This window comes from Dermacentor albipictus, chromosome 2 (genome assembly GCF_038994185.2).
Source record: "Dermacentor albipictus isolate Rhodes 1998 colony chromosome 2, USDA_Dalb.pri_finalv2, whole genome shotgun sequence".
Classification (NCBI taxonomy): domain Eukaryota; kingdom Metazoa; phylum Arthropoda; class Arachnida; order Ixodida; family Ixodidae; genus Dermacentor; species Dermacentor albipictus.
In genome coordinates, this window is record NC_091822.1 from 49,062,778 (window position 1) to 49,134,866 (window position 72,089).

General features: G+C 46.7%; 1 long non-coding RNA gene and 1 pseudogene across 1 annotated transcript; one reads left to right on the forward strand and one right to left on the reverse strand.

Moving 5' to 3' along the window:
• Positions 1–24,948: 24,948 nt before the first annotated feature.
• Positions 24,949–31,000, reverse strand: LOC135904307 (uncharacterized). Its single transcript, XR_010565084.2, has 4 exons — positions 30,625–31,000; positions 30,464–30,520; positions 26,617–26,710; positions 24,949–26,519 (listed from the first exon to the last, which is right to left on the reverse strand). It is a non-coding gene; the product is annotated as an uncharacterized lncRNA (long non-coding RNA).
• A 261-nt stretch (positions 31,001–31,261) lies between these two features.
• LOC139055700 (uncharacterized) lies at positions 31,262–57,378 on the forward strand (annotated as a pseudogene).
• Positions 57,379–72,089: the final 14,711 nt, after the last annotated feature.

Genomic DNA, 72,089 nt, shown 5'->3' on the forward strand with positions numbered 1-72,089 from the left:
CTCGATCCCTTACAGTGCAGTTATAGAGAGGGTAGATCCACAACAGATCACCTGGTCCGCATCGAGACAAATATCCGTGATGCCTTTGTCCACAAACAGTTTTTCATGTCCGTATTTTTAGATATGAAGAAGGCATACGACACAACCTGGCGCTTTGGAATCCTCCGTGATCTGTCTGAAATGGGAGTTCGAGGCAACTTGCTATACATCATTCAGAGTTACCTCTGCAATCGCACGTTCCGTGTTAGAGTTGGTAACGTCCTGTCTGGTCCATTTACGCAAGAGGCTGGTGTTCCACAAGGAGGTGTGCTCAGCTGCACTATTTTTATTGTCAAATTGAACTCGATCCAGTCTGCCATACCACGTAGTATGTTTTATTCTGTATATGTAGATGACATCCAGATAGGTTTTAAATCATGTAATCTAAATATCTGTGAGCTGTGAAGACAAATTCTTAGGGATCCTTCTAGACAGTAAGCTAACTTTTGTGCCACACCTGAAGTATCTTAAGGCAAAGTGCTTCAAGACTATGAATCTGCTGAAGCTGTTGTCGCGCACAGCTTGGGGAAGTGACAGGAGATGCCTAATAAAGTTGTACAAAAGCCTATTATTAACACGCCTTGACTATGGGGCAATAGTCTATAATTCTTCTGGACCTAGTACTCTAAAAATGCTAGATCCTGTCCACCACATAGGCATCCGCCTTGCAACAGGCGCCTTTAGAACTAGTCCTGTGCAAAGCCTTTACGTCGAATCTAATGAATGGTCCCTATACTACCAAAGGACATATTTGTGTCTTTCGTATGCCTTGAAGGTAAAATCAGCTGTGGATCATCCATGTCATTCAATTATTCACGTCTCCTCCAAGGCCAGGCTATTCCGTAACCTCCCAGGTGTCCGGCCTCCTCTGTCCCTCCGGTTGGAAGCACTCTCAGAAAAAACAGGGGCCTCTCTTTTAGAGAATGTCTTAATGGCCCCCTCTCGGCTTCCACCGACTTGGGAGTGGCAAACTATCTAATGTGACATCTCTTTCTTAGGATTATCGAAACAAGCACCTGAGGCTCACATACAGTCACATTTTATTGAACTTAAAGAGAAGTATTCCTCTGACGAATAGTACACAGATGCTTCGAAGTCTCCGGCTGGTGTTGCTTACGCAGCTCTCGGACCCTCATTTTCAACATCAGGGCCACTAAACCCACGCACCAGTATCTTTACGGCAGAAGCACACCGTGTACTTTCGGCTATTAAGCACATAAGGCACCCCCGCAGGGGCGTCTGCGCAAGCAGGCGTTTGGTGTGTTGCGACACCACGGACCCGAGCACACGAGGGTCGGACCCTCCCGCGTGTAGCCGTGCGCGGCTTAGCCGTGTCCGGGGAAAGGGGGATCCTGGGGGTTGAGCCGATGCCGGGTGTTTGGACCTTTAAGGCCCCCCGGCGGAGGCAACACACCTCTTTGGCCTCTGCTTCACGTAGACGGCACCCCTGGACTGACCCACCCGGGGGAAATCGGCAGTCGCCTTTTCCTGTCTCTCCCTCCTTCAATCTTCGTCTTTATCTCTCACTTTTTGACCTTTCCTGTCTCCTTTTCTCTTCTGTTTACTTCCTTTCTCCTGGCGGCGAGGGTTAACCCTGTGTGGCTATCCAACCTTGGGTACACCATATTCGGTTATAGTGACGGCGTACGACTGGCGTCGTGCAGTCTTGTATGCAAGCTCTGCCGCGTCCCCTCGTTGGGCTCCGTGGTGGGTGGTCGGCGCTGTTGCCGAATGTATATATTTCTTCATGGAAACTTCTTTCCCTTCCCTTGTTGATCGCCCTCAGAAACGAGGGTGCACCGAAGATGTCTTCAAGTTTTTTGGACGCCAAACCCAGAATTTTCCCCGCTTCCACGTTGTTCATTCTGAACAGCCAAACAAAGCCGTGCGAAACATTTCACCATTCCTTGTTTCAAAGTCCCTGACTGATGTTTTTGGTCCAGGTTATAAGGTATCGAGGATGACAAGCGGCGATCTTCTCTTGGAGTTCCGCGATTTAAAACAATATGAGAAACTACCGCAACTAGTCTCATTTGGGGAGACTCCCATAACAGTAACCCCGCACCGTACCATGAACACCACCCGTGGTGTTGTGTCAGATGATGATTTGATTGACCTGACTGAGGCGGAGCTCCTGGAGGGCTTCAGCGAACAAAATGTGATCAACGTCAGAAGAATTAAGATGAGGCGGGACGGTAAAGAGATTCAGACGAAGCACCTTATAATTACTTTTGGATCAAGTATCTTGCCCGAGTCAATCGAGGCCGGGTACATCAAGCTCCCTGTTAGGCCATACGTGCCAAACCCACTCCGTTGTTTCAAATGCCAGCGCTTCGGCCACAGCTCGCAGAGCTGCCGAGGCCGCCAAACATGTGCGAAATGTAGTGCCCTTGAACACGCCACTGAAGCATGTAATAACTCTCTCCACTGCGTAAACTGTGACGGGGATCACGCCGCGTACTCGCGGTCGTGCCCCTCCTGGAAGAAGGAAAAAGAAATAGTAACTATAAAAGTAAAAGAGAATATATCATTCAAGGAGGCACGCAGGCGGGTTGCATACCTGCCAAAGAAAAGCTTTGCCGAAGTGGCGCGTCAGGGGGCAGCGTCACAACGGCCTCCGGCGACTGTCCGACCCACACGCAGTGAGTCGGCAGTTACGCCATCTGCCCCCGCGGCGGTTGCAGCTAGCGCTGCTCCGTCAACTGAGGAGAAGGGACCGTCGACCCCGAAGGTGGGCGCAGCCGAGGCTGCCTCAACCTCCCAGGTCCCTTCCAGCGCTGGCAACGGCCGGCGCAGCCAAATCTCCCAGGGAGCCCCATCGACCTCCGGGCTGGTGGGCGCAGGGGTCTTGCCCTCCAAGGCGGGACCCTCTCGGGAAACTTCTCGCTCGCAAGAGCAGGTGTCCGGCGCCTCACAAGAGGCAATGGACATTACACCTATCCTCAAGGCGCATCCGGCGCCTAAGGAGCGGCGAGGTTCCCTCGAACGCTTCAAAAAGAGCAAAACCCCGGTTACAGGGCCTCGAAAGGGCTCTGTAATCTAAGACATCCCTTCCGTTTTCGTAAACACAGCACCAATTTAATATAAAATATGGATACACAAATCATTCAATGGAACGTCAGAGGTCTACTTAGGAATCTTGATGATGTTCAAGAACTCATCCATAAACACAATCCAAAAGTGCTGTGTTTACAGGAGACACACTTAAAATCTACACACACAAACTTTCTCCGAAAGCACGTTACGTTTCGCAAAGACCGCGAGGATGCTGTCGCAGCATCTGGCGGTGTAGCTATTGTTGCTGACAAAAGTGTAGCGTGTCAGCATCTAAAGCTCCAAACGTCCCTTGAGGCCGTGGCCGTTCGAGCCGTACTTTTAAATAAACTCATTACAATCTGTTCTCTGTATATACCACCACATCATCACCTTCACAGACGCGACTTAGAATCATTAATAGATGAGCTCCCGGACCCCTATTTTATTCTTGGTGATTTTAATGCACACAGTACTTTGTGGGGCGATTCACGCTGTGATGCGCGAGGTCGCGTCGATGAACAGGTGCTTTTTACCTCTGGAACATGTCTCTTGAACACGAAGGAGCCCACATATTTTAACCTGTCCAACAAGTCATACTCTGCCATAGATCTTAGCATTTTATCGCCGACGCTTTTACCCTATTTTAAATGGAATGTGCTTAACAACCCGTATGGGAGTGACCACTTCCCAATAATCCTAACTACGCCGAAACAAGATCAACTTCCCCCGCTGGTCCCTCGGTGGAAGATTGACTCAGCCGATTGGGAACGGTACCGAACTCTTACTTACATGACGTGGACTGAGTTGTCTGGTATAACCATAGATGATGCTGTTGCATATTTTACAGCTTTTATACTGGATGCCGCCTGTAAATGTATTCCACAAACGAGCGGCATGGGTTCCAAGCGGCGTGTTCCCTGGTGGAACGATGCATGCAGGCAAGCACGGAGGAACCAGAACAAAGCGTGGGCGATATTTCGCGATTCTCCTACAGCTGAAAACCTGGAAAACTTTAAACATGTCAAATCCCAGGCAAGGAGAACGCGCCGGCAAGCAAGACGAGAGAGTTGGGCGAAGTTTATATCAAGCATCAACTCGTACACAGATGAGACAAAAGTATGGAATAGAGTGAAAAAGGTTAATGGACAACAAACGTATTCCCTGCCTTTAGTAAATAGTCACGGAGAAAGCCTGGAAGATCAAGCCAACTTTCTTGGCACACACTTTGAACACATATCCAGCTCGTCACACTACACCGAAACATTCCTAAAGTACAGAACACGAATAGAGAACCAAAAGCTAGAAAGGAAATGTGCAAAAAGTGCGCCGTACAATGAACCATTCTGCATAGCAGAACTGCAGGCAGCACTGAACTGCTGTAATACATCCGCCCCAGGTTCAGACCGCATAATGTATGAGATGTTAAAACAACTACTATCCGAAACACAGAAAACCCTCCTTTCCCTTTACAACGTTATATGGTCTTCCGGCGAGATCCCCTCTGCTTGGAAGGAGGCTATTATAATTCCAATACTGAAGCACGGAAAGGATCCTTCCTCTGTATCAAGTTATAGACCTATAGCATTAACAAGTTGCCTCTGCAAAGTATTCGAAAAAATAATTAACTGTCGCCTACTACACTTCCTAGAATCAAACAAATTGCTAGACCCATTCCAGTGCGGGTTTCGGGAGGGTCGATCCACCACTGACCATCTCATACGTATCGAGGCACGTATCCGTGAAGCTTTTGTCCATAAGCAGTTTTTCTTATCAGTATTCTTAGATATGGAGAAAGCCTATGATACAACGTGGCGGTTCGGGATATTGAAAGACCTCTCACAGTTAGGTATACACGGAAATATGTTCAATGTTATAGAAAGTTATCTGTCCAATCGGACATTCCGTGTTCGAGTGGGCAGTGTTCTGTCACAGAAGTTTGTACAGGAAACTGGAGTGCCGCAGGGCGGGGTGCTCAGCTGCACACTCTTTATAGTAAAAATGAATTCTCTTCGTCTACACATACCACATAACATCTTCTATTCAACGTATGTTGACGACGTGCAGATAGGATTTCAGTCAAGTTCTCTTGCAATCTGTGAGCGACAGGTCCAGCTTGGACTTAAGAGGGTGTCCAAATGGGCTGATGAGAACGGGTTCAGATTGAACCCACAAAAAAGTACCTGTGTCATTTTCTCCAGAAAAAGAGGCCTGCACCTTGATCCTGAAATTGTGTTGCATGGTGAGCGTCTGCCCGTAAACAGGGAACATAAATTCTTAGGCATAATTTTAGACGCGAAGCTAACCTTTGTGCAGCACATAAAATATCTTAAAGACAAGTGCATGAAAACAATGAATATCTTAAAGGTGCTCTCACGCACAACCTGGGGCAGTGATAGAAAATGTCTCATGAACTTGTATAAAAGCCTCATACGCACACGACTAGACTATGGAGCCATAGTTTACCAGTCGGCTACTCCAACTGCTCTGAAGATGCTAGACCCTGTCCACCACTTAGGCATTCGCTTGTCCACAGGCGCCTTTAGAACAAGCCCAGTGGAAAGCCTTTACGTTGAATCGGATGAGTGGTCACTTAATCTGCAGAGAACATACTCCTCTTTCATGTATTTTCTGAGAGTGAACGCAAACAGTGAGCAGCCCGCGTTCTCCACCATAAACGATTTGTCCAGTTGTCAACTTTTTCGCAACCGGCCCACAGTGGCAAAGCCTTTCTCACTGCGTGTCAGAGACATGGCTGAAGAAACAAGGGTTCCACTGCTTGAATACCACCCTATGTCCCCTGCTATACGGCCCCCGCCGTGGCAGTGGCAACCAATAGACTGTGATATATCTTTCGTAACTGTTACAAAGCACGCGCCTGTCGCGCATATACGAACGTATTTCCTCGAATTACAGCACAAATACTCCTCTCCAGAATTCTATACAGACGCATCGAAGTGTAATTCTGGCGTATCTTACGCAGCGGTCGGTCCATCCTTTTCGGATGCTGGTGTTCTGCACCCTAACACAAGTATTTTCACAGCAGAGGCCTACGCGATATTGGCCGCTGTTAAACACATTAAAGAATTTAATATCCCAAAGGCTGTTATATACACAGACTCCTTGAGCGTCGTAAATGCTTTGAAAACTGTCAAGAAATATAAAAACCCTGTAATTATTTCTATCTACTCAGCATTGCTAAAAATTTATGCGTCTAAGCAGCATATCGTCCTATGCTGGGTGCCGGGGCACCGAGAGATAGAGGGAAACGTGTTAGCGGACCAGCTAGCCACATCCGTGAACGCGAACGCTGCAGACACTTCCACGACTATCCCTGTAATGGACCTCAAGCCCTCAATAAGAAAAAAACTAAGAGATTTCTGGTAGCGCTTGTGGGATAAAGAAACAGCAAATAAATTACATGTTATCAAGCCTTATCTTGGCAACTGGCCGCCGGTATCAAAGAACCGTCACACAGAAGTAACACTTTGCAGACTCAGGATAGGACACACATACAGCACACACGCATACCTTTTGTCCAGTGGCGATCCACCCACGTGTGATAAATGTGGTGAGCCACTTACCGTGCTTCACATCCTGATACAATGCAGGGAATTAGACACAAATAGGAAAAAGCATTTTCCATTCCCACATCGGCAGCGAATTCCGCTTCATCCTCAAATGTTCATAGGTATAGAACCTCTTTTTAAATATCAGTCGTTGTTCGAATTTTTAAAAGATGTACGTAGTTTTCATGTTATATCACCAGGAAATCCATAGCACAGCCTCTTAACTGAGGTTTCTGCTGCGGTAACTGCATTAATAGAAAGCGCCTGCCTCCCAGCCTTTGGGCTCAAAGGCCTTCCGGAGGCATAGGAGCTATTTCCATGTACTTGCATTTTAGCGTCATGATCACTTATCAAGCGTACCATACCCATAGACAACTACATTGCTCACTATCATAATTTTATACTATATATCATTTTACGCTTCTATGATACGCATTGATTTTAGGCCACTTTACAGCCATGTTACATCCCACCATCGAAACTCACAAAGCAGCGCTTAACAACACATAATTAGTCATGGCGCTCTTTGGCCATCCCTGGCCCTTGCGCCACTAAACAATACACATTCATTCATTCATTCACATAAGGCACAGAAATGTCGCTAAGGCTGTTGTCTTTACAGACTCATTAAGTGTCGTGAGAGCCATGATTAGATTACGAAAGTATAAGAATTCCGTTTTGAATGAGCGGTATAGTTTGTGGTGCTCTGCATATATCTGCAACCAAGCGATTATCCTATGCTGGGTATCTGGCCATATCTGGTATAAAAGGCAACGTAGCTGCTGGCGAAAACGCTACGTCAGTGAGTTTTAGCGACACAGATGGAAATATCCCCCTTCCTGCCACAGACCTAAAGCCCTTTCTGCGCCGTAAATTGAGGAAACATTGGCAAGCAGAGTGGGATACACAAACATTGAATAAGTTACATATTATAAAACCAAGATTGCGGAATTCGATGAGTGACAAAGCAGCACGGTACAAGGAAGTACTTCTTTGCCGATTAAGAATAGGACACACTTACAGTACTCACTCCTACCTCTGGACTGGCGGGGATCCTCCTACTTGTAGTAGGTGCGGCGATAGCCTGACAGTCCTCCATGTTCTTATCCAGTGCGCTGCAATAGAAACTGAGAGGAAAGAGTATTTCCCTTCTGCATATCGGGAAAATATACCTCTCCATCCTGCATTTTTTCTTAGTGATGAACCGCTTTTTAAACTGCAAATAGTCTTAGATTTTTTAGCCGAAACCGACATTCTGAAAATTATTTGGCCAGGCAATTTTTAGCACGTGGCTAACAGCCCTGCATTCAAGGGCTCTCTTGAAACTGGTGTCAGTGTTGTTTTATTGCATAATGTTTTAACGACAGCCTATTGCCATAGCCCACATCACTGCCTAGTCACCGTCATTATTTTAGCAACTATATATTCTACGCCACTTACAGCTACAGATTTTAGGCCCTTTTGCAGCCATTTCACATCTACCATGATGAGTTCATTGTGCATGTCATCCACAATACATCGCCAACATTACCACCTGTCATGGCGCTCTTTGGCCAAACCTGGCCCTTGCGCCATAAAACACCACACATCATCATCATCATAACTTTAAGAAAGTAAAGTCCCAAGGCATGAGGACCCGCCGACAGGCCAGGAGAGAAAGTTGGCAGAAGTTTTTATGGAGTATAAACTTGTTTACAGATGAGGCCAAAGTCTGGAACAAGGATAATAGGGTTAGAGGACGACAAACATATTCCCTTCCTTTGGTAAACCCACAAGGCGATACTCTGCAAGACCAGGCAGATTCACTTGGGGAGCATATTGAGAGCGTGTCAAATTCAACGAATTCACAATCTTTTCTCAAATATAAACAAAGAGAAGAATGTAAGCCAATAATAAGAAAATCGAGATGGAATGAACCTTATAACCGGCGTTTCAGTATTGCCGAGTTGAGAGCTGCATTGAACACATGCAAAAGCACTACAGCGGGACCTGACCGAGTCATGTATGACATGATCAGAAACCTACATACTGACACACAAGTTACACTACTCACACTTTTCAACACTATTTGAGCTGCGGGATACCTTCCATCCACATGGAAAGAAGCTATTGTGGTTCCTGTTCTTCAGCATGGTAAAGACCCTTCCTTGGCGCCCAGTTACCGTCCGATAGCTCTTACAAATTGTCTCTGTAAGCTTTTCGAAAAAAAGGTTACCATCGCAGACTCATACATTTCCTTGAACTCACCAATATGCTCGATCCCAATCAGTGTGGCTTCAGAGAAGGACGATCGACAACCGACTGTCTTGTGCGCATTGAAGGAAATATCCGTGATGCATTTGTTCACAAACAGTTCTTCCTATCAATATTCCTCGACATGGAGAAAGCGTATGACACAGCATGGCGTTACGGGATCTTGCGAGACTTGTCGGGAATGGGCATCCGTGGAAATATGCTGAACACAAGTGAAAGCTATTTGTCAAATCGTACCTTCCGTGTAAAAGTCGGTAATGCACTGTCACGTCCTTTTACGCAGGAAACTGGTGTACCCCAGGGAGGCGTGCTTAGCTGCACTCTCTTTATCGTTAAGATGAATACACTTCGTTCTTCACAGCCCCCAGCCATTTCTTATTCCGTCTACGTGGACGATATACAGATAGGTTTGAAATCCTGCAACCCTACAATGTGTGAAAGGCAGGTACAGCCGGGCTTAAACAAGGTGTCTAAGTGGGCAGACCAAAATGGATTTAAAATCAGGCCGGAGAAAAGTTCTTGTGATCTTTACCACAAGAAAGAGAGGCCTGGTGCCTGATCCCTGTATAGAACTGGGTGGACAACAAATTCCCTTCAACAAAGAGCACAAATTTCTAGGTGTTACTCTTGACTCCAGGCTCACGTTCATTTCGCATATAACATGTCTTAAAGAGAAATGTCTAAAAACCATGAACTTGCTCAAAGTTATATCCCACACTACATGGGGTAGCGACAGGAGGTGCCTGTTGAATCTTCACAGGAGCCTAGTTCGATCACGACTTGACTATGGGGCCGTGGTTTATCACTGTGCCGCTCCGAGCGCGCTAAAAATGTTAGATCCCGTTCATCATCTGGGTATCCGCCTGGCCACTGGCGCATTTAGAACAAGCCCGATGGAAAGTCTATATGCAGAGTCAGACGAGTGGTCACTACATTTTCAGATAACGTACATCAGCTTTACCTATTTTCTCAATGTGCGCTCCATACGTGCTTCAACACTGTTAACGACTTCACGTGTGAAACACTTTTTCATAATAAACCCTCTATGATACTTTCTCACTGCGTGCAAGAGAACTCAGCACGGAAATGGATGTCCCTGTTCTCGAACATCGCCTGATGCCTCCAGCTAAGCTATCACCGTCCTGAGAGTGGCAGGGACTAGACTGCGACGTATCCTTTGTAGAGGTTACAAAGCACGCACCTGACCTCGAAATCGCTATGCATTTCCGTGAACTTCAGTCGAAGTACAGCTGCTCCGAATTCTACACAGACGCGTCAAAATCACATGCTGGTGTATGTTATGCTGCTGCTGGTCCCTCTCTTTCTAAATCTGACTTTTTGAACCCGCAAACAAGCATCTTCAGTACAGAAGCCAATGGAGTACTGTCTGCAGTAAGGCGTATACAGAAATTAAAACTCGACAGAGCAATTGTATACACAGACTCGCTAAGTCGCGTAAAAGCGTTAATTTCATTACATAAGCTCAAAAATCCTGTTTTCATTCAACTTTGCTTCCTCTTATGCAGTATTTATATATCGCATATACATGTAGTAATATGCTGAGTATCTGGCCATAGAGGTATCGAGGGTAATGTACTGGCTGATAAAATGGCCACATAACTCACATCACTATACACTTTTCCTACAGCTGCTGTTCCTGTCACAGATCTGAAGCCTTTCTTGCGTAAGAAACTGCTACAACACTGGCAACGCATGTGGAACGCAGGTATAAACAATAAACTGCACGTTATAAAGCCACAGTTAGGTTTTTGGCCCTCCCCAACAAAATCACGGCGAACAGATGTCCTATTCTGCCGCCTCAGATTAAGGCACACATTTGGTACACACAATTTTCTGCTTACTGGAAATGAACCGCCAACCTGTGGTCGATGTAGTGAGAGGCTGACCGTCCTCCACGTCCTCTTGGAGTGTCGCAAAGCCGAATCTGAAAGAAAAACATTTTCCTCTTGCATATCGTTATTGCATACCTCTTCACCCAGGTATGTTTCTTGCTAAGGAACCATTTTTCAACACCAAAGTAGTCCTCAATTTTTTAAATGAGGTTGTCCTACATGTTATGAGCCCAATAAATTCGTAGCGCATCATCTTTCCAGAGGATGCCGCTGTGATAGTTGTTTCATATAGCACATGCCTCGAGGCCCTTGTGTCTGAAGGGCTCTAACGAGGCCGTGGTGCTCTATTGAATTTTAGAAACTTATGCATTTTTTGTCTATATCGTATCATTATCTTGTAATGCACCTTAATGCTCATAGTACACGTCATTTGTCATGGCCCTAATTTAATTACACGTATATTTTACGTACATTACAGTGACTATATTTTAGGCTCCTTTACAGCCACGTCACATCAACTTCATAGAACCCATCACGCCACTGCGAAATCACTAACACTTGCATGGCGCTCTTTGGCCATACTTGGCCCTTGCGCCAATAAAAACCACACATTCATTCATTATAATGCAAAATGAAATTAACTATATCATGCAGAGGGTCAGAAAATGCATGCATGTATAATACACTATACGGTTGCATGCCCACAGGCAAGTAATAAACAACCTCAATGCGTAGACGCTCAAATGTTTAATATATGGATAGATAGCTTCGTGTCATATTCAGTCTGTACGTGTTTAAATTCTTTTATCGCCATACGTTGACCGCCGCAGAAGGCTATCTCCTGGGGGACGCTGCGTATCCCCTGATGACGTGGTTGCTGCCACCCTACTGCCAGACTACGGCAAACTGGCAGCCATGGAAGCGTGGATTCAACTACCCGCACAGTAAGCAACAAGTGGTCATTGAGGGGGCCTTCGAAATACTCAAAGCTCGTTTCCAGTGGCTGCTTTATATCGATGTTGGCAGCATCAAGCAGGCAGTGCAGATTGTACTTGCAGCCAGTGTGCTGCCCAACAAGGCTCGGCGATGCGGCGCTGTCGTGGAAGACCTCGAAGCGAGTAACAGCTGTACTGATGTCTCATATGCTGAACCTGCAGAAGGCACCAGCTCTCTTGGCAGCAGCCTTCCGTGATAGCATTGCCCAGAGCCTCTAAATTCAAGGGTTATTAACATTTGTGGCTTGCCTGTGATATCTTCTTACTGTACGCATGAAACACGCACATATACATTTTGTTTTTCAGTATCCGTCCAGTTGCGTCTACTTTCTTTTTTTTTACTTTGCTTTTAATCTTACGTAACGATCAGTCAAAGCCAATATAATTTGAATATATGCCCCTGTTTCATATACCTACGCTAGTTGTTTAATACTGACGTGTCTTGTAATTGTGCTGAAATTTATTTACACATACTTCCAGCTTCGTTTCTTCATTGCATGCTTATTTTTTTAATGCTGAATGAGCATGTCCATGTGAACATATTTTTTGTTGCTTTAATTGTTCACTTCATTCTCAAAATAGATTACTGTGTTGATGTATGCAACTTCAGATCCCCTAATTGTTTGTATTCATTGTGGTATTTTCACGTGATTACTCTGCGATTGCGTTACACAATTTATGCACCCTTTTGGCAACTCATTTGCAATGTGATTAATTATTAATCTGAACCCACACTGCCTGCAACCTGGTGTTGCTTACTATGCATGCTACATCTCGGAGTACATGAATGTGATGTTCCCTTTTTGAAATGCAGTAGTAGAAAAATGAAAGGCAGTTAGCTTTTATTCTCTCAATGATAACAATAACCTTGATGGCTCTTATGAACCAGGCCTGCATTGATGCTCAGTAACTACAATAAATATACTTTTGCACTTCTTACTCATGTATTCTTTGTGATGCATACACACAAACATACAGCACGTTTCCCTCTACTACATTGACTGGTTGTGCATTTCCACTACAAGTTTCTGAACATGCCTGACTGCATATGGTTTCTTTGTTCATTCGTACCAGACTAGATAAATATTGCCAAAATTTCGATATAAAATAGGGGCTATAAGTTTATTTAGCCCACACTATCAACAGCTAGGCCACACTGAAACATGTACACTTGTTGCATAATGGCGAGCATTTGAATAATCAAGGACACAAGATTTTTTAAAGAAATGTTTATTCCTTGGATAAGTTTAGCACGTAGAAATAGAATAATTCACAGATAACAAAAGTACCACACTATAGTGAAATGGCCAAAAGGATATATCCCGCAGGGGCGTCTGCGTCAGCAGGCGTTTGGTGCGTTGCGACACCACGGACCCGAGCACACGAGGGTTGGACCCTCCCGCGTGTAGCCGTGCGCGGCTTAGCCGTGTCCGGGGAAAGGGGGATCCTGGAGGTTGAGCCGATGCCGGGTGCTCGGACCTTTAAGGCCCCCCGGCGGAGGCAACACACCTCTTTGGCCTCTGCTTCACGTAGACGGCACCCCCGGACTGACCCACCCGGGGGAAATCGGTAGTTGCCTTTTCCTGTCTCTCTCTTCCTCTAGTCTTCGTCTTTCCCTCACTTTTCATCTTTCCTGTCTTCTCCTAGCTTCCGCTTACTTCCGATTTTTCCAGGCAGCAAGGGTTAACCTTGTGTGAATAGCCAGCCTAGGTTATATCATATTTGGTTATAGTGGTAATGTACAGCTGGCGTTTGCAGGCCGTGTTTCACAGGTCCTGCAACGTCCCCTTGTAGGACTCCATGGTGGGTGGCTGGCGTTACTGCCGAAATTACAATCTCTTATGGCTTCTTTTCCCCCCTTACCTGATCGCTCCCTCAAGAGGGGGCGCACCGATGATGTCTTCGAATTTTTCGCCCGTCAAAAAGAAACTTTTCCTCGTTTCCATGTAGTGCACTCCGAAACACCAGACAAACCCGTGCGAGCAATGTCACCATTCCTAGTGTCCAAGTCTCTTACCCAAGTTTTTGGTACAGGTTATAAAGCATCCAGGATGGCAAGCGGTGATCTCCTCTTGGAACTCCGCAACCAGAAACAATATGAAAAGCTACCGAATCTAGTTTCATTTGGTGACGCCAAAGTAACCGTAACTCCTCATCGTACCATGAATACCACCTGTGGCGTAGTCTCTGATGATGATCTCTTGGAGCTGACTGAGGCTGAGCTCTTGGAGGGCTTCAGTGAGCAGAATGTCATAAATGTTAAGCGAATTAAGATGAGGCGTGATAATAAGGAAATACAGACCAAACATCTGATACTTACTTTTGGCACAAGTGTTCTGCCCGAGTCCATCGAGGCCGGGTATATCAAGCTCCGAGTTCGCCCGTATGTTCCCAATCCCCTGCGTTGTTTTAAATGCCAGCGTTTTGGTCACAGCTCACAGAGATGCCGAGGCCGCCAAACCTGCGCGAAATGCAGTGCTCATGAGCACACCTCTGAATCTTGTGAAAACTCTCCCCATTGTGTAAACTGTGAAGGCGAGCACGCCGCGTACTCGCGGTCGTGCCCGTCTTGGAAGAAAGAAAAGGAAATAGTTACGATTAAAGTAAAAGAAAACATAAGTTTCAAAGAAGCACGCAGGCGGGTATCTTTCCTGCCGAAGCACACCTTTGCCGAAGTGGCGCGTCAGGGGGCAGCGCCACAACGGCCTCCGGCGGCTGTCCGTCCCACAACCAGTGAGGCGGCAGTGACGCCATCCGCCCCCTCGGCGACTGCAGCTAACGCTGCTACGCCACCACAGCAGGCGGGGCCAACGACCACGAAGGTGGGCGCAGCCGAGGCTACCCCAACCTCCCCGGCCCCGTCCAGCGCTGGCAACAACCGGCGCAGCCAGATCCCTCAGGGAGCCCCACCGACCTCCGGGCTGGTGGGTGCAGGGGTCTTGCCTTCCGAGGCAGGACCCTCACAGAAAACTTCTCGCTCGCAAGAGCATGTGTCCGGCGCCTCGCAAGAGGCAATGGACACTTCACATGTCCTCACGGCGCGCCACGCGCCTAAGGAGCGGCGAGGCTCCCTCGAACGCTCCAGAAAGGGCAAAACCCCGATTACAGGGCCTCGAAAGAGCTCTGTAATCTAAGGCATAACATCTGTTTCCTTACACACAGCACCTATTCACTTCCAATATGGATACACAAATAATTCAATGGAACATCAGAGGTCTTCTTAGAAACCTAGATGACATGCAGGAACTCATCCAAAAACACAATCCAAAAGTGCTGTGTTTACAGGAAACACACCTAAAATCCAAACATACAAACTTTCTCCGACAGTACATAGCTTATCGCAAAGATCGCGATGATGCTGTCGCATCATCGGGCGGTGTCGCCATTGTTATCCATAAGAGCATTGCGTGTCAACGTTTACAGCTACAAACGCCTCTCGAAGCAGTGGCGGTTCGAGCTGTTCTCCTAAACAAACTCATCACCATTAGCTCTCTTTACATACCCCCACATTACAAATTAACGAAACATGAATTTCAATCCTATGTAGATCAATCGCCAGAACCTTATGTTGTTCTTGGCGATTTCAATGCGCATAGCACCTTGTGGGGAGATTATCGCATCGATGCGCGAGGTCGTCTCGTTGAAGAGTTCCTTTTTTCTTCTGGAGCGTGCCTTCTAAATAAGAAAGAACCGACATATTACTCTCTTGCGAACAGATCCTTTTCGTCAATAGATCTTAGTATTGTTTCCGCATCTATACTGCCTGAACTCAGATGGGAAGTTACGAGCAATCCTTACGGGAGCGATCACTTCCCCGTACTGCTAAGAACATCTAAAGAAAATGAATTTCCCCCACAAGTTCCTAGGTGGAAGATAGATACAGCCGACTGGGAGAAATTTCGAAATCTATCTAGAATCTCAAGGACTGATATGCCTTCTCTAGAAATCGATGCCGCTGTGGTGTATCTCACAGCGTTCATAATAGATGCCGCATCTGAATGCATATCTGAAGGAAGTGGTTTGGCATGCAGACGGCGCGTCCCGTGGTGGAACGACGAATGTAGGATTGCTCGTAAGAAACAGAACAAAGCGTGGGGGTTGCTACGCACTTCCCCCACTGCAGAGAATCTTATCAACTTTAAGAAAGTAAAATCTCAAGGCAGGAGAACCCGCAGGCAGGCCAGAAGAGAAAGTTGGCAGAACTTTTTATCAAGTATTAACTCGTTTACAGATGAGGCGAAAGTCTGGAACCGCGTAAATAGAATTAGAGGGCGGCAAACATATTCACTCCCTCTAGTAAATACACAGGGCGATACACTGAAAGATCAGGCCGACTCACTGGGGGAACACTTTCAGAGTGTATCAAGCTCAAATCATTATTCACAATCCTTCCTAAAATATAAACAAATAGAAGAATGCAAGCCACTCATCAATAAATGCCGACAGAATGAACCGTACAATTGCCCTTTTAGTGCTGCCGAGTTGAAAGCTGCCTTGAGCGCATGCAAGACCTCTGCACCGGGATCCGATAGAATCATGTATGAAATGCTCAAAAACTTACACAATGACACGCAAGTAACACTACTTACACTGTTCAACACAATCTGGGACGCAGGGTACCTTCCAACGGCATGGAAAGAAGCCATTGTGATCCCTGTTTTGAAACAAGGGAAAGACCCTTCTTCAGTGGCAAGTTACCGCCCGATAGCCCTCACAAGCTGCATGTATAAGGTATTTGAAAAAATGATAAATCGGCGACTCATCCATTTCCTTGAACAAAACGAAAAGCTTGATCCCTTTCAGTGTGGCTTCCGAGAAGGGCGCTGCACAACCGACCATCTTGTACGTATTGAAGGACACATTCGTGACGCGTTTGTACACAAACAGTTCTTCTTATCCATATTCCTCGATATGGAGAAGGCGTACGATACGACCTGGCGCTACGGCATCTTGCGAGACTTATCTGAATTGGGCATTCATGGTAATATCTTCAATGTAATAAAAAGCTACTTGTCCGATCGTACCTTCCGGGTGAAAGTCGGCAATGTGCTGTCACGTCCTTTTACACAAGAAACTGGTGTACCCCAGGGAGGCGTGCTCAGCTGCACACTTTTTATTGTTAAGATGACAACGCTTCGTGATTCCTTACCACCGGCCATTTTGTATTCCGTCTATGTGGACGACATTCAAATAGGCTTCAAATCCTGTAACCTCGCAGTATGCGAGAGACAGGTACAGCATGGATTGAACAAGGTGTCACGGTGGGCAGAGAAAAATGGTTTTAAAATCAATCCTCAAAAGAGTTCTTGCGTGCTGTTTACAAGGAAGAGAGGCCTGGTTCCGGATCCTTGCTTGGAAATGTGTGGACATCAGATACCTGTAAACAAAGAGCACAAATTTCTAGGTGTTATAATCGACAATAAACTTACTTTCGTCCCACACATTAAACATCTTAAAGAAAAGTGTCTGAAAACAATGAACCTAATGAAACTTCTGTCGCAGACTACGTGGGGTAGTGACAGGAAGTGCCTAATGAATCTCTATAAGAGCCTCATCCGGTCACGATTAGATTATGGTGCCGTGGTATATAACTCTGCCGCCCGGAGCGCACTAAAGATGCTTGACCCTGTTCACCATCTAGGTATCCGCTTAGCCACGGGCGCTTTCAGAACAAGCCCGATTGAAAGTTTATATGCCGAATCGAATGAATGGTCTCTCCACCTACAGAGATCATATGTTAGCTTTACATATTTCCTTAAAGTACGCTCCAATCCTGAACATCCATGCTTTCATAACGTTACCGATATGACGTGCGCTACACTTTTCAGCAATCGTCCCTCCTTAAGACAGCCTTTCTCGCTGCGTGTGAAGCAGCTTAGCGATGAAATGCATGTCCCGCTCCTCGAGCATCGCTTAATGCACCTAACCAAGCTCTTACCTCCTTGGGAGTGGCAGATGATACAATGTGACATATCCTCTATAAAAGTTACAAAGCACGCTCCTGAGGCCGAAATCCGAATGCACTTCCTAGAACTCCAGCACAAGCACTCCTGCGCAGAGTTCTACACAGACGCCTCGAAGTCAAATGCCGGGGTATCCTATGCAGCCGTCGGCCCATCGTTTTCGGAATCCGATGTACTGCACCCGGAAACAAGTATCTTTACGGCCGAGGCCTACGCACTACTCTCTGCTGTAAAGCACATAAGAAAATCGAAATTTGCGAAAGCAGCGATCTATACAGACTCTCTCAGCGTCGTGAAGGCCTTAATGTCACTCAGCAAACATAAAAATCCCGTATTTAATGAACTCTACACCGTCTTGTGTAAAGCGTACGTATCTAACCAGCATATCATTATATGCTGGGTGCCTGGCCATAGGAGCATCGAGGGCAACGTTCTGGCGGACGAGATGGCCACGTCTATCGCATCGCAAGCCGTTAACCCTACCGCTGAGGTGCCTGTGACAGATCTCAGGCCTTTCTTGCGAAGGAGGATGCGCGGCCACTGGCAACGTATGTGGGACGCGGAAACAGATAATAAGCTCCACCTAATTAAGCCACAGTTAGGACTCTGGCCCTCTGCTATAAAATCACGCTGAACAGATGTCCTATTCTGTCGTCTAAAAATAGGACACACATTTGGCACCCACAATTTTTTACTCACTGGAAATGAGCCCCCAACCTGTGGGAGATGCGGAGAGAGGCTGACCGTCCTCCATGTCCTCCTGGAGTGTCGGAAAGCCGAATCTGACAGAAAAAAACATTTTCCGTTAGTATACCGGCAGCATATTCCCCTTCATCCTGTAATGTTACTCGGCCCAGAACCCCTCTTCGACACTAATGCAGTCCTAAGTTGATGTTGATGTTGTTGATGTTGAGTTTAATGGCGCATAAGCAACTAAGGCCATCATGCGCCAACAGCAAGGTATAATGTAGGGAAAAGCTGGGTAGCCTCAAAAGGTCCTTTTCTGATAGAGGACCCCGAGGATTCCAACAAATTAAATAAACACCTCAGCGTTCTTCTCAGACATGAGAAGGTGGACGAGGTGTGTCACTGGATGTGAAAGAGAACAAGGTCAGGCTTTACAATTTTTCAAGAAAACCGGTTTCTTTTAAAAAGCTAAATACATGAATTGTGTCAACCAGTGCATCTTCGCTTAAAATCAATGAAGAATGAAAAGGAATGCGTTCGCTGTAAAATGGCGTAAAATATTTTTTTCTCAATGCCTCAAGTTGCCTGCAGGAGAGTAAAATGTGGGTTACTGTGAGTTCGCCTCCGCATTTGTCACAAACAGGCTTGTCTTTTTTTGTCAGCAAGTAATTATGGGTGAGGTGCGTGTGTCCAATGCGGAGTCGACATAAGACAACTTCAATAAAACGTTCTTGGTGTGAACATGACTTCCAATCTTCGATGATGGGTTTTACAAGGCGTAGCTTATTGTTCATTTGATTGTTCCATGCGGACTGCCATTTTTCTTTCAGTTTATGGCACACTAATTTCATGCAATCTCTGTAAGGAATTCTTATGTTTTTGATTTGCTTATTTCGAGCTTTCGCTGCACTCTCGTCTGCTTTCTCATTTCCATAGATTCCTACGTGGCTCGGCACCCAACAAAACTTGATGTTTTGTCCCCGCCTCGCGGCTTCCGTTATGTTGTGTAGGATGTCACCGATTATTGGCAGAACTGCATTCCTAGGCTGAAGTGCTGTAAGTATGCTTAGTGAGTCTATAAATGATGCTGTTTTCAATGTTTTCATGTAATATTCTTTCCACAGCCATGGAAATTGCATGACTCTCTGCAGTGAGAATTGATGCACATTGCGGCAGCCGTACTATTTCTTCCCAGCTATTCTGTATCACAGCACATCCCACGTAGTGTGCAGCTTTGGAACCATCGGTGTAAAATGCTGTATATTCCACATATTTTTCTTTTAGTGCTGAATATTCTTGTAATATATGTTCCTGCGGCGTTAGTTTTTTCTGAAAACGTGTTAACGAGAAGTCACAAACAGAAGGCAAGCAATACCATGGTGGCAGTGGATCGGGTTTCTGGGCAATACCAGGCAGTGTGTCCGTTACATGCAACTCTTGTAATTTCTCTTCAAAACGGAGAAGGAGTGGTCTGATAGCCTGGGGTTTGTTTGTGAATAATATTCTAGATGGGCATTTCTTAACTATTGGGTAACATATATGTTTGGGCAGGGAACGGATTTTTAGAATATACGAGCATGTCAGCATGCTTCTTCTGTCGGCAAGTGGGGGTTCGTTAGTTTCTACATACAAACTGGTTATGGGCGACGTCCTGTAGGCACCAGTTGACAAGCGTAAACCTAAATTGTGTACTGGGTCCAATCGTTTCAAATATGATGATCTGGCGGAGCCATACACTATGCACCCATAGTCTAAGGAGGAGCGTATGACGGAACGGTATATTTGTAGAAGGCATGCCCTATCAGAGCCCCAGCGTTTCCGTGAAAGGACTTTAAGTATGTTGAGTGCTCTAGAAGCCTTGTTTTTCACCGTGTTTATGTGAGGTAGGAATGTTAGCTTTTTGTCAAATGTAATGCCAAGAAATTTGTGCTCGTTTTTTACGGGGAGTTCGGTTTCATTAAGGTGTAGGGTGGGATCAGCCTGTAAACCTCGTGTCAGCGAGAACATAACGGCCACTGTTTTCTGTGGAGAAAACTGGAACCCATTTTTATCTGCCCATGTTGCTAGTTTGTTTATTGTTAACTGTACTTGCCTCTCGCATGTTGATATGCTTGCTGATGTGCAAGCTATCTGGAGATCATCAACGTAAACTGAATACATAATGGATTTCGGAATTATTTGTGCTAGGGAATTCATTTTTACAATAAAGAGTGTAGTGCTTAAGATACACCCCTGTGGTACCCCATTTTCCTGACTGAACTTCCTTGAGAGAGTTGAACCGAGGCGCACATGGAAGGAACGGTTGGACAAAAAGTCACGCAGGCAGTTTAACATCCTGCCACGAATGCCCAGATCCACTAGGTCGCGGAGAATGCCATACCTCCAGGTAGTATCATAAGCCTTGTCTAGATCAAAAAAGACGGCAAGGCAGTGTTGTCTATGGATGAATGCCTCTCGAATTGTGTTTTCAAGTCGAATGAGGTGATCAGTTGTGGAGCACGTTTTTTTAAAACCACACTGATGGATGTCGAGTAGTTCACGGGAGTCTAGAATAAACATCAATCTAATGTTCAGAATGCTCTCGAAACATTTCGCCAGACAGCTGGTAAGGGCTATTGGCCTATAACTACTGGGAGATGTCGGTGGCTTTCCGGTTTTCAAAAAGGGTACAATAATAGCTTTTTTCCAGGCCTCCGGTATTTTCCCTTGTAACAGTATCTTATTAAAAAAATTCAGAAGTGCATTTATAGCGGATTCGGAAAGATGTGCTAGCATTTCATAATGAATTTCATCCGGCCCTGGTGCAGTTTGTTTCCCGGCAGACAGTACTCTAGTGATTTCTCGATGAGTGATTAAACTATTATACGGCTCATTTGTGCTGCCACTAATCGGAAGCCTTTGCTTTTCAGCCACGTTCTTATATTTTAAAAATGACTCAGTGTAGTCTGAAGAACTAGAGACTGCAGCGAAATGTTCTCCTAATATGTTGGCCTGTTCCTCTATACTTGTTTGGATGCCAGGGGTTGTCAGGAGAGGAATTGTAAATGGGGAGTAGCTACCATGGAGCTTACGTACCTGCTCCCACATTTTTTTTGATGTGACTGTGCTATTTATTGATGAAACGTATGCTTGCCATGACGACTTTTCGGCATTACGGCGGACGTATCGTGCCTTAGCTCGTGCCTTTTTAAAGATTAGGAGGTTGTCCTGAGTGGGATATCGGCGAAGGACACCCCAGGCTTTATTTTGTTTTCGCTTTGCTTCTTTGCATTCCCGAGTCCACCACACCTTGTGATTTTATCTCACCACTCCTGAAGTCTGGGGGATAGCTAAACGGGCAGCGGCTAAAATACAGGTTGTGAGTTGTTCATTTAGATCATCGATACTAAGGTCTTCAGAAAAGACTTCATCTAGGTTGGCTTTTTCTCTAAACAGTGTCCAGTCAGCTGCTTGGAGCTTCCATCGTCGTGGTTTGTTTGGAATGATTGCAGGTGAGGATGGAAGAGTGATTATGACTGGTAGATGATCGCTTCCATATAGGTTATCTATGATGTCCCATTTAAAATCGTTAAAAATACAAGGTGAACTAAAAGATAAATCAATACAGCTCATCTTTCCTGAGCTTGGGGAGCAGTATGTTGATTTGCCAGAATTCAACAAACAAACATTATTGCTTACAATAAAATCTTCTATAATTTGTCCTCTTACGTCTGTTTTCTCGCTTCCCCAAAAACTGGAATGCGCATTAAAATCCCCAACTACCAGATAGGGTTCTGGTAATTGTTGGAACAGGTCCTCTAACTCATGAAGGGTTATTTTTTGGTGTGGTTCTAAATACACAGAGCACACCGTAATCGTTTTGTATGAGAGCAAAGTGGCTGCCACAGCTTCAAATTTAGTTTTTATTTTGACTTCACGAGCTGCAATGCTACTTTGTACAATGATGGCTACCCCTCCTGAGAGCCTGTTTGCTTGCTCTCGGTCACGGCGAAAGACTTTGTATTTTTTTAGTACACTTGTATGCTTAGGACCTAAGTTCGTTTCCTGTAGGCACATTGCTACAGGAGAGAAAGAATTGATTATCTCTTTTATATCACTAAAATTATTTTGGAGTCCTCTGCAATTCCAGTGTATTAGGAACGCCACATTGATTTACGTGTGTGGGGTCGGGATACGTTTAATCGGTTTTCGCCCCGTGATTCGGGGGTTTTCCTTATACGCAGTATCCAAGGAGTTCCGCCGTCCCTTTGACGTTGACGGCGCGGAACCACCCTGGCTCGTCTCCATTGCCTCATCAGAGGCGCTGGAGGGTCGTGCAGACTGCACGTCGGCACTTTTTTCAGACCTCTCCTCGTGGGCAGAGGCCTTGAGGCTTGCCAGCTCGAGGGACGGCATAGCCTGCTTTGCGGCTGGTGGAGCAGCGTGAGCTGCTACCACCGGGGGCGAGGATGGCTCCGTCCCAGCCTCACTATGTGTGGTCTGGGCAGGTGCCGCAGGCCGGTGTGGTGGATCGCCCTGTCGCACCACATCGGCGAAATTCATGTTCGGTTTAAGTGAAAACTTATGTTGGGCTAGGATGCGGTTTCTGGCCTCTTTGAATGAAATGTTCTCAATTGTTTTCAATGTAATGATTTCTTTTTCTCTCTTCCATGAGGGACAAGATCTGGAGTATGCAGCATGCTCTCCTTCACAGTTCGCACAACGAGGCGCTGCTTCGCATATTTCAGAAGTATGGTCTTTGGATGCGCATTTCGCGCAGGTTTTGCGACCACGGCAACTCTGGGAGCCGTGGCCAAATCTCTGACAGTTAAAGCAACGTCGAGGATTCGGTATGTATGGGCGAACTGCAACTTTCGTATACCCAACTTCAATTGTCTCTGGAAGTGTGCAGCAGGTGAAAGTCAAAATTATGTGCTTGGTAGGTAACTCTTTGTTATCTTTTCTTATCTTAATTCTCTGAACATTGCTCACATTTTGTTCGGAAAGCCCATTTAGCATTTCTTCTTCGGAGAGATCCAAAAAGTCAATTTCAGAAATCACCTCGCGCACTGTGTTCAGCGATCTATGGGTTGAAATTGAGATGGGGATGTCTTCAAACGACAAGATATTAGGGAGTCCAAAAACAAGAAAGGGGCTGGCAGATGGAATGGCACACTGTGGTATAAACTTTTTTAAAACAGGGTTGAAGTGCCTCAGACAGGCTCGCCAACGTTTCGATAGGTAGGTCCACCTATCGAAACGTTGGCCAGCCTGTCTGAGGCACTTCAACCCTGTTTTAAAAAAGTTTATACCACAAGATATTAGGGAGTTTGCACACTTGAGCTTTGCTTTGGATTTCTAGCAGTAGGTCACCGCTAGCAAGCTTTGTTATTTTATAGCTGGTGCCTATGGCTTCTTTCAGACATCTTGCTACTGAGAACGGAGATATCTTTCTAGCTGGTTTTTCTGGCTTTTCACTGTGTATCACGTGATACTTAGGGAAGACTTCTTTGGTTGTTTGGAAAAAATCAGCAGTAACATCGGTCCGCCCTCTTTTCTGAGGGCGATCTGGTTTGGAAAGAGGAGGTGCCATGGGAAAATGTATTATTCGGCCGCGGTGCCAGCCGCCCACCATGGAGCCCTACAAGGAGACGGGAGAGGAACTTGTAGGCAAGTCCTCCCCACGCCAGCTGTACAACGCAACTATAACCAAATATGGCTGAACTCAGGACAGCTCGCCACACAAGGTTAACCCTAGCCACCAAGGAAAAAAGGGAAAACGCAAGAAGAGATGAGGAGACAGGAGAGTTGTGAGAAAGGAGATAGGAAAGTGAAAGATATAAGGGAGGACAGGAAAAGGCGACTGCCGATTTCCCCCGGTCGGGTCAGGCCGGAGGTGCCGTCTACGTGAAGCAGAGGCCAAAGGAGTGTGTTGCCGCCGCTGGGGGGCCGTAAAGGTCCAAGCACCCGGCATTGACTCAACTCCCAGGATCCCCCTTTCCCCGGACACGGCTAAGCCGCGCACGACTACACGCGGGAGGGTCCAACCCTCGTGTGCTCGGGTCCGTGGTGTCGCAACACACCAAACGCCTGCTGACGCAGACGCCCCTGCGGGGCAGTCCTAAGTTATCTGAAAGATGTTGTGTTGCATGTTGTTAGCCCCACATGTTCGTAGCGTCTCCTCTCTTTAGAGGATGGCGCTGTGATAGTTCTTTCGTGTAGCACGTGCTTCTACGCCCTTGTATTTCAAGGGCTCTGGCGAGGCAACAGTGCTCCAGGCATTTTAACCATCTCATATATTTTCTATTCTGCACACATTCTTTTACGATGGATTTTAATGTTCATAGTATTCGTCATCTGTCATCGCCATAATTTTATAGCAAGTAGATTTTACGCACTCTACAGCGACTATTTTTAGGCCACTTTACAGCCAAGTCACATCTTCCACAATACATCGTCAACATCACCACTTGTCATGGCGCTCTTTGGCCAAGCCTGGCCCTTGCGCCACAAAACACTACACATCATCAAAAGGATATAAGTGAAAAGGAACAGTTTATATGAATAAAAAGCAGAATGCAACTAACAAAATGAACATTGTAATTTAAATATGGAGGAAAAGCTAGACAACACAAAGGGCGCAGAAGAATGAAAGAGAACAAAAGGTTTGATGAAATAAAATAAACATTACAACTGAAGTCTTAAGGAAATGCTAGGCAATGGCAATTAAACGCAGAAAAGAACGGCATATGTAAGAAATTGAAAAACAATTCATACGAATAAAAACATGATAAAATAAATAAAATGAAGCACAATTTAAATATTACAAAAAAGCTACACATCATCGGGAGCAGGCTGATGCTGCTGTATATCTGCCACCTGCTTTAAGACAGCCAGCGCCTCCTGCTCAAGCCTCATGCACTTTTTGTGGCGCCGTTCTCCGTTTTCTTCTGCCTGCTTTAGGTAACTCGGAAAGCCTTCTGAAAGCTCCCGGTTTGGGTCCTGTCAGGGTCGTCTTGCTGAAGGGCCCTGTGGTGGTTGCTGGGCTGGACTCAGCTGCTGTGCTGGACTATCCTGCTGTCCTGGACTATGCTGCTGTCCTGGACAGTGGTGATGCACAATCTGGGTCCAGCTCTATCACGTCTTCTGCAATGCTGCCCCTACTTGTTGCCTGGGGACCCCACAGCTGGCTACTGGGGGCTTGAGGCAGATGACTGGGCACTGGTGGCAAAATATTGTCCCCTAAGTTCAACTGTTTTACAAGATAAAGAGCATTCTGCACTGAACAACTAGCAAGCGGTAATAATAATATTACCTCCATCATTTAATTACAATAAGGAAGAGGTGCTATTTAGGCATGGAAGGTGATTATTGATGGTATGCACACAATGTATTTCTATAAGAAGAAGTGTAACTTGCCTTAATACTTGTGGACGTCCTGCCGCCGCGACTTAGACAGAATTAAACGAGTGCATAATCTCGAAGACCTCAACCAGCTGCTTGAAAAACCAAAATCAAGGCTAATTTTGTGCAAGCTTTTAATTGGCACACTGCTTTTCAGCAAGTACCTTCATAAATAATAAGTTCATGGCTATACAACGGTGGACTCCCTGGCATTAAGCTGAAATCTGGACCATTTGCTGATTTACGAAGTCGTTTATCCTTTTAAGCTCCAATTAAGTAGCTAAAAAAGGACACAGAGAAACAGTTTTTTCACCATGCAAAATATATAGCTTGAACCCCCAGCCATGCGAAAGCATTATTTCGAATTAAGTTGAATTACCATGCAGGGAAGGCTTGGTTTCAAAAATTTTTCTCGCTCTTCAGTCGCAGGTAATGCGGTCACTGCCAGGCACTTTTGTGTTGCCTTACTAGCCTGTACTTTTTCCGGCTCTCTCCAGTTATTTCATTTTTGCGAGGAAACCATGTCGCAATTAAACCTTTGAGTAATTGCGTCGGCCAGCATCTCCAATACCTGCCGTTTTGACTTCTTCCTATTTCTCAGTTCTGATTGATATTTTGTTGTAAAGGTCAATAAGAAATAAAACTTTGGCCTGGGGCCACGTCTCCTCTGCCCTTTCCTTTGAGGGACCCGGGATGGGACTGCAGCTTCTGTCGCTTCACTAACGACTCGAACTTGCTCGCCTTCTGCAACAGCAAAACCACGCTGCACTAAGATTGACAAGCTACACAAGTAGCAATATTGCGATCATGAGAGGAATAGTTTACTTGGGGCAATACAGACCGGGTGGCCTTTTACTACGATGGGAAGTCCGTCATCATTGAAGGCCAGGAGAAGTTCGGTTTCTTTATCTCCGAGGAGCACCCGTAGAGACATCCTGCAACGTACAGAGCGAAGTGAGCAAGGAATCGGAAGCTGCGACCGTGATGTCTTTGCTAATTGTAGAAAAAAAAATGGTGTTACGAGGCGTTAGAACGTTATAACGCCCGAAATAATGAAAACCAAAGGTGACCATTGATAGCTGGCTGAACGAGGTAAAAAGGTCCTTAGCGCCCGCGCTGCGAACCGTCAAGTCCCCACAATGACGGCAGCAAGCGCCCATCGCCTCTTTTTTCCGCCTGCTAGTCAGAGAGCAGCAAGAACAAAATCGCCCTGGCTGACTGTAGGTTTGTTCGATTCGGAAAAGGTGCAGGCGGTATCAAAATGCAATGCAGAGGTTCTCGGCACCTTGTGTGAGGTTGCAAGAATCAACCTGTCAGCAGCGCCACTGCTAAAACGCCAATCGAAGTTGTAGGTGCAGGCCTGTCGTCTGCTGCTGGTCTACAAAAACGTGGGTAAGACTGGCGAGATGACAGCAGCGGTGGCACGCGTGTCCAACGAAGCCGTTGTATTTCTCCTGTGCATCCACAAACCTGCTGACTTGGACAACGAAATGGAAGACCTGCACGTTATTATGGAACGGAGAATCTGAGAGCAAAACGAGGAACTTGATGGAGTGTTGTGCCAAGTCGGTGCTGAACTGCTCCGCAGCGGTCATCGCATTCCAAGATAATATGAGAAAGTTGTGGCCAGGTATTTTGATCACGAGTTCAAGTGCCTCTCCAAGTTCTCCAGAGGCATATTTCAAACCCTTGCGGAGCGCTTCAAGGCATCCGCTTTTTTTTCGAACGCCTCGGGGAGGTCGCTTGCAAGTACTCGCGGAGAAAACGTGCCTAATTGCTTACAGTTATTTAGGTACTCAGAACAGTATCTATAGAATTGCTGGTACCTTCGATGTGTCAGAGACATCAGTGTTTCTAGACTTCTTATTCAGTATCAGTAAAGTGATTGCTTGGCCTAGCGATCAAGAGCGGACAAATATCAAAGCACGCTTTCTTGCAAGAAGCAGCGGCAAAGGACAAAGGAACATTATAGGGTGTGTTGACGGGTGTCACATTGAAATCCCTCAGCAGAAAGAGTCCCTTGCATCCTACTATAACAAAAAAAAAATTACCTTCAATCCTTCTGCAAGGAATCTGCGATTGAAGCAGCCGTTTCATCGAAATGTTCATTGGCTATCCTGGCTGCGTACGCAACACACGCGTGCTGAAAGCCCGATCTACGGTGTAGCCGGGACCAAGTGCGCTAATTACTACTTGCTCGGGGACGCAGCGTATCCGCTTCTTCCATGGATGATGCCTCCATATAGGGACGATAGGACGACATTTGAGCTTTACAAGCGGAATTTCAATAAGGTACACAGCCAACGTGTTGCAACTGAGCATGCATTTGACATTGTGAAACAGCGTTTGAGGAGACCGTATGTTGTAGACGCAGACGCAATTGACCAGTGCTGTCTTATTGTACTTGGAGCATATGTGCTACATAACCTGTGTAGCAGTAACATCGACATGTTAAGGGACTGCAAGGACCCCCTCCACCCCCCCACCCGCCCCCTCCAGTGAGGACAACATCGAAAATGAAAACAATGGCGCAGTCACCTGATGTGCGAGCTTAGACACAAGAATATTGCGGAAACACAGTGCCGAAAGTTTACTGGTGCAGCCTCCACTTTTCTCAAAAATGCGAACTTTGCTTTCTGGCTTGTTCTGTCCCCTATAATTTTGTTTTGAATGCCTTGCACTGTTACCAGCCTTGTACCTTCTGTTTTGTGTTTGGGTTGAGTAAATGCCAGAAAACATAGTTTAAGGAAAAAAAACAGTCAAGAAACACAAAGGACAAAAGGAGAGGTTCACACAACAACGACTGGACTATCAACTGAGCTTTATTAGAAACGGCGTAGTCCCAGCTAGGCCTGCAAAGCATGCGCAACCACGTCATCGCTAATCATAGAGCATGAAAAGACAGGGTATCACATCTATCGTGACCGACCTAGAAATGCAAATTCTTTTTCGAGTAAGCGCACAGAGGTTGTACTAATGCAGTCGTAATCTAATAAACTGATGTAGTACGCTTCGAGGATTTCTCGCTCTTCTTTACCATTGCCCCTACTAAGAATCGTTACATTGCTGAACAAAGGGTAACATCCACATTCCTTGCAATGGCGAGGAAAGTTTGCACCGTTATCTGACCCCAGGGAGTAGTGGTGCTCACGCAGGCGGTCATTAATACATCAACCGGTTCGGCCTATGTAAAATCTTTCGCATGTGAGAGGGAACTTGTACACAACCCCTGCGACACATGCCGTAAATGGGCTTCGTGCTGCGTTGTGCAAACGTGGTTCCTTGCCCTGCCTCGAGAAATGGGTGAGCACAGACCGGAAAGCTTGCAAGGGGCAGAAAACACACTTACTCCCTGCTTGGCGGCAACCTTTTCGATGTTGTGGCTCACTTTATGCACATATGGCATGACTTCGTTTCCTACGTTCAGTTGCCCCAACATCTACCAGCTTCGTACGCTTTCAAAAGGGGCTGAGCCACCGCTTTCAAAAGGGGCTGAGAGAACCCTGCGGGTTCTAAACGTTGGAATTGCGAATAAAAGTGGAATTGCGGCGAACACAGTTGGCGATCGTGAAAATCTGCTTAAAGGGTCAAGCGCGTCGGCTTTTATACATCAGTCGTCGAATGTTCCATAGTAATCGCTGGGACCCGCGTGCCTTCTACAAAGTTCTAAATTATTCGCGCCGCGCACACATGCAATCAGATTACAGAAGGTTCGGTCACAGACAGCGGATAGAAGCATCGATAACATTCCAGAAACTTCCGATACATGCAGGCGCGTCCTGCGCTGTGCGATAACACTTGTTAGGCGGTAAAACGCCGCCCGATAAAGACAAACCTGTACACGTTCACGTGTCAGTAGGAATAACAGCAGAACGCCAACCAAAATAGCGTTGCGAATACATAAGATACTGTGCGCAGACGGCAATTATGTCTACACTAGTGAAAGTGGGAATTTTTAGCAGTGCCTAAAGGAGCACATGAACGATATGAAAAGTCCCCTTCCAGTGCATTCGCTGAAGACGCAGAATCCAAGCAACACGATTTCGACTGGACGAAGCGATAGTATCTGGAATCCCTGACTATGCAAATAACCGCACGCACGCTTAAAACGATGGCAATCTCCCGCCAACATATGCAAGATGCCTGAAACGATTATTGATGTGGATTTAAGCTGAAGGTTTTGTGCCTCAGCTCAATAAACAAGGCTTCCGTGTGAAAGCTGAAACGCTTAAGAATTTTCAGACAACCCGATTTTGGTAGGCATTCTGTTTTTATTCCTATTATGCGGTTACTTCCCGACTAGACGAGATTTAATCAAACTTGATTTACTTCAACCTTCATTTCAAAAACCTTTGAAAATGGGTTTCTTTTAAGATTGTAAAGCTGTAAGTTTAGATTAGACAGGCCGAGTACATTTAAATAGGCCCATGTCAGACTGGCCCAACATCTAGGATGTGCAGTATGTTGCAGTTATTGCGCATCCTAGACGTTGTAAACTCCACGTATGCTATTTCTTGCCTTGGGGTTTGCTGTTTTGTTGCTAAATTACACCCACATAATGTTATTGGTGATCCGGAACAATAGTATAACTGCAATTCCGCTTTTTCCAAGTACATGCACTAAACAAGGATGTGGTGTTAAGTAATAGCATCCACTTTCAAAACACAAAAAGCACGGTCAACACTTACCACTGGACGTAGCACAATGTCCCCCGATGAGGCCACGTTCCACAGGGGCATCAATGCCTGCACAAACAATGAGTCATCCAAACATGTGAAAAAGAAAGATAGCAGTACTAATTATGTCATCCTTCCTTGCAACTCTGAAAAAGAATGCAGCCAATACTCACCACAAGATGCAGCACAATCCTGCTCACGAAAGGAGTACGCAGGCATGTCAACAGCATCAAATCCTGCAAAGGAAATAGATATGGGAGTGAGCTGTCACGATCCACCCGGGTTCGTGAACAAGGGAGGGCTTGAGGCACCCTCCGTTAGACGGACGCTCCGCAGCGTGGTGGCGCTTAACTTTGACTGATCGCCGAGCAGCTGTGCTCGTCAGTGTTTATTACGTTTAGCACGCCATAGAGCCTGGCGGGCGAACGAAGATTATGCCCGAGGGGGCGTCACATGCGCTACACCCCTTGGCCCCAGTTTGTTTGTTAAATAACCGAAACAAACGTCCATGTTCAAAATACGAGGCTCTGCCTCCGCTAGTTGGGTCGACGGTGCCTGCTATCCAGGCGAGTAAAGGTATCGGCATGCCGCCGGTGGCAAGAACGCCGCGCCGCAGAGAGGCCACATTGGTTGTGCGCGCGGCGGCCGCCGCGGAGTCACGTGGCAGCGCTGATCTCGCCTTGTCTCGAACTGTGCTAGCATAGGCGCGATTTCGCGGTTTTCGCGCGCTTTTTTCTTGCTACGTTGGCAGACAGCACACCAGCTCCTCGTCACTCGTCTTCTACCGCGCTGATCGCTTTGAATCCTGCAATGGCAGATGGAAACGACGATGTTCTGACTACGATGAGCGTTTTGGTCATTGTGTGTTCTCTGTTGTTGCGACGGCGGCGCGCGCGAAAGGCATGCAGGCGAAGGTTGTGGGTGCACCCCTGCTGGCGCTACCGAGACGTTGAGGGGCAAGCGAATGCTTTGCTTCCCCGGCTGTGCGCCCAAGATGAAGTCTTCTTCCAAGAGTGAGTGATTACAACCTTTTTAAACGCGTATTGTGCCGTGTGTGTGATGTGATAGTGATGTTGTCTTTGATTCTTGATTATAGTTTCCTGTGGATGCCGCCGAGCTCGTTCGACACACTCCTCCACCTCCCCACAGGGGCGTCTGCGTAAGCAGGCGTTTGGTGTGTTGCGACACCACGTACCAGAGCACACGAGGGTTGGCCCCTCCCGCGTGTAACCGTGCGCGGCTTAGCCGTGTCCGGGGAAAGGGGGATCCTGGGGGTTGAGCCGATGCCGGGTGTTCGGACCTTTAAGGCCTCCCGGCTGAGGCAACACACCTCTTCGGCCTCTGCTTTACGTAGACGGCACCCCCGGACTGACCCACCCGGGAGAAATCGGCAGTCGCCTCTTCCTGTCTCTCTCTCCGTAAGTCTTCGTCTTTATCTCTCACTTTTTGATCTTTCCTGTCTTCTTTTCTCTTCCGTTTATTCCTTCCTCCACGGCGGCAAGGGTTAACCTTGTGTGGCTATCCTACCTTGGGTACACCATATTTGGTTATAGTGACGGCGTATGGCTGGCGTCGTGCAGGCTTGGACGCAAGCTCTGCCGCGTCCCCTCGTTGGGTTCCGTGGTGGGCGGCCGGCGCTCTTGCCGAACACACACACACTTTCCTATGGCAGCGCAAGCCTCCGTTGTTTATGATCGGCGTCTGAAGAGGTGCCGCACTGAAGTACCATTCCAGTTTTCCTTTCGGAGCAACGCTCCGTCTTTCCCCAAGTAATATGTAGTACACAGTGAAAGCAACACGCCTGTTAGAAAGCTCTCACCATTCCTGGTAGCCAAATGCCTGAAAGATAAAATTGGACCGGCATACAAAGCCTCCAAAATGTCTAGCGGGCACCTCCTCCTAGAAGTGAATAACAAAGATCAAGCAGATAAGCTGTCTGAACTTACCAGCATAGGCGACGCCACAGTGACAATTCCACCACATAGAACACTGAACACAAGCCGGGGAGTAATATCAGAGGTAGACTTTACTGGCCTGAATGATGAGGAACTCCTTGAGGGTTTCCAGGAGCAAAACGTGACAAAAGTACAAAGAGTAGTCATCCGCAGAAATGGCCAAGAGACCTCAACAAAGCATGGCATGCTTACATTTAGAACAAGCATAATGCCTACCTCTCTGGATGCGGGGCACGTAAAAATAAACGTCAGACCATATATCCCAAACCCAAGACAGTGTTTCAAGTGCCAAAGGTTCGGACATGCTTCACATGCATCCCGAGGCCAAACAACCTGTGCTAAATGCAGCTCAAATGATCATCAATCTGAAAACTGCACTTCTTCCCCACATTGTAATAACTGTAAAGGAGACCATCCAGCCTGCTCGCGGTCTTGCCCATGCTGGAAAAAGGAAAAGAAAATCGTTGCACTAACTATGAAAGAAAAAATTTCGTTCTTTGAAGCCAGGAAGCGGCTATCATACCTTTCGCGAAGAAGTTATGCCGATGTGAAGCAGGCGGGGGCAGAGTCACAGAGGCCTCCGGAGTCCTCCGAGCCCACGCGCAGTGTTGCCGCAGTGACTCCTCCCGCCCCCGTGATAGAAGCAGCCGACGCTGCTCCATCGTCTTCACAGACCATGCAGACACCAGTCCCGCAGGGTCCTAAGACCAACCGTACTCCGAGGCCCGAGACACGTGTCTCGGCGCCAAATTCTCGGTCCTACAGCGCCACAGAGAGAGCGATGGAGGTAGATACAAAAACCCCGGTGTCATTGACACCGAAGGACAAGCGCTCTCTTGAGCGCGGTAAGAGGGACAAGATCCCAATAACCACCAAAATAAGAAGGCGATAACCTGAAGGTTATCGCTCCTTTGTATCACCCTTCCTGAGATCAACGTCACCTAATATCTTTCCTATCTCCTATTCAATTGTTAAAGCCATTTTTTACCCTTCAATTCCATAATGGCCTTTATTATTCACTGGAATTGTAGAGGTATTTTACATAACTTAGGTGACAATAAAGACCTGTTATTTAACTTCTCTCCTGTGGCCTTATGCTTACAGGAAACAAACCTAAGTGAAAAACACATATTTTAAAAGGTTTCACTGTTGTACGGCGCGACCGTACTCAGATGAACCGGCCCCGCAGGGGCGTCTGCGTCAGCAGGCGTTTGGTGTGTTGCGACACCACGGACCCGAGCACATGAGGGTTGGACCCTCCCGCGTGTAGCCGTGCGCGGCTTAGCCGTGTCTGGGGAAAAGGGGATCCTGGGGGTTGAGCCGATGCTGGGTGTTTGGACCTTTAAGGCCCCCCGGCGGAGGCAACACACCTCTTTGGCCTCCGCTTCACATAGACAGCACCCCCGGACTGACCCACCCGGGGGAAATCGGCAGTCGCCTTTTCCTGTCCTCCTCTCCAATCTTCGTCTTTCTCTCTCGTCTTTTACATCTCTCCTGTCTTCTCATCACTTCTCCTCACTTCCTAGTTTCCCGGCGGCAAGGGTTAACCTTGTGTAGCTAGCCAGCCTTGGTTATGCTGTATTTGGTTATAGCAGCGATGTACGGCTGGCGTCGGCAGGGTTTCTATAGCAGGAGCTCCTGTCACGTCCCACTGTTGGGCTCCATGGTGGGTGGTCGGCATCGCGGCCGAAAACCCAACTGTACATATGGAAAACGCTTTTCCTAAACTCCCTGATCGCCCTCAGAAAAGAGGGCGCACCGAAGAGGTCTTTCAGTTTTTCGGACGCCAAGTCCACAATTTTCCTCGTTTTCATGTAATCCACGCAGAAAAACCAGCTAAACAAGTACGAACAATCTCCCCTTTCCTAGTATCTAAGTCCCTTACCGAAGTTTTTGGTCCAGGATATAAGGTGTCAAGGATGGCTAGCGGTGACCTCCTCTTGGAGCTCCGCGACCAGAAGCAATTTGAGAAGCTGCCACAGCTAGTATCATTTGGGGAGACCCAAGTAGTTGTAACCCCGCACCGCACGATGAATACCTCCCGCGGCGTTGTCTCGGGCGATGATTTGCTGGAGCTCACTGAGGCTGAGCTCTTGGAGGGCTTCAGCGAACAGAATGTTATAAATGTCAAAAGAATTAAGATGAGGCGAGATGGAAAAGAACTTGCGACCAAACACCTAATACTCACCTTCAATTCAAGTGTCTTGCCCGAGTCAATCGAGGCCGGGTACATCAAGCTCCGTGTGAGACCATACGTGCCAAATCCCCTCCGATGTTTCAAGTGTCAGCGTTTTGGCCACAGTTCGCAGAGCTGCCGAGGCCGCCAGGCTTGTGCGAAATGCAGCGCGCACGAACACTCCTCTGAATCTTGTGAGAATGCTTTCCACTGTGTAAACTGTGATGGCGAGCATGCCGCATACTCGCGGTCATGCCCGTCTTGGAAGAAAGAAAAAGAAATAGTCACAATCAAAGTAAAAGAAAGCATATCATTCAAAGAGGCACGCAGGCGGGTTGCATACCTTCCTAAGGCCAGCTTTGCCGAAGTGGCGCGTCAAGGGGCAGCGTCACAACGGCCTCCGGCGGCTGTCCGACCCACAAGCCGTGAGTCGGCAGTTACGCCATCTGCCCCCGCGGCGGTTGCAGCTAGCGCTGCTCCGCCTACCCAGCAGACGGGGCCACTGACCCCGAAGGTGGGTGCAGCCGAGGCTGCCCCACCCTCCCCCGGCCCTTCTAGTGCTGGCAACAGCCGGCGCACCCAAATTCCTCAAAATGCCCCATCGACCGCCGGGCTGGTGGGCGCAAGGGTCTTGCCCTCCAAGGTGGGACTCTCTCTGAAAACTTCTCGCTCGCAAGAGCACGTGTCCGGAGCCTCACTAGAGGCAATGGACACTACACATGTCCTCAAGGCGCACCAAACGCCTAAGGAGCGGCGAGGCTCCCTTGAACGCTCCAGAAAGGGCAAAACCCCGGTTACAGGGCCTCGAAAGAGCTCTGTAATCTAAGGCATCACTGCCGTTTCCGTAAGCACAGCACCAATTTACTATAAAAATGGATACACAAATAATTCAGTGGAACGTCAGAGGTCTCCTTAGAAACCTTGATGATGTGCAAGAACTCATCCACAAACATAATCCAAAAGTGCTGTGTTTACAGGAAACACACTTCAAATCTATACACACAAACTTTCTCCGAAAGTATGTTACGTTTCGCAAAGACCGCGAGGATGCTGTCGCAGCATCTGGCGGTGTAGCCATTATTGCTGACAAAAGTATAGCATGTCAGCATTTAAAGCTCCAAACGGCCCTTGAGGCCGTGGCCGTTCGAGCCGTACTTTTAAATAAACTCATTACAATCTGTTCTCTGTATATACCACCACATCATCACCTTCACAGACGCGACTTAGAGTCATTAATAGATGAGCTCCCGGACCCCTATTTTATTCTTGGTGATTTTAATGCACACAGTACTTTGTGGGGCGATTCACGCTGTGATGCGCGAGGTCGCGTCATTGAACAGGTGCTTTTTTCCTCTGGAACATGTCTGCTGAACACGAAGGAGCCCACATATTTTAACCTGTCCAACAAGTCATACTCTGCCATAGATCTTAGCATTTTATCGCCGACGCTTTTACCCTATTTTAAATGGAACGTGCTTAACAACCCGTATGGGAGTGACCACTTCCCAATAATCCTAACAACCCCGAAAGAAGATCAACTTCCCCCGCAGGTCCCTCGGTGGAAGGTTGACTCAGCCGATTGGGAACAATACCGAACTCTTACACATATGACTTGGACTGAGATGTCCGGTATAACCATAGATGACGCTGTTAGATATTTTACAGCTTTTATACTTGATGCCGCATGCAAATGTATCACTCAAGTGAGCGGCATGAGTTCCAAACGGCGTGTTCCCTGGTGGAACGATGCATGCAGGCAAGCACGGAGGAACCAGAACAAAGCGTGGGCGATATTTCGCGATTCTCCAACTGCTGAAAACCTGGAAAATTTTAAACATGTCAAATCCCAGGCAAGGAGAACGCGCCGACAAGCGAGACGAGAGAGTTGGACGAAGTTCATATGAAGCATCAACTCCTACACAGATGAGACAAAAGTCTGGAACAGAGTGAAGAAAGTTAATGGGCAACAAACGTATTCCTTACCTCTAGTAAATAGCCACGGAGAAAGCCTTGAAGACCAAGCCAACTTTCTCGGTGCACATTTTGAATACATATCGAGCTCTTCACACTACTCTGAAACCTTCCTAAAATACAAAACACAAATAGAACAGCAAAAATTAGAAAGAAAATCTGCTAAAAGTGCTGCGTACAACGATCCATTCTGTATAGCAGAACTTCAGGCAGCACTAAACTGTTGTAATACATCCGCCCCAGGTTCAGACCGCGTAATATATGAGATGTTAAAACAACTACCATCCGAAACACAGAAAACCCTCCTTTACCTATACAACGTTATTTGGTCTTCCGGCGAGATCCCCTCTGTTTGGAAGGAGGCTATTGTAATTCCAATCCTAAAACACGGAAAGGATCCTTCCTCTGTATCGAGTTACAGGCCTATAGCATTAACAAGTTGCCTATGCAAAGTATTCGAAAAAATGATTAACTGTCGCCTGCTACACTTCCTAGAATCAAACAAATTGCTGGACCCATACCAGTGCGGGTTTCGGGAGGGTCGATCCACCACTGACCATCTCATACGTATCGAGGCACGTATCCGTGAAGCTTTTGTCCATAAGCAGTTTTTCTTATCAGTATTCTTACATATGGAGAAAGCCTATGATACAACGTGGCGGTTTGGGATTTTGAGAGACCTCTCACAGTTAGGTATACACGGAAATATGTTCAATGTTATCGAAAGTTATCTGTCGAATCGGACATTCCGTGTTCGAGTGGGCACTGTTCTGTCACAGAAATTTGTACAGGAAACTGGAGTGCCGCAGGGCGGGGTGCTCAGCTGCACACTCTTTATAGTAAAAATGAACTCTCTTCGTCTAGACATACCACATAACATCTTCTATTCGACGTATGTTGACGATGTGCAGATGGGTTTTCAATCAAGTTCTCTTGCAATCTGTGAGCGACAGATCCAGCTTTGTCTTAACAGGGTCTCCAAATGGGCTGATGTGAACGGGTTCAGACTGAACCCACAGAAAAGCACCTGTGTCATTTTCTCTAGAAAAAGAGGCCTGCACCCTGATCCTGAAATTGTGTTGCATGGTGAGCGTCTGCCCGTAAACAGGGAACATAAATTCTTAGGCATAATTTTAGACGCGAAACTAACCTTTGTACAGCACATAAAATATCTTAAAGACAAGTGCATGAAAACAATGAATATCTTAAAGGTGCTCTCACGCACAACCTGGGGCAGTGATAGAAAGTGCCTCTTGTACTTGTACAAAAGCCTCATACGCACACGACTAGACTATGGAGCCATAGTTTACCAGTCGGCTACTCCAATTGCTCTAAAGATGCTTGACCCTGTCCACCACTTAGGAATTCGCCTGTCCACAGGCGCCTTTAGAACAAGCCCAGTGGAAAGTCTGTACGTTGAATCGGATGAGTGGTCACTGCATCTGCAGAGAACATATTCGTCTTTCATGTATTTTCTTAGAGTGAACGTAAACAGTCAGCATCCCGCGTATTACACCCTAAACGATTTGTCCAGTTGCCAACTTTTCCGCAACCGGCCCAGAGTGGCACAGCCTTTCTCCATGCGTGTTAGAGACATGGCTGAAGGAACAAGGGTTCCACTGCTTGAATACCACCTTATGTCTCCTGCTATACGGCCCCCGCCGTGGCAGTGGCAACCAATAGACTGTGATACATCTTTCGTAGCTGTCACAAAGCACGCGCCTGTCGCGCATATACGAATGTACTTCCTCGAATTACAGCACAAATACTCCTCTCCTGAATTCTTTACAGACGCATCGAAGTGTAATTTTGGCGTATCTTACGCAGCGGTCGGTCCATCCTTTTCAGATGCCGGTGTTCTGCACCCTAACACAAGTATTTTCACAGCAGAGGCCTACGCGATATTGGCTGCCGTTAAACACATTAATGAATTTAATATCCCAAAGGCAGTTATATACACAGACTCTTTGAGTGTTGTAAATTCTTTGAAAACTGTCCGGAAATATAAAAACCCTGTAATTCTATCTCTTTACTCAGCATTATGCACAACCTATCAGTCCAAACAGCATATCGTCGTATGCTGGGTGCCGGGGCACCGAGAGATAGAGGGAAACGTGTTGGCTGACGAGCTAGCCACATCCGTCAACGCGAACGCTTCCAACACTTCCACGACTGTCCCTGTAATGGACCTCAAGCCCTCAATAAGAAAAAAGCTAAGGGCTTTCTGGCAGTGCTTGTGGGACAAACAAACAGAAAATAAACTACATGTTATCAAGCCGTATATTGGCAACTGGCCACCGGTATCAAAGAACCGCCACACAGAGGTAACACTTTGCAGACTCAGGATAGGACACACATACAGCACACACGCATACCTCTTGTCCGGTGGCGATCCACCCATGTGTGATAAATGTGGTGAGCCACTTACCGTGATTCACATCCTGCTGCAATGCAGTGAATTAGACGCTAATAGGAAAAAGCATTTTCCATTCCCACATCGGCAGCGAATTCCGCTTCATCCTCAAATGTTCATAGGTATAGAACCTCTTTTTAAATATCAGTCGTTGTTCGAATTTTTAAGAGATGTACGTAGTTTTCATGTTATATCACCAGGAAATCCATAGCATAGCCTCTTAACTGAGGTTTCTGCTGCGGTAACTGCATTAATAGAAAGCGCCTGCCTCCCAGCCTTTGGGCTCAAAGGCCTCCCGGAGGCTCAGGTGATATGTCCACATTCTTGCATTTTAGCTCCACGATCACTTATCACGCGTACTAGATCCATAGACAACTATATGTATCACTATCATAATTTTATATTATATATCATTTTACGCTTTTATGATACGGAATGATTTTAGGCCACTTTACAGCCATGTCACATCCCACCATCGTAACTCACCAATCAGCGTTTAACACATCATTATCAGTCATGGCGCTCTTTGGCCACACCTGGCCCTTGCGCCACTAAACAATACACATCCATCCATCCATCAGATGAACCGGCTTTCGGGTGGTGTAGCCATTGTTGTGCAGGGCGGTATTGCAGTTATAGAAGTTCCGATTACCAGTCACATATACGCCGTTGCTTTCACTGTTATAACTCACAATACCATCACCATTTGCTCGCCGTATATCCCACCCCACACGCATTTTACCACTAAACATTTAGAAAACATAACAGGTCAATTACCGGAGCCATTTGTTTTAGTGGGGGATTTTAATGCGCACGGTACTCTTTGGGGTAGCATGAAAACTGACCAAAGGGGCAAATGGTTGAAGGTTTTATTCTATCAAATGATATCTGCCTTTTAAATTCAGGTGCACCGACATACTTTTCACCGACTTCCCGTACTTTTAGTTCTTTAGATTTAGCTTTTTGCTCACCGTCTCTTTTTAATGATCTTAAATGGGAAACCATCGACAAGTCTTATGGCTGTGACCACTTGCCCGCAATCGTCAAATTTTTATCGTCACCACCAACCTTAGTCACTAGGCCACGCCAGTGGAAATTACAGCTCGCTGACTGGCCGCTTTTTACGGAAAACGCGAAACTAGAAGTTGTCTTTTCACAAGAACTAAGCATTGATGAACTTAATAAAAAAATCACTGATGTCATAATCTCTGCAGCAGAAAAGGCAATACCTCAGTCACCCGGTATTGTACACAAAAGGTTAAATCCCTGGTGGACGAACGAGTGTACCGAAGCCAAAAAGAAACAAAATAAGGCCTGGGGAATCCTACGTAGGTACCCCACTTATAGCAACCTTTTAAATTTCAAACAGGCCAAAGCCAAAGCACGATTTATTCGAAGACAAGCAGAGCAATCTTCATGGCAAAAAATATGTATCTTCAATTAATAATACGGTCACGTCAAAACGAATGCGGGACCAGGTAAGGACGTTTAGAGAAGAGTACATATCATACACAATACCACTACTCACATGTCCAGGCACACAAACAACACTGCAGGACCAGGCCAACTTATTAAGCGAAAATTTTTACAAGGTCTCCAGCTCAGCAAACTACTCAATTGATTTCTTAAAATATGAAATGTCGGCGGAGAAACAGAGACTGCCCACTACTGGGGCTGCAAATGAACCTTATAATGACGTCCTCACAATGCAAGAATTGAACAGGGTTCTCTCTGCCAGTAACAAAACAGCAACAGGTCTTGACCGTGTCCACTACACAATGTTGGCACACCTCTCTCAAGCATCAGCAGAAACACTTCTTAAATTTTTCAACAAGATCTGGGAATCTAGAGTAATGCCCACAGACTGGAAAAATGCACTAATTGTGCCTTTTTTGAAATCAGGTAAATCCACAACGTCCCCAAGCAGCTACAGGCCATTGCCTTAACAAGCTGTCTAGCCAAATCCTACGAGAGTATCATAAACATAAGGCTCACATTCATCCTTGAATCAAGGAATCTAATAGATGTGCACCAGTGCGGATAGAGAAAGGGCTGCTCGACAACTGACCAGCTCGTACGACTAGAACATGAAATTCAAAGTTTCAAAGTTTATTTGTCAATACAGCATACAAATACACAAATTCTGACCTGCCTAAGCATGTTGTGCTTGTTGGGTCAGGCAGCAGGTGGAGAATCTTCTAAAAGAATATGTAAAGGATGTTGCCAAACGGCATGGACGCTGAGAGGTCATTTCCCTTCCTAGAATTGGGGGAGGTCGCCGTTTTCGGGCTTAGCCGGGAGTAAAGCCAGCCGGGCGCTTTGTTAATGAGTCGGGAGACGCTCTTTGAGGGCAGATAGCCCGCGCCGACGCGTCGGGACATTTTAACCTGTCACGCGTGCGGGAAAAGCGTCGTTAGGGTGTCAATGGTCATGCCGGGGGGGGGGGGGGGGTACAAAGCGGCAGCTTATAACCCGAGGGATCGGTGACCCGACGCGCAGTCTCTTGAAAGGTAGGCTGGCGCCACCGAGACAAATCCATCGGTGCACTTAGCTTTGCGGGCCTTTGCGAGACGAACAATGCACAAGGCGGCATTGTGAATCGGTGGGCGCACGTCGGCAGGGGTGACTTTTGCGGCACGCAGTGCGCGATGGGATTAGATAAGGCGCGAGGACGGGGCGACGCAGATGGCCGTTCCCCGTAAGTGTTTTTCAAAGTGTCGGGAGACTTTTCCATATATGTCGCGGAGGCGAAACGGTTGGGATGTTATTTGTTTATTTGTTGTTTCGTGGTTACTTTCTCTCCCTCTATCTCTCTGAATGTTCCGAGGAACGCAGGGAGAGGGTGAGAGAGAGAGTGCCCAATGAGTGACAGCCCAGTTGACCCCATCAGGTCACTGGGGTGTCGTGATTTGCCGTGAGGGGATTCGGGAGGGGCAACCGAAGGTTTAAAACCTGGCTCCCCGACCTCTCACCAGGGTTCCGGGCGCAAGAAAGGTGCTCTGCACTTTCGGCTCTGCCGAGTTAAGGCGCCGGTCCCAGTGTAACCCAAGGGTCTTGACGTACGAACGGTGCTATGTACTATCGGCTATGTCGAGTTGATGCGTCAGACCCACTGTAAATAGCTGTCAATGTATATAATGTGTACATAAAGTCTATTCTCCAAGTTCAACGTCTATGGCGTCCCATCTCTGATGGAAGAGGAGAAACGACGACAGCTGAAGCAAAGTTTTCTCTACCAAGTAAGCTGGTTACGCCAGCTTGGAGGCACTCGGTGCTCACGAAAGCAAGAAGAGAAGGTAAAGAAAATTCACTGGCGCAGTCTGGACAGGATCGAAACAGTCGACGACAAGGAACGCTCTGCATTCCGACTGAAGCGTCGCAGACAGCGAGGAAGTTCGCCAGAGACTGCAAGAAGCAATCCGGCAACGACATCGGACTTCGGCCTGGGCAAGAAAATCCGCAGCTGAGGCGAAGCAAGCTGTCAATCCAAGGGCATCGACGGTTCCTGGCCGTCTCCACTTCAAGCAAGGTCCCGTGAGGACATAGGAACTTTGGTGCGACCGACGGTGCCGACTCTGCAACGGGCAAGGCGTGGCAGCGGCGACCAGCAGCATCTCAGCAAGTGGTGAGTCCTCTCGCCCTTACACCTCGGGGGTACCGCTGCCTAGTCGTATAGTATTGTATGAATTCGAGGTTTGCTCACTTGAACCCTGACAGGAGAAATCACCCCATGATGAGTGAGATGGGAGACGAGAATGTCCCGAAATTTAACTAGTATATCATGGGATGACATGTGTTCTTTAGAAATCGATGCTGCTGTGGAATACTTCACAGCCTTCATAATGGATGCCGCAAGTAAATGCATACGTGAAGTAAGTGGCTCGGCATGCAAAAGGCATGTCCCGTGGTGGAATGATGAATGTAGAGTCGCACGTAGGAATCAAAACAAGGCGTGGGGGTTGCTACGTGCTTCGCCCACTGCAGAGAATCTTGTTAACTTCAAGAAAGTTAAGTCTCAAGGCAGGAGAACCCGCCGACAGGCCAAAAGAGAGAGTTGGCAAAAGTTTTTATCGAACATCAACTCGTTTACAGATGAGGCGAAAGTCTGGAACCGCGTAAATAGAATTAGACGCAGACAAACATATTCACTCCCTCTGGTAAACACACAGGGTGATACGCTGCAACATCAGGCAGACTCACTTGGCGAACACTTTGAGAGTGTGTCAAGTTCAAAACATTATTCGAAACCCTTCCTAAAGTATAAACAAATAGAAGAATGTAAGCCACTCAAAAGAAAATGTCTACAGAATGAATCGTACAACTGCCCTTTCAGTATTGCCGAGTTCAGAGCTGCCTTGAGCTCATGCAAGAGCTCTGCACCGGGATCAGACAGAATCATGTATGAAATGATCAAAAACCTACCCAGTGATACCCAAGTTACACTACTCACACTTTTCAACACCATTTGGGCTGCAGGATACCTCCCAACTGCATGGAAAGAAGCCATTGTGGTTCCTGTTTTAAAACAAGGCAAAGATCCTTCCTTAGTGGCAAGTTACCGCCCGATCGCCCTCACGAGTTGCCTTTGTAAGGTATTGAAAAAAATGATTAATCGGCGACTCATCCATTTCCTTGAAATGAGCAAAATGCTTGATCCGTATCAGTGAGGCTTCCGAGAAGGGCGGTCCACAACCGATCATCTCGTACGTGTTGAAGGAAATATCCGGGACGCATTTATACATAAACAGTTCTTCCTATCGATATTTCTCGATATGGAAAAGGCGTATGACATGACGTGGCGTTACGGAATCTTAAGAGACCTGTCAGAAATGGGCATCCACGGTAATTTGCTTAATATAATAAAAAGCTATTTGTCAAATCGTACCTTCCGGTTAAAAGTCGGCAATGCACTCTCACGGCCTTTTACGCAAGAAACGGGTGTACCCCAAGGAGGCGTTCTCAGCTGCACGCTCTTTATCGTGAAGATGAACACGCTTCGTGCTTCATTACCACCCGCCATCTTTTACTCTGTCTACGTGGATGACATTCAAATAGCTTTCAAATCCTGTAACCTCGCAGTCTGCGAGAGACAGGTACAGCATGGCCTGAATAAAGTCTCGGTGTGGGCAGACAAGCATGGATTTAAGAGCAATCCTAACAAAAGCTCTTGCGTTCTTTTTACAAGAAAGAGAGGCCTGTTTCCGGATCCTTCCTTAGAACTCTGTGGACAACGAATACCTATCAGCAAAGAGCACAAATTCCTAGGTGTCATACTTGACTACAGACTCACTTTCGTCCCCCACATTAAATATCTAAAAGAAAAATGTCTGAAAGCAATGAACATAATCAAACTTCTATCTCAGACTACATGGGGTAGTGACAGGAAGTGCTTAATGAATCTCTATAAAAGCCTCATTCGATCGCGACTAGACTATGGCGCCGTTATTTATCACTCTGCCGCCCCGAGCGCGCTAAAGATGCTAGATCCTGTTCACCATCTAGGTATCCGGTTAGCCACTGGTGCTTTCAGAACGAGCCCGATTCAAAGCTTATACGCGGAATCAAATGAATGGTCCCTCCATCTACAGAGAACTTATATCAACCTTACATATTTCCTTACAATACAATCCAATCAACAACATCCATGTTTTAACACTGTTAACGATATGACCTGCACTACCCTTTTCCATAATCGCCCCTCTGTAAGAAAGCCTTTCTCGCTACGAGTGAGGGAGCTTAGTGAAGAAATGCACGTTCCACTCCTTGAGCTTCGCCTAATGCATCCAGCCAAGCTGCTACCTCCTTGGGAGTGGCAGCTCATACAATGTGATATATCTTTCGTGGAAGTGACAAAGCATGCTCCAGAGATTGAAATCAAGATGCATTTCCGGGAACTCCAGCACAAATACTCCTGCACGGAGTTCTACACCGACGCATCAAAGTCACACGACGGGGTGTCCTATGCAGCCGTCGGTCCATACTTCTCGGAATCCGACGTACTGCACCCGGAAACTAGTATCTTTACGGCTGAGGCCTACGCACTGCTCTCGGCCGTAAAGCATATAAACAAATCACAACTCCCGAAATCAGTTATATATACGGACTCCCTCAGTGTTGTGAAGGCCTTGATGTCTTTCTGTAATCACAAAAATCCAGTATTTGTTGAACTCTACTCCGCACTGTGCAAAGCATATATATCTAACCAACATGTGATCATATGCTGGGTGCCTGGACATAGGGGGCATCGAGGGAAACGTTCTAGCAGACCAGATGGCCACATCAATCTCATCGCATGCAGCTAACTCTACTGCTTCGGTCCCTGTCACAGACCTGAAGCCTTTCTTAAGAAGGAAACTACGAAACCACTGGCAACGCATGTGGGACGAAGAAATAAATAATAAACTGCATGTAATAAAGCCACAATTAGGTTTCTGGCCTCCTGTAACAAAATCCCGCAGGACAGATGTCCTATTCTGCCGTCTAAGAATAGGACACACTTTTGGCACACACAACTTCTTACTCACGGGAAACGAGCCACCAACCTGTGGTAGATGCGGGGAGAGGCTGACCGTCCTCCACGTCCTACTGGAGTGTCGGGAAGCCGAACCCGAAAGAAAAAAACACTTTCTCTTAGCATACAGGCACCACATCCCCCTTCATCCTGTTATGTTACTTGGTCCAGAACCACTCTTTGACACCAACGCCGTCTTAGGTTTTTTGGAAGACGTTGTGTTTCATGTTATTAGCCCCACACGTTCGTAGCACTTCCTCTCTTCAGAGCATGCTGCTGCGATAATTATTTTCAATAAGCACATGCCTCTAAGCCCTTGTGGTTCAAGGGCTCTGGCGAGGCTGTAGTGCTGTATGAAATTCAACGTCTCGCATATTTTAAACAATGCATCATTCTTTTACGATGGATTTTAATCTTCACAGTCTTAGTCATTATTCATCGCCATAATTTTATAGTACATAGATTTTACGCATTTACAGCGACCATTTTTAGGCCACTTTACAGCCAAGTCACATCTTCCATAATACATCATTAACACTACCACCAGTCATGGCGCTCTTTGGCCGAACCTGGCCCTTGCGCCACAAAACAACACACATCATCATCACGAGAATGTCGAGGACAACTCAGCTAGGGCTGTAGCGCCAGAAAGCCAGAGGGAAATGGACCTCAGAAGCCTCGCGGATAGGCGCCGAGTGCTTGAGTTGGAGGTGGAGCTTGCGCGACTTAGGCAGAACGGAGGTGGTAGCTCACGGGAAAGCGGGCACGCGTTCGATGTGCAGGATCGCTGCAGTGAGCTGAGACGCTATGTTAAATGTCTCGCTGGGGTGCTTCCCAAATTTCCGTCAGAGGCCGAGGCTCCGGTATGGTTTGAGACTGTTGAGAGCGCCCTGAAAGCATATGAAGTGCCGAGGGGGTTTTGGGGACAGATTGTTTTCCCGTTGGTGGCGGAAAAAGTTCCGTTTTTGTCCACGAGGCTTAGCCCGGCGGAACATAAAGAGTATCCAAAAGTCAAGGAAACAGTACTTGACGAGCTCAAACTTTCCGCAGGGGAATACCTCAAAAGGTTCTTGGGGTCAGGAAAGCGCATGAATGAAGGATGGAGACCTTATGCACCTCGCCTTCAAAGTTACCTGCACTTCTACCTTGACTCGAGAGGCGTGTCGACGTTTGAGGAGCTCGTTAAACTGTTGGTTGCAGACCAACTGAAGAAAAACCTGTCAGATGACGCACTCCGGTACGTCACGCTGCAGGAAGGGAAAACGTGGCTAAAAGCACCGGACCTAGCCGCGCTACTGCGGACATTCGCCTCCTCGAATGTCCGCAGTAGCGCGGCTACTGGCAAAAACAGCGCAGGGAAGCAGCTGAAACAAATGACGGCAGAGTCGCAAGGCCAGAGTGTTAAGCCAGGCGCATCGCAAAGTAGTCGCGGCGGTGGGAAGGGTCAAGGCGCGGAGACAAAACCAAAGTTTAGAAGTTGCTTCGCGTGCGGCTCTAGTGGGCATATGAAGTGGAATTGCCCCCTAGGCTCGGGGCAGCAAACATCGAAGGTTCCGAGTGCTAAGAGTGATAACTTGGCAGCGCACGTCGCGATAGGAGAGCCAGCAGCTGGGCATAGCGACCTCATTCCCGTTGTTCTGGACTGTAAGGATAGACATATCGACGCAATTTTAGACACGGGAGCGGAAATTACAGTGTTGCGTGAGAGCGTATTGCCGCCAGAGATCGTACAGTCGCATGGAACAATCAGCCTAACCTCCGCCTTCGGAGAAAAGGTGAGGGCGAAACTCGCCGTGGTTCCGCTGACCATGTCCCGCGATTGTGGCGTTTTCGCAGACGTAAATGAGTCGGTGCCGGTGCTGTGTGCTTTAACTGACAAGCTGACAGCACGGACCGATTGCCTCCTGTCGGAGGAAGCATGGCAATTGCTTAAAGCCGAGCGCGATTTTGAGGGGGTGGTGAAAATGAGAGACCAAAAGGCAGACGGCGCCCAGCCAGAACTCGAAGGCGTTCCGTCGGACGCAGGAGCTGTGAGGGCAAACGAGAAGCCTGCGCCCGACGTAGTCCGCGAGAAGCGAGTGGCGTGCCTTTCTGGGGAGTGCGGCGCAGCTGCACAAACTACCGTTTCAGCTTCGCTTGCGGAGGCGCAGCGGCGACAGTCGGTTGCGGCTGAGTTGGCTAGAGAGAGTAGCGGGTTTAATCCCGAAGTGTCGCTAAGCGGCCAGGCCGATGACGAGAAATCCGGTCAGGAGATCGTGGAGGGAGAGCCAGGTGGTTCGAGTGTCTCCGAATTCGGGGCTGATAGCTGTGTTGACCGAGAGTGCGGCGGCGCTGCGGTTGCGATGCACGCATGCACTGAGGTTGCAGAAAAGCAGCAGCCGGCAGCTACATCGTCTGTGGGCTCATCAGTGGTCGATCGGGTTCTGGCAATGGCCGACGTCACTCTGGTGAAAGTACTAGATGTCCCAAAAGAAGAGAAGACCCCAGGTGGAATGGTTTCCACTGATGGCGACGTTGTAGAGCGTCGTCGTGAGGCGCGTGGTGGCCAAAAACACGATGGGATCACGACGAGCTCTCGGAGAGTAGAGGTAAATGTAGTACCGCTCGAAGATCCTCAATTTATGACTGGACCAAGCGATGGTTGTGCTCCCATTCACGAGACACAAGTGACGGCCGTGCTGAAATTAAGCGCTGACGACCGTGTTCACGTGGCGACAGCTGCGGTGTTGAGAAAAGCAGATGAGGGCGCCATGTGCGAACCAACCGAGGTCTCGGCTAGATTCTCTATGCCTCCGAAAGGGCGAGCGTGCAGGCCTGGTCAGGCGGTTTCTATCGTAGCACTGAATCCAGGTGCCCTCAGGCCGCTGGGGAGCATGAGTTTTTCGAAGCTGTCGTGGCGCGATGGAACCGTCGTTTCTCGACAGACGGGTTGTCGCAGAGCGCGCTGCGAGATCACCCGTACACGCCGCGGGGATCAACCATTCGACCCCGGCGGCTAAGTATGAGCGGTGAGGGGTTTCCACTCCACCTATGTTTTACCTTAGTTTAAGGTGTCGGATGCTTATCGCATAGTTGAAGGCATGCTTGGGTAAAGGCAGCGGTGCTTCCGAGGCAGTTAAGATACGGGAGGACTATGCAGTGAACACTCGCGCGGAAAAGAGTGACGTGCGGAACTATTGAACTATAGAACAGAACTGTGCGAAGAAGTGTGTTCTTCAGTGAAATAAGCGTTTTCCTGTCGCATTATTGCATGCGTTCAAGGAGTTCTTGTTGTTCTGGTGTGTGTCTTTTTTTTGTTTTGTGTGTGCGGTCATTATAGTGACACCGTGGCTCGCGATGCTGTGCATAAGCCATGTTCGGTGTTTGTTATTGTTTTGTTCTTTTTCATTCGTTAGTGCTTCTGCATTTTATATGCCTGTACGGCCTTTCGTTCAGGTAGAGTTATTGTATGACCATTGTGCGCTTGCATTCAGTGTTAGCGCAGAGGGGCTCGGTTGTTGAGGAGCGATGCTAGCTCAGGCCGCCCGGGCAGGGACAGAGAAATCCTAGTGCCGAAAGCGTAACATTTGTTTTACTTTCTTCCCACCATCCTTTTTGTTTTGTTAGTATTCAGGTACCCGCATTTGAGCGCGTACATGAATCTTAGGGAGGACTTGTAAAGGATGTTGCCAAACGGCATGGTCGCTGAGAGGTCATTTCCCTTCCTATAATTGGGGGAGGTCGCCGTTTTCGGGCTTAGCCGGGAGTAAAGCCAGCCGGGCGCTTTGTTAATGAGTCGGGAGACGCTCTTTGACGGCAGATAGCCCGCGCCGACGCGTCGGGACATTTTAACCTGTCACGCGTGCGGGAAAAGCGTCGTTAGGGTGTCAATGGTCATGCCGGGGGGGTACAAAGCGGCAGCTTATAACCCGAGGGATCGGTGACCCGACGCGCAGTCTCTTGAAAGGTAGGCTGGCGCCACCGAGACAAATCCATCGGTGCACTTAGCTTTGCGGGCCTTTGCGAGACGAACAATGCACAAGGCGGCATTGTGAATCGGTGGGCGCACCTCGGCAGGGGTGACTTTTGCGGCACGCAGTGCGCGATGGGATTAGATAAGGCGCGAGGACGGGGCGACGCAGATGGCCATTCCCCGTAAGTGTTTTTCAAAGTGTCGGGAGACTTTTCCATATATGTCGCGGAGGCGAAACGGTTGGGATGTTATTTGTTTATTTGTTGTTTCGTGGTTACTTTCTCTCCCTCTATCTCTCTGAATGTTCCGAGGAACGCAGGGAGAGGGTGAGAGAGAGAGTGCCCAATGAGTGACAGCCCAGTTGACCCAATCAGGTCACTGGGGTGTCGTGATTTGCCGTGAGGGGATTCGGGAGGGGCAACCGAAGGTTTAAAACCTGGCTCCCGACCTCTCACCAGGGTTCCGGGCGCAAGAAAGGTGCTCTGCACTTTCGGCTCTGCCGAGTTAAGGCGCCGGTCCCAGTGTAACCCAAGGGTCTTGACGTACGAACGGTGCTATGTACTATCGGCTATGTCGAGTTGATGCGTCAGACCCACTGTAAATAGCTGTCAATGTATATAATGTGTACATAAAGTCTATTCTCCAAGTTCAACGTCTATGGCGTCCCATCTCTGATGGAAGAGGAGAAACGACGACAGCTGAAGCAAAGTTTTCTCTACCAAGTAAGCTGGTTACGCCAGCTTGGAGGCACTCGGTGCTCACGAAAGCAAGAAGAGAAGGTAAAGAAAATTCACTGAATAACTTCATATACATGCATTTCATGTTATACACGACATAACCGATAAATCTGACAGCACAGGATAACACACAAAACAAGTAAAACTATACACAAGGCAATAAATTTACGCACCAATCTTGTAAACCAGTCATCATCTTTCTCTTGCTGCTTGCAAGACATATATCATCGGGAATTTCATTAAACACAGCTGGTACACAGTAATTGCGCATCTTTTTACCATAATTACTATAGACCCGTGGTCCAACACAATGTTCTGTTTTCCTCAATGTAACATCTTTTTTTTTGCAGGAGTTTTATATTCATTTTAATAATAATAACAAAATAACACAGCTCACGAATCTGTAGGATGTCTAACACAACGTATTTCTCTTTCATGTCAAGCGAGTGTAATTTGGTACCGTAAGATATACTGTTCACGATTCGTTTTAGTATGACATTTAATGCTTGCTTCTTATAATCCGAGCAGTTTCCATATAATGTAATACCATATTTTAAAACAGGTTCCGCTAATGCTGTGTAGATTACTCGTCTAAGGTGAAGCGGAGATTTCCCCCGAAGGTGATACAACACGGCCGCAACGGCCCTAATCTTTCTAGAGAGGTAAACGATGTGCTCGTTCCAAGTGAGATGTTGGTCGAAATTGATACCCAGATATTGAACTGTTCGCTCTATTTTCATGGCTTCGCAATCACACGGGTAACAACGGGATGAGTGCAAGTACAGTGGTTGTGTTAAGGCAACTGTTTTTTTTTGTTTTTTTAAACATGTGAGTTTTGTTTTGTGAAGGTTTAAGAAAATGAAATTTTGTGAGAACCAATCAACTACTTCAGTTATATCTGCCTGAAACGTTTTAACGTCACTACAATAGTCAGTGATTTCAAGTGCGAGCGCTGTCTCGTCAGCGTATTGAAATATTTTTGACTTAGTCTGCAATAGATCCAAATCAGACATAAACGTTAAATAGCAGTGGGACGAGTGTACTTCCTTGAGGTAAACCAAAAGTAACATTCTTCAAATGTCCGTACGTATTATCAAGCTTTACACACTGCAACCTGTTCGTAAAATAACTGTTAAAAAACTTTTTAACATGACCGCGGAAACCAAGTGAACTTAATTTTTCGAGTAGTAACGCATGGTCTATCGTGTCAAAAGCCTTCGTTAAATCCGGGAATAGGGCTAACACAACGTGATTATTTTCTATTGCATTGTAAACATAATCAGAAAATCCTTCGAGAAGTGTTGTCATATTTCTATTTTTTGTAAAGCCAAATTGCGCAGCATTGTTCAAAGAGTATTTTTCACAGAATGATTACATAACGTATGCAACATGCTTTTCCATAATATGTGCTATCGACGACAGTTTTGCAATGGGCCTATAATTTATGAAGTCGCCTTTCTTGCCGTTCCTGCTCCTGTGCAAATCTCTGAGACGAATGCCATCATATCCTGGTGGCTTGAACGTAACGTGACGTAAATACGTAACGTAAATATAGTAACGTAAATAACGTAAATACGTAACGCGTTTCTACACAAACAACACTGTCTCACAATATTTTTCGATCTAGAGAAAGCGTATGATACCACGTGGCGGTATGGAATTTTAAGAGACCTGGCCGACTTGGGAGTGCGTGGCAGAATGCTAAACCGTCTATCTGATTTTATGGCTAATGGGACATTTCAGGTGCGTCTCGGCACAATACTTTCACACACATTTCCACAGGAAAATGGCGTTCCACTGGGTTGTATTCTAAGCACGACACTCTTCATAATCAAAATGAACTCTGTTAATAAGATCATACCATCTTCTGTTATGCACTCCATATATGTCGACGATCTGCAAGTGGCTTGCTGCGCCTCAAGTCTACCCACTTGCCAAAGACGACTACAAATAACCATAAATAACCTTACGCAATGGGCTGACAAAAATGGATTCCGTTTTTCAACAGACAAAACTGTTACAGTTCTCTTCTCCCAGAAACGAGGGCTACACTTCAATCCAGTTCTCACATTGCATGGTACAACCTTGCCGGTCAAAGAACACTAGAAATTTTTAGGCGTAACATTTGACACAAAGCTGAACTTCCTGGCCCACATTAACACAACTAAAATTAAAGCAAATAAAGCATTGAATATCCTCAAGGTGCTATCGCACAAGCACTGGGGATCTGACCGAACTTGCCTACTACGTATATAGCGGTCCCTCGTACATAGCATCCTCGACTGCGGTAGTGTAGTTTATGGCGCAGCTTGGCCGCTGTCATACATCAACCGACTCGATCCAGTTCATAATCTTGGCCTACGACTGGCAAATGGTGCCTACAGAACATCGCCTGTCCAAAGTTTTTATGTTGACTGCAATGAGCCTTCCTTACAGCAACGCAGAGCACTACTCACACTTTCCTATGTACTACGAATTCGGTCATCACCACAACATATATGCTACAGCAACGTAACACAGTGCAAATCACGGATACACTGCACAAACAAACCAAACAAGATTCGGTCACTGATCTTACGACACGAAGAATACTGTCAGAATTATGATGTCCCTCATGAGGCCTTTCTGGTTACTGAAAGGCCACCAAGGTTGCCACCATGGTACAACTTTTCACAGCTATGTGACTGGACACTAAAGAAAAAGTCATTCCGCAAGAACACATAATAAAAGAGTTCAGAGCTGTTCAAGAAAAATGTAAAAATTACACGGAGTTTTACACTGACGGTTCCAAAACACAAGCATACGTAGGTGTCGGGATCGTAACAAAAAATTGGCAAAATAGCATTCGAATAAATAATTTTTCTTCAGTGTTTACCGCCGACGTTTTTGCAATATGGACGGCAGTAAAAAAAATTACCAGCGACAAGCAGATGAATGCTGTCATATGTACCGATTCGTTAAGCGCACTTAGATCTCTAAACCTTAACTCCGCCTCTGAACCCCTCCTTGGTGATATCATAAATATGTTGGCCTATAATGAATACGGAAGAACCTTACGATTCTGCTGGGTCCCAAGCCATGTTGGGATACCAGGGAATGAAGCAGCAGATGCATGCGCGTTTATGGCAGCGCACGAAGGTATAGCATAAACAGCACTTCCATACAAAGACAGTATCCGAGCGATTCATAAGGCCCTGACATCAAAGTGGCAACTAGAATGGGTCTCATCCACAAATAACAAGTTACACACAATAATACCCCTGCTTAGAGAATGGAAGTCGTGCAGTCACCAGCAACGCTTCTATGAGGTGATCCTATGTAGACTTCGAATCGGGCATACACACCTGACACACAATTTTCTACTTCAAAACGAAAACTCGCCAACCTGCAAGAAATGCCATGGACCACTCACCATAATGCACATTATTATGACATGTCCAAATATTGAAACACAGAGACAAAAGCTTTTACAGAATCTCTACAATTTACACAAACCTTTACACCCCGCCTCAATACTCGGAGATGAACCGCTAGTGCCCTTCACTGACTTGTTCAGTTTTCTAGAAAAAACTGGTTTTTTACACAGACTCTAAAGTAACGCAGCTTGCACTGCTTTAACATTTCAATTCTTAATATCTTGTGGCTGGCGCAGCATGGCCTTAGTCGCTTTGGCGCCATGAAACCCGGATTAACTAACTAACACTGCTCCACCTAGTTCGGCCGATGATTGAGCGGCAGGACACTCCGTTCATGCGGTTGATACCTGCACACGATCGACTTGCCATGAGAGTCAGGTACGTCCGAATGTCCGTGACCCGGTACTGTCCCGTCACAGTGCCTGATCAGCAGTCCCTCGGAAAATCTTGTTTAAAACATCCCGATGAGCACTGTGATGCAAGCACCCCCCCCCCTCCTCCTCATTTAACCTTTGAGACGTATGTGATGAGAATACGCTTTTCAGATTTCTCGCAAACGGCGAGACAATGAGAAGTTTGTCGTTCAACTTCCTGACAGGACGATCAACGGCTGGAATGATCGTAAGAGAAACTTGTGCTGCATAATGGAAAATACTTCAGCCGATCTATGTAAGATTTCCACAAACAGCAGAAGAATGGAAAAAAGTAAGTGCACTGCCGTCCGTTTTGTTACTGCGGAGAGGGTTTATAGTGTTGACAAGCGTCCAGCTTGCCTTTCTTTACTTCATTTGTTATGCTACTCACTTTCCCGATGCCCCCTGCATACCGACTTTTCAAATGTGTTGAACTCCGGCATCTCATAACGCATAAGACAACTAAAGATTGCGTTATGCATTACTACGCTACTGTTTTGTTACAGCCTCATATTATATTGCCTCCCGATCACTCTTTCAGATTGCCACAGACATGCTTGTGCAGTGGAATTTTCGCAACTGCATTGGATGTATTGATGGAAAGCATGTGAACATTGAATATCCTGCAAATTCAGGGTCACGAAGCTTCAATTACAAGAAGTCATTCAGCACAGTCCTCATGGCAACATGCGATGCACATTATAGGTATATTGCATTCATGGCGAAACAAAACTTTTGTTAAACTAACTCGTTAATGGTGCATTTTTCTTGTGAACCATGAAAACAGTATATTATATTCATTGAAAGAGAGTGCTATTGTATGCACTGAAAGAAAGGAGGACAGTTCATTTGTGTATGTTACATGACGAATTAAGGAGCATAGCGTAGACAGGTGTATGATTACAATGGTTTGCTCACGCAGGTTGACCGTAAACATATTTGGTTTGACAGAAATAGCAGCAGATGTTAAGATGGTAATCTCTGAGTTGTGATAGTGTGTGGCATGTATATTTAGTCAAACTATAATGCTGCACAGAAATGATTTTACGAGACTTGAACGCAGTAGTAACTTCAGGAGGAGCAAGGTGAAAGTTATGTGCTACATCAGATGCTAAATGGGCTACACTGAAACTTCTTGCTTTATTTCAGATTTGTGTATGCGGTCGTTGGCCACTACGGGGGAAAATGCGATGTAGGAGTTTTGTTAAGAAGGAAGTTGATGCGCATGTTGGGCGAGTGCAGATTTGGGATCCCCCCAGCAGCAACAGTGGGCTCAGCGGGACTAATACCATACTTGATGGTGGGCGACGAGGCCTTCACATTGAAGCCTTACCTCATGCGGCCTTATCCTCGACGTGGTAAGTTGCTTCAATTACTTTTAACGCTGACATGTTGCTCTGATTGCCGAGATGAAATATAAATGCAGCTGTACTGTGTTATTGCTGCCACTGTTTTCCATAGCAGATACAGTTTCGTGCAATGCATGCATAGCGTAAAAATGGTCAAACAATTTCTACAAAAAATTTACAAATGCAGTCAAGCCTGCATGCATGTACATAGCAAGTCTTACAAGCAAAGGGTTAGTTTCTGCATGGAAAAAGAAATGGTTAAGAGGACTAAATTTCGTGTATGCAGTGCAATAAGAGTGTATTAAAATGCTTTTATTACTGATAATTTACATGTTATGTTGCATTTTGTGTGAAAGCAATAGTATGATGCAGTAATAAAATGTGATGTTGACATATAAGGTTTAATTGCATGATTGTAGACAAATGGATCAGCACTATCTAACCTGTTTTTCTGACAGGAGGATAATATACTGAAAATCACAAGTTGTGCAATGCAGCCAAAGGTATCCCTATGTAGCATTTCTTTAGCACAACTTAAGCATGCAAAAAATGAATAAAACCCTTATAATATTGTCCCATGGTAGTGACGGTGAAGAAAGAAGCAGTACGGTGGTATACAAAACTAGCTTTTATTTGGCGAACCTGTGCCCACAAAACAGGCTACACTTATAGCACAACGATAGCGGCGAACACTGTCGGCGATCGTCGGAAAATCTGATCAGCGGGTCAAGCGCGTCGGCTTTTATGGAGCAGTCGTCGAATGTTCTAGACTAATCGTTCGGACCCGCGTGCCTTCCACAAAGTTCTACACCATTCGCGTTATGCGATGAAATCAGATAACACAAGGTTCGGGGAGAACAGACAGCCGGGTAGAAGCATCGATAACTTTCCAGAAACGTCGGATACATGCAGGCGCGTCCCTCGCTGTGCGATTACATTTGTTAAGCGGCGAAACGTGGTCGCCCGATAAAGATAAGTACACATGTCAATATCAGTTTATGTAGTATTTTGAATTGGCCGCACTGGAAAGAGGCACTCGGAGGACATTAGATGTAGGGAAGTTTTTTTCTTTTCAAGTTAGATCCAGCGGGTGCGCATAGCTGCCAGTTATTTCAATGATTTGAAATTAGTGCCATTGCATTTTTCATCGAAGTATGTACATGTTTGCTGTTTTTGTAATGCCCTGTCCTTTTGTTTTTCTAGCTCTTCATGCCTACAGGGTAAGCCAGTACAGCGAGTACTTGAAGAGGGCTGTGTTTAATCACCGGCTGAGTCGTGCAAGGAGGCTCATAGAAAACAGTTTTGGTATCCTGGCTAGTAGGTGGCGAATACTGAAGAGACCCTTTCGAGCGTCAGAAGAAATCACTGAGAACATTGTAAGGGCATGTGTGGCGCTCCACAATTTTCTAATGAAGGATTCGGTGTTCTCAAGGACAACGTACAACCATCCTGGATTTGTTGATCATGAAGACTGGGAGAGAAATGTCACAAATGGGGCATGGAGGAACGACAGTAGTGCGCTTCCTAGGTGGACAGACCAGGGTTACCACTCTGCTCAGTAATTATTTCCATGATGGCATGAAATCAGTGATAGTTTGCATTTCATGCTTTATTTACATCAAAGCAACTGAACCTCATCAGCAACAAACAGCGAAACCTTCAAAACAATTGATTTAACTTGATCATTTAACACATGACATAATATCTTGTTCATTAGAGTTCGCGTTAAGAATTGTAAAAGTGCAAAAATACATGCGTAGTGCATGTTTTCAACAAAGCCAGTGGGTACAGCTAGCGATGAGGATGCCCATTAGAACTGTGACCTCAGTCAGACAGGCACAATATGCTGAAGGAAAAGGTTGAACATCTCCTGCATTTCTGTGTTACAGGGCTGCATTGGAAGTAAGGGATAGAATGGCATCCTACTTCATGAGTGACGGCCAGGTGCCATGGCAGGAAAGTGTCGTGAGCCGGGCACGACGGCAGGTAATTTCCGATAACAGGCAACTACTTTTCAGCACGCACACACACTAATATCAAAGAAAGCCGAAATTGCTTGCTTTCATAGAAAAATATTATCGATTGCTTGCACTTTACATTTCATTTATTCATACTGCCCCATTTCGGCTTCATACAGCAGTTTGTGGATTTTGAATGTTACCTCGCATCTTTTTTTGTGTGGTAGCATCCTAAGCTTAGCAGCTATCCAGTTTGCTGCCTCTTGACCGTCATCTGTCGGGGCAGTCATTTCATTTTTTTTTAGTTCTAACAGCGTAGCTCAGCAGCTGCCCAAGACATCTTTCACCGCATCGTCGAAGCTGTCAGACTTCCTTCTTTTGGTCCTGCGTATAACTGTATAAGCACAATGTTTTCTTGCAATCACTGAAATACTGCAGGAAATGTGAACCATGCCAGTACCGAGAGGAAGGTCCATTGGATGCTCGCCTTTTGGCAGACCTGCAGGACAGGTCACATCATTACACTCAAGAAATGCACTGTAAAAGTAAGTCTGCTTCCAATAAAACAAAGTGCGCACAGCTTTCTTACCCTGGATCTGGGGCAGCGGCTCCTGCTTGTGAAGTTGACAACCTGACTCAAAAATATTTTGTTATGGTGTCATATTCCGACACAAGAAAGTGAATACTAACTTACCCTGAAGAGCCAGCAGCAGATGCCACACCTTCAGATGTGCTGGGGAGCCTATAGAAAAAATAAAAATGCTGCCATTTATGCCGTGCAAAAACATGTCTACTTGCAATGCTATGAAAAGGAGCAAGACACATCGCACTAATCTAGTACCCGAAAGCTTGGTTTCACACCTTGTTGCAGTTTTTAGACGTGCAGTCATTAAATAGGACACTTTTCCCCAGTACATTGCAATGCACTGTTGAGTGTGTGATTCACTTGAAACTGCACTGCATTCATGACAGCAACTAAGCCAAGATCTGTATGCAAATAAAACTAATCCATTTCTATAGGAGTGCAGCGTAACAGTGCACAATAGAGTGGACCCACTCTTAAACGTGAGAAGCTTGTGGAAAAGTTGCATTGATATGGAACCTGTGATGCACCACAGCTAGGAAAACTGAAAATCACCACCCACTTCAAATCGTGTTCATCGGTAAAGTCATTGGGGCTGTCAGAGTACCTGCATTATATAAAGACATAGGATGCTGCTACTATTGGTGGATAATGACACCACAATTAGTACAGCTTACATTTCTTGAAAAAACGCAGCAGCCGGGCTTGATATACAGCTGCACAGGTGAATGAAATTACAATGCTGTACATAAACTGTTTCACTGCAGTAACCGTTATGGTAAGCAAACAATGAGGTGCACACCCGGCCACCAGTCTCGGGACAGGAAGGGCTGTTGGATGACAGTGGAGATGGCAGAATGGAGGTGCACAAAAGCACAGATGCATAACAAGTTAAATCACTTGAAGCTTTATAAACTGAAGTTACACTTATGGAAACAAGACTTAACGTACATGTCCTCTTCTGGGGTACATTTCATGAAGGCCTCAAATGTAAAATTAGAGGTGTTTTGATGCAATCCCCGCAGATCTCTCGCCAGGAAAAAGGTAATGTGAAAACAACAATAGCGAAGCTACCAGCGCAGCTGAAGGGAACAAATGCTTAAAAACACAGACTCTTGGGCAGTCAAAGCAGGTAAAAAGATATTCAACACGAAGAAAGCGGCTTAAAAAAGAGTGGTAGGACAGGTGATAGTAGTGAAGTTATAAATACCAGGCTTGAGTTGGCGCAGATGGCTACGCAACTAAGTTGCCTTTTTTCTCCTTTCCGCATATTGTGGTGTGTTCCTCAGCATGCCATCCACGATGTCGAAAAGTGTCCATATCGTGTGGACCTTTCCGGCCTCTCCTCTGGTGCCTCTTTTCCGGGCCCCGTCCGACGCCGACACAATTTTAAGCCAACGATCTTTCACATCTTAAAATGTTGTGGCTGCTTGCGATCCTACAGAGATGCCACTGTTTATCACCAAGAAAGGTTCCAAAATGAAAAGATGAGCAACTTGTTTGAGTGCTCAAGTGGTGCTGTACGAAGCCTGATACGACATGCGAACTGCTCAGGCAAAATCACCATGCCCGTAGGAAACCGAGATTCCACATCATTTGCTCCGCAGCACACCGCTAGATAGAGCATTCTAAACAAGTGTGCTCACCCCCGCACATTCCTGCCGACGTAAGCATTCAGCGGAAGCTCGGATAAAGAATGGGAACAGCTCACCAGTCAGATCGAATGCTCTGCCGATGATCGCCCACCGGTTCATTTTGGCGTCCTTATCTTTGTGCTCCGGGTGAGTTTTATCGTACAAAAAGGGGAACACGCGAACAGTCTCCAGAAATTGTTCCATCATGTTCTCTCGGCTGAAATTCATTTTGCGACGTGGATGCACACGAGGAGAAAGCACTAGCGCTATTTGTCGCGGCTGGCCCGGAGCATACGGTCCGGAGCACAGGCACGTGGCCCGGAGCACAGGCGCTCGCAGGAGACACCATCTGTCCGGCAGACCAGCGTGGGCCAGGACGGAAGTTCCTGGCGAAAACTGGAGTTCCCGACTCTGGCAAAGGCCCGGGACGGCACCCTTGGTCAGCAGCCAGCTTCTGCTTCAGCTGCTTCAAGAGCACTATGGATCGTAGGTCCGGATGCAATATGTCCAAGGGTGTCTTGACCATCCGACCCAGCAGGAGCTCACAGGACGCGCGGCCAGTGACAGCGTAGGGCGTGGTCTGGTACTGAAATAGTATCCGGGCAATCTGCGTCCGGAAAACCCCAGTCTGGCTCTTCTTGAGCATGTCTTTGACGGTTTGCACCACCCACTCGGCTGCACCATTTGAAGCAGGGTGGTACGGCGGAACCATCATCCGGCGGATTCCGTTCTTCGTCAGCCAGGTCAGGTACTCGCTGCTGGCGAAAGCAGGACCATTATCGGACATGATGACATCCGGCAACCCCTGGGCGGCGAAGACTTATAGCGCTCCAATGGTCGCGCCTGCTGATGGAGTGGTGACAGGTAGAACCTCCACCCGCTTCGAAAAGGCGTCCACAACCACCAGGAAGTAATGGCCCTTGAAGGGTCCCCCAAGATCCACATGTAGGCGGAACCAGGGTCTCTGTGGGAACGGCCAGGGGGTGCTTTCCACATGACGCCTACCTGCCTGCCTTCCGTACCCTGCCTGCCCAAAAACACATTTGCCGAAGTGGCGCTTCAGGGGGCAGCGCCACAATGGTCTCTGGCGACTGTCCTACTCACACCCAGTGAGGCGGCAGAAACGCCGGGCGCTGCTACGCCAACTCATCAGAAGGGGCCATCTACTCCCCGGCTGGTGACCTCAAAGGCCAACGTGCCGAGGCCTTCACGCCAAACAAAGCGCTCGCCTGTCCAGCGCCTCGCAAGAGCCGATGGACACAACCACCAGCAAGACGGCGCCACCAGCGCCTAAGGAGCGGCGAGGCACTCTCGATCGCTCCAAAAAACCAAACTCCCGTCACGGCGCCTGAAAAAGGCCCGTGGGCTAATCCTTGTCTCTTAAACACACAGCACTCACCACATTTATCATAATGAAAACACAAATACTACAGTGGAATATTCGAGGACTTTTACGTAACCTCGACGACATTTACGAAATGTTACACAAACATAATCTAAGGTTGCTGTGTGTTCAAGAGACACATCTGAAACCTACAAACACTAATTTCCTTCGTAATTACTCTATCTTTCGGAATGACCGCGACGAGGCTACCGCCTCTGGCAGTGTAGCAATAGTAGCCCACAGATCTGTCGCTTGCCGACCCGTCACCCTTAACATGCCCCTCGAGGCAGTGTCGGTTCGGGCCATTCTTTTTCATAAATTAGTAACAGTGTGTTCCATTTATATACCGCTAAACCAGCGTCTCGAAAAAAACAGACTTTTATAACCTCACTGACCAGCTCCCCGAGCCTTACATACTCGTGGGAGATTTTAACGCCCATAACCCGATGTGGGGAGACTGACGATGCGACGCGAGTGGTCGACTCATTGGAAATTTCCTTTTAAACTCCAGTGCGTGCTTCTTTAATAGGAAAAACCGACCTACTATAATCCGCAACATAATTCATACTCCTCAATAGACCTGTCTATCGGTTGTGGTTCTATCTTCCCTGATTTAGAGTGGTCTGTAATTAAATATCCATTTGGAAGTGATCACTTCCCGTTAACTCTAAACCTAGTAACACAACCTGACTGCCTGCCGCCTGTTCCTCACTGAAAACGAGCCGAGGCTAATTGGGAATGCTTTAAAGACTCCACCTACATATTACCAGATTTTATAAGTGATTTTAGCATAGATCATGCCGTATCATATTTTACCGCTCTTATTATTGATACAGCAGAGAAATTCATCCCTCAGACAAATGGCACTTCATTGAAAAGACGGGACCCCTTGTGGAATAACGATTGTAGAGAGGCATGGAGGAGACAAAGTAAAGCTTGGGGCAAACTACGTGAATGCCCTGCTGCCGAAAATTTAGTAGAATTTAAACAGATTATATCCCAGAGAACACAAACCCGAAGACAGGCAATGAGGGCAAGCTGGCAGAGGTTCCTTCCAGCTATAAATTCATATACTCAAGAGGCTAAATGTGGGACGGGCTTAGAAGGCTAAAGGGACAAGAAATTCATCCGTTGCCCCTAGTAAACGATGAAGGCTATAGCTTAGATCAAGCTGACGCTCTCGGGGAACATTTTGAGCGGATTTCCAGCTCAAATCATTATTTCAAGGCATTCCTCAAGCACAAACAAATAGCAGAACCTGAGGCCATCAACCGCAAATGCAGGCAGAACGAATTATAAAACCAGCCTTTTAACAATGCCGAATTGACAGCTGCTTTCGCTGCATGTGAGAGCTCTGCTCCTGGACCTTGACAGGATCATGTACGACATGCTTAAACATCTCCACAACGATACTCAAATAACGCTACTCACACTTTCCAATGCTATATGGGCTGTCGCGTACATCCCATGTAAATGGAAAGAAGCTATTGTGATCCCTGTTTTGAAGAACGGTAATGATACACCACTGCTGACCAGCTACCGTCCTATAGCGCATGCGAGCTGTCTTTGCAAGGTTTTTAGAAAATGTACGACACGGCGATTGATCATTTTTTTCAGAGTCCAGCAATATGCTTGACCCACTTCAATGTGGCTTCAGGGAAGGGCACTCTACAACCGACCATCTCATGTGCATCAAATTAAACATTCGCGATGCTTTCGTTCATAAACAATCCTGTACATAAACAAACCATAACCCAATTACTTGAATTAACGCATGACTTATCCCAAAGCATTGATAATAAAAAACAAGTTGACCTAATAGCATTATATTTTTCGAAGGCGTTTGATAGAGTAGCCCACAAAAACTAATCAGTAAACTGAAAACAACTTTAGGCAATGGTTCTAGTGTCAATTGGATTGAAGATTACTTAACCAACCGGTTTCAGTATGTTGTTGTTAACAATGAAATTTCTTCCATTGCAAAAGTTACATCAGGGGTGCCTCAAGGGTGCGTCCTTACTCCCACTTTATTCCTTATTTTTATTAATGATTTGCCGTCTAACATCCGCGTTAAAATGAAGGTTTTTGCCGACGACTGCATTCTTTATAATGAAATTAACTCTATGAATGATCACCTTGATTTAAACAGCGCCCTTCACGATGCAGTGAAGTGGTGTAAAAAGTGGCAGATGGAACTGAACAATAAACAAACTGCCATTTTACCTATAACCCGCAAAAAACATAGGTCGGACTTCGAATACACTATCAATAACATACCACTCACCGAAGTGCATGCGCCTAAATATCTTGGCTTGATCACTTCACATGACTTAAGATGGCAATTGAATATTAACAGTATCATACCATCTGCTTTAAAACGGCTGTTCTTCCTCAGAAGACTTCGAACTGCGCCACCGGAAATTAAACTGCTATCATACAACGCATTTATTCGCCCAGTTCTCGAATATGGTAACACAATTTGGTTTCCTTATACACAACAGCTTATTGACAAAGTAGAAGGAGTGCCGCGAAAGGCAATTAGATTAATCTTTAACGAATACGAGAATAGCGATTCACCTACCCAACTGCTAAAACAAGCCTGTTCCTACTCTGCGAAACCGTGCCAAATTAACTAAAATTATTGTTCCAATTAATACACCATGCATTACGAAGAAATACTTCGTTGCAAATATCCCTAGCTGACACCAGACCTTCCCGCCGTAAGCATTCACTAACACTTAAAGGGACACTAAAGGTTAGGATTAAGTCAACGTGCACTGTTGAAATGCCATCACGGAAACCTCGAAACGCTTGTTTTGTGCCAAGGAGAGACTTTTTTAAAGAGAAAATGCGTTCTGAAGCGTCCGCGTACCTCTAGCGTAGTTCAAATCGCCCGCCTTCCGATCGAGGAGTACTGACATCATGGTCTCATAGTGACGTTGCGCCATCGGTGAGTAGAACATCGTCCGCAGACGGCGCTACGGCTTTTCTGCGCAAAACGCAAACGCGCAGCCAGAAACAGAGCCAAGACGGAGCCGACAGCAGAGCGAAAGCGGGAGTATGGTGGCTAGCGGAAGGAGAAACGCGCGACCATGGGGCTCTTGCATTGCCCTGGGGGCGCTGCGAGGATGGATGGATGGATGTTATGAGCGTCCCCTTTGGAACGGAGCGGTGGGTTGCGCCACCAAGCTCTTGCTACTATACTGCCTAATATCCTACCTAGGTTAAACAATGAAAAGAGACAAAAAAGACACTATGAACTACCACGCCCAAATTTTCTGGTCCCCTATTGCGAACTGTGCTTTTCTACGTCTCCGTCTTTTGACGTTTCCCTACTTCCACCAATCCTCCAGTCGCCTCTTACTAATGTCTATTGCGGACATGTTTGCTTTACTACTGCTCCCTCTGAACCCAAGGGCTTCAAGGAGGCCAGTGGTGCCTAACTCGACCGCTGGGTCTTCACATTCGTCTTCACATTCTAATAAAACATGCTGCGTAGTTTCCCTAGCTTTACCACAGCAAGCACATGCTTCTTCTTCCTTCTTATATCTCGCTTTATAGGTGCGTGTTGTAAGGCATCCCGATCTCGCTTCGAAAAGTAATGACCTTCCCTTTGAGTTATCATAAATGGTTTCTCTCCTGATTTCGTTTTTTCCTCATAAGTAGTTACTCATGGCAGGTTTCTTTTCCATAGCCGCCACCCATGAGAATAATTCAGCCTCTCTGACTTTCCTCTTGACCTTCTTTGTTGCTGTGTTGTCCACCCTACAGGCCGCATACTTGCTGGTAAGCTTCCTGGTTCTTTTCCTCCACTGTGAATCAATGTTTTTCCTGTACAGATACCTGAACACTCTCCCAGCCCATTTACTTTCTTCCATATTCCTCAGCCGTTCTTCGTACTCAATTTTACTGCGAGCTTCCCTCACTTCAAAACTAGTCTAACCCATATCGCCCTGCACCGCTTCATTTGTAGACTTCCCGTGAGCGCCCAATGCGAGGCGACCCTCGCAACTGACCTTTGGTTCCCGTCGAGTCCTGATTGTACCGCTGATTTATAGCAAACAACCGCATTTCCAAAAGTAAGTCCAGGAACCATTACACCTTTCCACATACGTCGGAGGACCTCGTACCTATTGTATCCCCATAGCGCTCTGTGCTTCATTATGGCTGCATTTCTGTTCCCCTTTACTGTTATGGTTTTTTCCTGTTTCCATATATCTATTGCCTTCGTTTATCCATATACCAAGGTATTTCTATTCTGTTACCTGAGGTATTTCTTGGCGCTGTATCTCCACTGTCTGTTGACTGTTTTGATTGAATACCATAACACTAAATTTCAAACCTAAATTGCTGCCTTCCTGTCCACAGATATTAGCCAGACGTTGTAAATCACTTTGCTTGTTAGCTTGCAACACTATGTCGTCCACATAAAATAAACCTCGGAGTTGCTGCTCTACTACTGTACCCGCCGGTGTGTATTGGAGATTAAACCCGATATTAATTCCTTCTAGTGCCCTCTCCATCCTCACCGTGTACATCATAAACAGCAGTGGGGATAAAGGGCTTCCCTGCCTCAGTCCCTTGTTGATATGAACGTTCCCCTCGCTCCTCATCCCTTCCCTGTCAACGCAAACAGTATTTTCATGGTAAATTTCTCTCAAAAGCTGTAGAAAATCGTTACCTAAGCCTTCCCCTTCCAGAATATCGCACAAAATGTTGCGGTCTACGTTGTCGTTGGCTCCTGTAATGTCTAAAAAGGCCACATACAACGGTCGGCTTTCTGCTTTTGATATTTCAATACACTGAGTAAGAACAAACAAGTTATCATCCAAACACCTACCTATTCTGAAGCCAATCTGAAGCTCTCCCAAAATGCCATTATTCTCTCTCCATACTTGAAGCTTTAATTTGATTGCCTGCATTGCTAGCCTGTATATTACCGATGTAATGGTCAATGGTCTATACGAGTGAATTCTGTCTTTCTCCCCCCTTCCTTTATAAGTTAAATTCATTCTACTCGTCTATCTCTTAAAGTTTTTTCCACTGCTTTCATAGAACTTCCTTACTTCTTGTGCCTAGTTCATTTATCAGCCTAACGGGAACCTCGTCTATAGCCCTGTGGCTGTGCGCTTAGGAATTTTCTCTTCCGCTTTCTTCCAGTTTAAATTTGTCAGCACCAGCTGCTTCTCCCCTTGGGTCTCTTTCGCGCTCTTTTTTTCATCAAGTATAACCTCGTCATTGCCTTGGAAAGATTCGGCTGTTGCTTTTGGGATGTAATTTATTGCGGCTTCTCCTTGCAGTCTGTTTTCATCTTCGTCTAGGACATGTTCTTGTATTGTTGTTTACTTCCGGCCTAATAATTTTATGTGGTTCCAAAATATTCTAGGTGCGGCCTTCTTTTTCCCATGCATTTCTGACCACCAACGTTCACTTTCACCTTTTCATTTTGCTTGCACCAGTATTTGAACCATAGACTTTTTCTCCCGGTATATTTCCCATTTACTAGTTACTTCATCCTGTGGCAACTGCGCCTTCTTTGTCTGCCTGTGCTCTCGAGATGCTTTCTGTCGTTCGGCGATCGCTTCTCGTATCTCTTTGTTCCACCAGCTTTTCGGTTTCTTTTTTTCCTTTCCAACGAACATGTTGTTTCTCTTTCCGTATTTCTGTCGTTATTAAGAAGCCCACCACTCTTTACTTGGCCATTTGCCAAGTTCTTCCTCAACTCTAGTGACTGTATTTGCTATTTGTTCAGCGTTCAAATTTGGACTGACCATTTTGCTCTCCTTGCTCTCTTTCCCAAATACATATCCCATTTTCAGTATGATGCGTTTATGGTCACTCACTAAGCTGTTAAACCCTTTCTCATCGATGACCATTTCTCTCAACTTATCATGAATTCCTTCTGTCACCAGACAGTAATCAATGGTCGATTGCCGGTTTCCCACTTCCCACGTGATCTGTCCTTCACACTTAGGCCCTGTATTCACGATCACGAGGTTATGTTGTTCACAAAGCTCCAGCATTGACTTCCCGTTATTGTCGGTATAGCCATCTAAATCCTGTATGTGGGCATTCATGTCACCTAATAGGGCAATTTCAGCACCACTCCCGAAACCCTTAATATCAGCGCTTATGCATTCCACTAACTCTTTATTCTTCTCCGTGCAATTTTTTCCGGTCCACAAATACGCAACGCCCAGCCAAGTTTCTTTCCCACTCATTGTACCTGATAACCTAAGATGCTCTTGACATTGTGAATTTACTCTTTTCCATTTGGCTCCCTGATGGATGAGCGTTCCGACTCCCCCTCCCTTTCTTTCCGACTTAGTTCTGTTGCATCCTTCCCAAACATAATTCTCAATAACTGGTGGCTCTTCTGAGTCTCTAAGGTGTGTTTCTGTAACCGCATACACCCCTATTTGTTCTCTGTCTAACTGCTCCTCAATCTCTGCCCACTTTTCCTTTCTTCTGCCGCCCTGCATGTTTATGTAGCCTATTGCATGGCGAGCTCTTTTCCTTGTTTTCCTCCTTTTTCTATAATCGACGGCGATGCTCTTCTGATCCCTAGGGGATTCCCTAGGGGACCTTCTTCGTTACTATCTACTCTGACCTCCTGAGCGACCGCGGGCCCCCTAGAAAAGCAACAGCGCGACCACCAAGTCGCCAGCCCACTTCTCGTGCTAACCTGTAATTGAAGTGGATCCCGTCTCGTTTAAAACCACCACAACTTCTACATCCCTGTTTACTTCGACAACCTCGAAGCCTTTCCCTCGGCTCATTTTCCATATTGCCTCATTAGCAACCAATACGACTCTTTGTACGTGACTGTCACGCACAGGCACCTCCGGCACTGTGCACACCACGATCTGCACCTGAGGGGATAGTTCACGCAAGTCGTCCACCCCCTTCGCCAAGCGCTGGGCTAGTCCTGGCCCTTTCCTGTTTAGGACTTCATTTAGCCCACCTGCTACTGTGACGAGGTTGCGCACGTGGGCATTTTCCGCGAGCTTTGCTTTAGCTCGCTCCATGACAGAACCCAGTGTGCGCCCTGGAAATGTCCCTACCGCCACTCTTTTGTCGCCTTTCACCCTCTCCAGAATTGCTTTTGAGCACCCAGCCAGGTTTTAATCGCCAGCGATAATCACCCTTTCACTCTCTCCTACCTCTCCCTTCTTCCCTTTGTCATTTTCCGCGTGATTCGGACTCGACAAGGGGCATTGTCCCCTGGGCTGCTGCTTTTTCCGCGTAGCGGCCTCAATGTAGGTGCTCCTCTTTCCAGCTAACCCTTCATCACCCTGCCTGCATTCCACGTATTTCTCTGACCCTCCCGTGCCTGTCGCGTCGGGGGTCTGGGTTCCATTGTCACGCACATTCTCGGTCACAATGGCGGCCCTGTTCAGCTTTTCCTCTGCTGCTTCAAGTCTCTTTTCAAATACCTTCCGTGCCTCAAGCTCCGTGTTAAGCTCATTTTTGAGCTCTTGCACCTGTTTGAGAAGCTCTTCCTGGAAAGCCTCCATTTTCTGCAGCCTACACTCTAAGGCAAAAGAGAGTCAAATGGGTGTGTGGTTCATCCCTTAAGGGACTAAATGAGCTGCCACAACCATTAATCCCTTTTTGGACTAACGGAGCCATGTCTAACCGATAGTCTCAATGGACTAACGGTACCAGGTTTAACCGTTTGTCCCAATGCTGTTGCACCTCACGAGATGAACGGTTAGTCCATATGCCATTGCACCTCACGAGATGAACGGTTAGTCCACATACCATTGCACCTCACGAGATGAACGGTTAGTCCGCATGCCATTGCACCCCACGAGATGAACGGTTAGTCCACACAGATTAACAGCGAGGATGATCCATATGGGATGATTTGTTCATCCCCAGGGATCAAGTTCAGGAATTACACCTAGTGGACTAAACTTGCCATTTTGTCCCTCGGCATGCCTCGTATACGACGACGTGCAATGCAATTTCTGCATTAAAAATGTGCTATGAATATCTCCAAAGTGTTCTGCTACTTCGGCAGACACCGCAAAAAAGAGGCAAGAAATGACTATAATGAAAAATGCAATAAAATATGTTTTATTAATACATAATATACAAGATAGGTAAAAAAAATTAAAGAGCCTGATTAAAATGCACGCCTGGCCCAGAAGTAGGTAAATAAAGCAATACATATGTCTTTAACAGAGGACACTTGCAAATACGAATGTATGAATTCTCAATTGAAGCATGCTTTCAACACGGTGTACGCGACACGCGCTAGGGGTGACTTGTGCGTGTTGCTTGGTACATCCAAAAGTTTAGCGATGACGTCCAGCGTTTTGTGCACCCCTTTTGCAAACACGATGTCGAACGCACAATAAAGGGTGAACAATGTTGACAGGGCTTCTGGCAGCGTGTTCTCTTCAATCGCAATATCCTCCAGAGAGACCGTAAAGGGTGTCGAGTCCGATGCATCAACACTGCATATCACGGTAGGCACTCTGTGCGCAGTGCTCCTATCCTGCGAAGAAAGAATTTGCAAATACCGAGTGACACAATTTGTTAGATGCACTGATTTTAAAAGCAACAGCAATAAGTGAAGATACCCTTGCAAGTAAATGAACTCGCATGTTAAAATATCTGCAAGGTGAAACAAGCATGAGCTCATCATTTTTAGACACTGCAGCATTTTATGTGTGGCAGCAACTAATTCTGACCAGGCTCAAGAACATATGTTGAATTATTACTGCATGGGCCTTGGTTCAAATAAAATCTCTTGAGCATGCCGGGTTCAGGTGAAAAGGGTGCGAATGTGCCCCAATGCCATATGTACGACTAGTTTGCTGTGCACCATATTTTTCTCGTATACGACGTGTTTACTTCCAAAATTTTGGTTGCTGTCTTTGCCTACAGATGCCAGCTCCGAGAGTTTGCCATGCGGGCAGTGCAGCAGCCGGAGCAAAGGCCGCCATTATAGGCTGTTATATAGGCCCCTCCATGATTGAGGGCGCCTTTACATCACCATTTTCACTGTTACCTTGCAGCACCCAACTAAAAAAGAGCACCGCTTGTTTATCATTATGGTTATCATCATCACTCACACGCGCGAGAGGTCTCAGCTGTCTAGCGGTAGTCAGTGCTACAGTTTTCCAGTCGGCATTTAGCTTTTCTATGTGTGTGTATTGTGTGTGGTGGTACGCATGTTCAGGCATGATATGAGCATTGCTTGCCTGTTAAATTCAATTATGGGGTTTTACGTGCCAAAACCACTTTCTGATTATGGGGCACGCCCTAATGGAGGACTCAGGAAATTTCGACTACCTGGGTTCTTCAACGTGCACCTAAATCTAAGTACACAGGTGTTTTTGCATTTCGCCCCCATTGAAATGTGGCCGCCGTCGCCGGGATTCAATCCCGCCACCTCCCCGCAGGGGCGTCTGCGTCAGCAGGCGTTTGGTGCGTTGCGACACCACGTACCCGAGCACACGAGGGCTGGACCCTCCCGCGTGTAACCGTGCGCGGCTTAGCCGTGTCCGGGGAAAAGGGGATCCTGGGGATTGAGCCGATGCTGAGTGTCAGGACCTTTAAGGCCCCTCAGCGGAGGCAACACATCCCTTTGGCCTCGGCTTCACGTAGACGGCACCCCCGGACTGACCCACCCGGGGGAAATTGGTAGTTGGCTTTTCCTGTCTCTCTCTCCCTCCTGTCTTCGTCTTTTTCTTACTTTTCATCTTTCCTGTCTTCTCCTAGCTTCCGTTTACTTCCAAATTTTCCAGGCAGCAAGGGTTAACCTTGTGTGAGTAACCAACCTAGGTTATCTCATATTTGGTTATAATGATAACGTACAACTGGCGTTTGCAGGACCTGTTCTTACAGTCCCTGTAACGTCCCCTTGTAGGGCTCCACGGTGGGTGGTTGGCGTTATTGCCGAAAATTAAATTATTCTATGGCTAGTTCCTTCCCTACCCTCCCAGATCGCCCTCAGAAAAGAGGGCGCACCGAAGACGTATTTCAGTTTTTTGGACGACAAAGACCCTACTTCCCACGATTTCACGTAATTCATTCGGAAAAGTCAGATAAACAAGTACGCACGATCTCCCCATTTCTAGTTTCGAAGTCTTTAACTGAGGTTCTTGGTCCAGGTTACAAGGCATCAAGGATGGCAAGTGGAGATCTCCTTTAGGAGCTCCGTGACCTGAAACAATACGAAAAGCTACCTAATCTAGTTTCTTTTGGAGACTTTCAAGTGACAGTGACTCCGCACCGCACTATGAACACTACACGCGGCATTGTCTCAGATGATGACCTGCTTCAGTTGACAGAGGCAGAGCTCCTAGAGGGCTTCAATGAGCAAAATGTTGTTAATGTGAAAAGAATAAAGATGAGGCTCGATGGTAAGAAAATTGCGACCAAACATCTAATTCTCACATTCAATTCAAGTGTCCTGCCCGAATCAATCGAGGCCGGGTACATAAAGCTCCGTGTCAGGCCTTACGTGCCCAATCCACTCCGTTGTTTCAAATGTCAGCGCTTCGGACACAGCTTGCAGAGCTGCCGCGGCCGCCAAACTTGTGCTAAATGCAGTGCCACAGAACACACCACTGAAACTTGTGAGAACGCTCTCCACTGTGTAAACTGTGATGGGGAGCACGCCGCGTACTCACGGTCGTGCCCATCCTGGAAGAAAGAAAAAGAAATAGTAACGATCAAAGTGAAAGAAAATATCTCATTCAAGGAGGCACGCAGGCGGGTTGCATACCTGCGAAGGAAAAGCTTTGCCGAAATGGCGCGTCAGGGGGCAGCGTCACAACGGCGTCCGGCGCCTGTCCGACCCACAAACAGTGAGTCGGCAGTTACGTCGTCTGCCCCCCACGGTGGTTGCAGCTAGCGCTGCTCCGCCAACCGAGCAGAAGGGACCTTCTACCCCGAAGTTGGGCGCAGCTGAGGCTGCTCCAACCACCCCGGCCCCTTCCAGCGCTGGCAACAGCCGGCGCAGCCAAATTCCCCAGGGAGTCCCTTCGACCTCCGGGCTGGTGGGCGCAGCGGTCTTGCCCTCCAAGGCGGGACTCTCCCTGATAACTTCTCGCTCGCAAGAGCACGTGCCCGGCGCCTCACAAGAGGCAATGGACACAACACCTATCCTCAAGGCGCCCCAAGCGCCTAAGGAGCGGCGAGGATCCCTCGAACGCTCCAGAAAGGGC